This window comes from Cnephaeus nilssonii, assembly GCF_951640355.1.
Source record: "Cnephaeus nilssonii genome assembly, chromosome: 7".
NCBI classification, from domain to species: Eukaryota; Metazoa; Chordata; class Mammalia; order Chiroptera; family Vespertilionidae; genus Cnephaeus; species Cnephaeus nilssonii.
Genome location: NC_137078.1, coordinates 5,824,093 through 5,895,677, shown reverse-complemented (window position 1 = coordinate 5,895,677; position 71,585 = coordinate 5,824,093). Strand labels below are relative to the sequence as shown.

The 71,585-nt window shown below is 46.8% G+C and overlaps 1 protein-coding gene across 4 annotated transcripts; it reads right to left on the bottom strand.

The window, feature by feature from the left end:
* Positions 1–30,268: 30,268 nt before the first annotated feature.
* On the bottom strand, positions 30,269–47,527 carry THNSL2 (threonine synthase like 2). 4 transcript variants are annotated; one of them, XM_079776954.1, is made up of 9 exons: positions 47,416–47,527; positions 44,183–44,417; positions 42,859–43,053; positions 42,313–42,463; positions 39,299–39,531; positions 34,996–35,144; positions 34,768–34,893; positions 32,375–32,526; positions 30,269–31,994 (listed from the first exon to the last, which is right to left on the bottom strand). In XM_079776954.1, exons 2-9 carry the CDS (start codon positions 44,403–44,405, stop codon positions 31,745–31,747), a joined length of 1,479 nt encoding a protein of 492 aa, XP_079633080.1. In that variant the 5' UTR covers positions 44,406–44,417; positions 47,416–47,527; the 3' UTR covers positions 30,269–31,744. The 4 variants fall into 4 exon arrangements, with proteins under 4 accessions (XP_079633080.1, XP_079633081.1, XP_079633082.1 ...); XM_079776955.1 differs by having other exon boundaries at positions 47,132–47,514; XM_079776956.1 differs by lacking the exon at positions 47,416–47,527 and adding an exon at positions 43,714–43,872 and having other exon boundaries at positions 44,183–44,309.
* Positions 47,528–71,585: the final 24,058 nt, after the last annotated feature.

The following is a 71,585-nucleotide window of genomic DNA, read 5'->3' as shown; positions in this document are numbered from 1 at the left end:
AGAGAGAGAGAGGGAGGGAGGGAGGGAGAGGAAGGGAGAGAGAGAAAGAGAGAGAGAGAGAGGGAGGGAGGAAGGGAGGGAGAGAGAGAAATATCAATTTGTTCTTCTTATTATGCATTCATTGCTTGTCTCTTGTGTGTGCCCTGACTGGAGATCAAACCCACAACGTTGGCTTATTGGGACAATGCTCTAACCAACTGGGCTACTGGGCCAGAGCTGGAGATTTTAGTTTTAACTAAATGTGATGTCATTTTCCATTGACTGTGCCTTACATTGACCTTAGACTTGATAAATGTGTGTTGATTTGATAAATGAAAAGAACTGGGGAATTTCATAACTGTGGACGCATGGACACTTTTCAGTGCATTGCATTTAATCTCTCATTCTAGTTGGATGAACTACCCACCTCTTGGTGAGAAAAGTCCACACCACCCTAAGAAAGCAGCAACTCATGAATTGCATCCCCCTTCCCACCCCACACCCCCCCACCCTGCCTTCCTTACAGTCAGAACACTGATGTGGCACCAAAGCTAGCCAACCAGAAGCCCCTACCTCCTTTGGCTTTAATGAGGTGCCAATGACACCATCCCATACCTCAGCCAGGAAATTCCTGTCAGGCAAATCTCACCCAGGTAGATGGGAGATAAGAGCAGATACCAGTGATGACCCCCAGGCATTCGGCAGACCCAAGGACTCTGCTCTGCCACCCAAGGCCATAGCAAGCTGCTCTGGTGTCCTGCCCCTGCACCTCAGAGATGCCTCTTTAAAGAATACATCCAACTCAGGGTCAAGGCCTTTGACTGGCAAGTGAAGACTCCTCGACTGAATACTTCAAATTCCAGATGATACTTCATTGTCAAAGTCTGAGGGGTACTTAAAATTTTCCCCCATACTAGTTGTTCCTGAATGTCCTGAAGAGACAACACTTTGAGGTTGTTTCATACCAGGTGGGAGGGTAAAATCATAAAGTAGAAGCTAAATACCTAGACCCCAGAATCAGACAAATCAGCATTTGGCTCTAAAATTCTCCAGCTGTGTGACTGAGGCATCTGGCATGTGGTGAGTTCCTTGACTTGTGGCAGTAATTATTGTTACTATTGGGGAGACTATTTGAGGAGTCAGGATTAGAGGGAAGGAGGGGACTGGCTGACCCGGTGAGTTCCGCCCAAGGCCCCAGGCAGACCGTGGGAGGGGATTAAATGTGTTCAGTGTAGCACTGAGGACAGTGAAAGAACCAGGTGGAGGTTAGAAGGTGACATGGCTGGCCTCCATGTAAGATTTTCTAGTACTAATCTGAAGCTGTGCCAGGGCCACTCAGCAGGTGGTGAATCTCTGGAATGGGAGGTGTTTAAGCCAAAGTTGGTGAAATGCTTGGTGAGCTAAAGGAGAGAGGATTTAAGAGACATTAGATTTGATCAAAAGTTAAACAATGAAATTTCCTTTTCAAATGAAATGTTCTGTGAACCCCAGTCAATGCTGTGATTACCCAAAAAGCATATAAGCACATGCTCTGAACACCAGTAAAGTACGAAAAGGGAGAGAGAAAAGTTCCACTGAAATGAACACAGCTACTATTTTTCTATTAGCAATGCTAAAAATGAGCTACTTAAATGTCAGTAATTACAAGCAAGGCGTATGTAAGGATGGAGGCATTATAATCTCCTCAATATTCAGGCCTTTAAAGCCTTCATCTGGTCCTGAGCACATTGAAACAAAGAGATCAAAGCAGAGTTGCTTTAGAGACAGCAGGAGCAAGAGCCGGGAGCCTCCTCCCCACAGCACCCCCCTCCCCCCAGGCCTCTGCAGGACTGGGACCCCTGGAGAGTCCAGGAGCCAGCCTGGAAACCCAGTCCTTCTGGTTTGGGGATTAGGGGAAATTCTTCCTGCCTTTACCACTGGCTCAAGTCAAGCCCTCTTTAGAGTTTTATCTATGATATTATTTAATTTTAAATTCTTAGTAATTTTAATTTTTCAATGCTTTTTCCATACCGGTTATTTTAGTTTACTCTCTCAACATTCCCTGAGGTAAGTTGCAGGAGGTGTCTTTTATCCTATTTTATAAGTAAGGAAACAGGTCTAGATCAGACAACCTTTTTTTTTTTTTTTAAGTGGAGAATTTCTAGTATATAAATGTAGACAGGAGACAATAAACCCTCAAGTATCCATTATCCAACCCCAATAACCATCAGCCTACAGCCAGTCAACCTTATCTATAACTCATTCAGATCTCCTCTGGTTTTATTTGAAACAAATACCATCATATCATTTCATCCATAAATATTTAGGTATATATGTATTTTAAAGGTTAGGATTCTTTTTTCCCCCTCCCTTTTAAAAACATAACCACAATACCATTATCATATCAAAAAATGAGTATATTTAATATCATGACATATCTATTTAGCATTCACATTTCCAACTGTTTGATGAATGTCAGGGTGTTTTTTTCCCCCCATTAAAAATATTACAATCCAAGTAAAGACTACACTGCAATTTGTTAAGTTTTAGAATACTCTTTCAATCTATACTCTCATCTTGCAGCTTACTTATTGAGGACATTCAGGCATGTAGTAGAGTTCCTCACAGTTGGGGTTTTGCTGATTGCATCGCTCTGATGTGACGACGTTTTCTTCTCTCCTATCTCTTCTGTGTGTCGTGTAAATTAGTATTTGGATCTAAAGGCTTGATCAGATTTAGGTCACGTATGGAAAGCGGAAAATAGCCCTGGTGTGATTGAGTCCATGCCTGACCTCAAGCTCTGCCACCCAGGGTTACTCTGTTCAGGAGACATCAGCAAACACCAGGTTGCTGAGTACAGAGGTGGGCTGAGGCTATTGGCTGAGTCATCCTAAACCCTCAGGTGTTTGTTCCCTCTTCTGCAGTAGACGTTCTCTGATGGAATTAATAGGTCAATATGAAGAGTCTCACACTTGGTGCTCATTCTCAGAGGTCTAGCCACAGGCCTCTTTTCCACCTTCTTTGTCTTAGATCTTTTTTTAAAATTAATTAATTTTTTTATTGTTTAAAGTATTACATATAGTAGTACATATATCTCCTTTTTTTCCCCCATTGACCTTCCCCCAGCCTCCCCTACCTCCTGTTACATGTCCTCATCCCACCCCCTCAGTGTCTTGTGTCCATTGGTTGTGCTTATATGCATGCATACAAGTCCTTTGGTTGATCTCTTTGCCCCTCCCCAATACTCCCCAGTCTTCCCAATGTAATTTGACAGTTTGTTGGATGCTTTACTGCCTCTGTATCTATCTTTTTGTTCATCAGGTTATAATGTTCTTTATTTTCCACAAATGAGTGAGAGCTTATGGTATTTTTCTTTCATTGCCTGGCTTATTTCACTTAACATAATGCTCTACAGATCCATCCATGCTGCTGCAAATGGTAAGAATTCCTTCTTTTTTATAGCAGCGTAGTATTCCATTGTGTAGATGTACCACAGTTTTCTAATCCACTCATCTGCTGATGGGCATTTAGGCTGTTTCCAAATCTTAGCTATGGTGAATTGTGCTGCTATGAACATAGGGGTGCATATATCCTTTCTGATTGGTGTTTCTAGTTTCTTGGGATATATTCCTAGAAGTGGGGTTACTGGGTCAAATGGGAGTTCCATTTTTGGTTTTTTGAGGAAACTCCATACTGTTCTCCACAGTGACTGCACCAGTCTGCATTCCCACCAGCAGTGCATGAGGGTTCCTTTTTCTCCACATCCTCGTCAGCACTTGTCGTTTGTTGATTTGTTGATGTTGCCATTCTGACAGGTGTGAGATGGTACCGCATTGTTGTTTTGATTTGCATCTCTCGGATAATTAGTGACGTTGAGCAGGTTTTCATATGTCTCTTGGCCTTTCTTCTGTCTTCTTTCGGAAAGTTTCTATTTAGGTCCGTTGCCCATTTTTTTTATTGGATCATTTATCTTCCTTTTATTAAGTTGTATGAGTTCCCTGTAAATATTGGAGATTAAAACTTTATTGTGATAACATTTGCAAATATGTTCTCCCATACAGTGAGCTTTCTTATTGTTTTGTTGATGGTTTCTTTTGCCATGCAAAAGCTTTTTATTTTAATGTAGTCCCATTTGTTTATTTTCCCCCTAGTTTCCATTGCCCTAGGAGCGGTATCTATGAAGAAATTGCTTCGGCATATGTCTGAGATTTCTCTGCTTGTGGATTCCTCTAGTATTTTTATAGTTTCCCATCTTATGTTTAAGTCATGTATCCATTTTGAGTTTATTTTTGTGTATGGTGTAAGTTGGTGGTCTAGTTTCATTTTTTTGCATGTATCTGTCCAATTCTCCCAACACCATTTATTGAAGAGACTGTCTTGACTCCATTGTATGTTCATGCCTCCTTTGTCAAATATTAATTGAGCAGAGCGGTTTGGATCAATATCTGGATTCTCAATTCTATTCCATTGGTCTATATGTCTGTTCTTGTGCCAGTACCTGGCTATTTTGAGAACAGTGGCTTTGTAATACAGCTTGAAATCTGGTATTGAGATCCCACCTACTTTGTTCTTCTTTCTCAGGATTGCTGTGGCTATTTGGGGTCTCTTTTTAATTCCTGATGAATTTTTGGAGAGTTCTTTCTAGGTCTGTGAAATATGCCATTGGTATTTTAATGGGGAGTGCATTGAATCTATAGATTGCTTTGGGTAGTATGGACATTTTAATGATGTTGATTCTACCAATCCATGAACATGGTATGTTCTTCCATCTGTTTATGTCTTCCTCTATCTTTTTTTTTCAGTGTCCTGTAGTTTTCCACGTATAGGTCTTTTACCTCCTTAGTTAAGTTTATTCCTAGGTATCTTAATTTTTTTAGTGCGATGGTAAATGGGATTGCTTTCTTAGTCTCTCTTTCTGTAAGTTCACTATTGGTGTATAGAAATGCCATAGATTTCTTGGCGTTAATTTTGTATCCTGCTACATTGCTGAATTCACTTATTAAGTCTAATCATTTTTTGATGGAGTCTTTAGGGTTTTTTGTGTACAGTATCATGTTATCTGAAAACTAGAAGCCCGGTGCATGAAATTCGTGCACGGCGGGGGGTTGTCCCTCAGCCCAGCCTATACCCTCTCCAATCTGGGACTCCTGGAGGGATGTCCGACTGCCCGTTTAGGCCCGATCCCACCAGGATCTGCTGGCTCCCAACAGCTTGCCTGCCTACCTTCCTGATTGCCCCTAACCGCTTCTGCCTGCCAGCCTGATCACCCCCTAACCACTCCGCTGCCAGCCTGGTTGATGCTTAACTGCTCCCCTGCCAGCCTGTTTGCCCCCAACTTCCCTCCTCTGCCAGCCTGGTCACCCCTAACTGCCCTCTCCTGCAGGGTTGATCACCTCCAACTGCCCTCCCTTGCAAGCCTGGTCCCTCTCAACTGCCCTCCCTTGCAGGCCTGGTCCCTCACAACTGCCCTCCCTTGCAGGCCGGGTGCCTCCCAAATGCCCTCTCCTGCTGGCCATCTTGTGGTGGCCATCTTGTGTCCACATGGGGGCAGGATCTTTGACCACATGGGGGCAGCTATATTGTGTGTTGCAGTGATGATCAATCTGTATATTACTCTTTTATTAGATAGGATAGAGGCCTGGTGCACGGGTGGGGGCCAGCTGGTTTGCCCTGAAGGGTGTCCCGGATCAGGGTGGGGTTCTCTTGGGGCGTGGGGCGGCCTGAGCGAGGGGCCTGTGGTGGTTTGCAGGTGCACACGCCCCCTGGCAACCCAAGCGGAGGCCCGGGTATCTGGAATTTATTTTCCTTCTACAATTGAAACTTTGTAGCCTGGAGCGGAGCCAAGCCTGCTGCTCCCTCCAGGGCGGCAGCCATTTCTGTGGCAGTTAATTCACCTTCTACAATTGAAACTTTGTTGCCTTAAGCGGGTGAGCCTGGCCAGGGTGTGCGGAAAGCTTTGCTTCCCCTGTTGCCGCCAGCAACCCTGGCCTGCTCTCTCAAGCTCCATTCTGCCTCCATTTGTTTGAATTTGTTTACCTTCTATAATTGAAACTTTGTAGCTTGAGTGGAGGCTTAGGCCTGCAACGGCTATGGAAAGCTTGGCTTGCTCTGTTACCTGGGAAACCTTGCTCTCTGTGGCTGTAGCCATCTTGGATGGGGTTAATTTGCATACTTGCTGTGATTGGCTGGTGGGCGTGGCTTGGCTGGTGGGCATAGCTTATGTAGCAGAGTGATGGTTAATTTGCATATTACCATTTTATTAGAGAGGATAAGGACAGTTTTACTTCTTCTTTTCCAATTTGGATGCCTTTTATTTCTTCTTCTTGTCTAATTGCAATGGCTAATACTTCCAGTACTATGTCGAACAGGAGTGGTGAGAGTGGGCATCCCTGTCTTGTTCCTGTTCTTAGGGGAAATGGTTTTAGTTTTTGCCCATTGAGTATAATGTTGGCTGTGGGTTTATCATATATGGCTTTTATTATGTTGAGGTATGATCCTTCTATTCCCACCTTGCTGAGAGTTATTATCAAGAAAGGGTGTTGGATTTTGTCAAATGCTTTTTCTGCATCAATTGATATGACTATGTGATTTTTATATCTCTGTTTATGTGATGTATCACGTTTATTGATTTGTGGATATTGTACCATCCTTGCATCCCTGGGATAAATCCTACTTGGTCATGGTGTATGATTTTTCTGATGTACTGCTGGATGTGATTTGTGAGGATTTTGGCATCTATGTTCATGAGGGATATTGTCCTGTAATTCTCTTTCATTGTGTTGTCTTTATCTGGTTTTGGTATTAGAGTGATGCTGGCTTCATAGAATGAGCTTGGAAGTGTTCCTTCCTCTTGAATTTTTTGGAATAGTCTGAGGAGGATAGGTCTTAGTTCTTCCTTGAATGTTTGGTAAAACTCCCCTGTGAAGCCGTCTGGCCCAGGCTTTTGTTTGCTGGAAGCCTTTTGATGACTGCTTCAATTTATTCCATAGTTATTGGCCTATTGAGATGTTTAGATTCTTCCTGATTGAGTTTTGGAAGGTTGTATTTTTCTAGGAATATGTCCATTTCCTCCAGGTTGTCCAGTTTGTTGGAATAGAGTTGTTCATAGTATTTTTTAACAATCCTTTGAATTTCTGTGGGGTATGTTGTTATTTCTCCTCTTTCATTTCTCATTTTGTTTATTTGGGTCTTCTTTCTTTGCTTTCTGGTGAGCCTGGCTAGAGGTTCATCAATCTTGTTTATCATTTCAAAGAACCAGCTCTTGGTTTCGTTGATCTTTTGTTTTTTTTTTTGTTTGTTGGTTTGTTTTTTGCTCTCTATGTCATTTATCTCCGCTCTGATCTTTATTATTTTCTTACTTCTGCTTACACTGGGCTTTTCTTGTTGCTCTCTTTCTAACTCTTTGAGTTGTAGGGTTAGGTAGTTTATTACCATTGTTTCTTGTTTTTTTCAGTAGGCTTGTAGAGCTATGAACTTCCCTCTCAAGACTGCTTTCGCTGTGTCCCATAGATTTTGGATTGTTGTGTTTTCATTGTCGTTTGTTGCCATGATGGTTTTTATTTCTTCTTTGATCTCTCTGGTAACCCAGTCATTGTTTAACAGCATGCTATTTAGTCTCCATGTGTTTGATTTTTTTTATTATTTTTATTGTAGTTGATTTCCAGTTTTATGCCATTGTGATCTGAGAAGATGCTTGATATGATTTCTATCTTCTTGAATTTGAGGAGACTTTGCCTGTGACACAATATATAATCTGTCTTTGAAAATGACCCATGTACACTTGAGAAGAATGTATATTCTGTGGCTTTGGGGTGAAATGTTCTGAAGATGTCAATTATTTCCATCTGGTCTAGTGAGTCATTTAGGATTGATGTTTCTCTGTTGATTTTTTGTTTAGAAGATTTGGCCAATGGTGATAGTGGGGTATTAAAGTCCCCTACTATGATTGTATTGCTGTCATTCTCTCCCTTGATATCCTCCAGGAGTTTTTTTATGTATTTGGGTGCTCCTATATTGGGTGTGTATATGTTTACCAGAATTATTTCTTCTTGTTGGATTGCTCCCTTTAGTATTATGAAGTGGCCTTCCTTATATCTTTTTATGTCCTTCACTTTGAGATCTAATTTGTCAGATATAAGTATTGCTACCCCAGCTTTTTTTTTCATTTCCATTCACCTGAAACACCTTTTTCCATCCCTTCACCCTCAGTCTTTGTGCGTCGTTTTTTCTGAGGTGGGTTTCCTGTAGATAGCAGATATATGGGTCATGTTTTCTTATCCAATCAGTTACCCTATGTCTTTTGATTGGGGCATTTAATCCATTTACATTTAAAGTTATTATTGAGGAGATCCAAGATGGCGGTGTAGATAAACATCTGGGCTGCTGCCGTCCACAACAATTTCCAAAACTACAACTAAAAGACAGAACGTCTATCACCCAGAACCACGGGAAAGCTGGCTGAGCGGAACCTCTACAACTAGTCCAAAAGAGACTGGCGCAATCAGGGCACAAACGCTGAAAAACTGAGGTACAGGGGAGCGCACGGGTGATACGAGCTGGCGGCGGAGCCCAGCTGGAGGCGGGTGTTGCTTTCTTCAATCCGAAGAGAGACAAGCCCCCAATCTCTCTGAAATCCAGTTTCTGGGGAGAGACTGGGCTGTCTGCCATTGGGTCGGAGTGAGGGTGGCATACTAGCAGAGCTGCGTGGAGGTACAATTGCTGGCTGCGCCGGGGCAAGAGACAGCAAGGACGCGGTCGGAGGCGTGGGGAAGAGGTTAGAGGCGGCTCACTGCCAGTCATTGCTGTTTGCCATGCCCTAGCCTAGTGACGCCCTGTGACTCCGCCCCGCACAATCTACAAACACACCCAAACTCCTAGCAGCGGCTTTTGCGTATGAATGGCCTTCTCTATTGCAATTTAAACTAGTAAACTTGCAACCTGGTACAGACAGCTCCAAGGCCTCCAAGCTCCAAGCAGGGAGGAGAGGACAGCAGTTCTCACTGTAGCTCCTGCAGGGTAGCCTCAGACAGCAGCTGAACTGCACCCCATTGGAGATTCAGAAGCCAATGCACCTAATGGTCAGTGTGAGGCACCAGATTTCAACTCCTCACATCCATAAGTGACACATTCGGGAGGCGGACTCAGTGAGCACCAAAGCCCCACTCAAACAAGCCCTGTACCACAAGCGTGTCTCCAGCGCAGCAGTGCTTCCATTATAGACACAGCAGGTCCTCACAGCCAATTGGCCTGGAGGTCAATTCCTCCCAGTGAACCAACAGCAATCAAGGCTTTTAACTACACCAAGACTTTCCACTCAGCCCACAAAGGGGTGTACCAAGAGTGACCACCTAGGGTGATTGGGGAAGCTGAGCTACCGGCCCCTATAGGTCACTGACCACACAAAGCCACTCCATCAACACAGGGAGGCAGCCAAAATGCGGAGACACCGAAGTATGTCACGAATAGAAGAGATAGAGGAAAGTAAACTAATGGACAACACAGTGTTCAGAACCACATTTATAAGGTTACTCAAGAATCTTCTAAAAACTGCTGAGAAACTTGAAGAGACCTTAAAGGACCTTAATGAGAATACCAAAAAAATGGAAAAGGACCAGTCAGAAATTATGCATACACTGTCTGAAATAAAGAATATACAGACACTCAACTGTAGATCACCGTACCCGAAGAGTCAAACCAAAGATCTGAAATATGAGGAAGAAAAAAACACCCAACCAGAGAGGCGGAAAGAAAGAAGAATCCAAAAGTGTGAGGATAGCATAAGGAGCCTCTGGGACGGCTTTAAGCGTACCAACATCCGAATTTTTGGTGTGCCAGAAGAAGAGAGAGAGCAAGATACTGAAAACCTATTTGAAGAAATAATGACCGAAAACTTCCCCCACCTGATGAAAGAAATAGACTTACAAGTTCAGGAAGCGCACAGAACCACAAACAAGAGGAATCCAAAGAGGACCACACCAAGACACATCATAATTAAAATGCCAAGGGCAAAAGACAAAGAGAGAATCTTGAAAGCAGCAAGAGAAAAACAGTTAGTTACCTACAAGGGAGTACCCATACGACTGTCAGCTGATTTCTCAACAGAAACTATGCAGGCCAGATGGGAGTGGCAAGAAATATTCAAAGTGATGAACAGCAAGAACCTACAACCAAGATTACTCTACCCAGCAAAGCTATCATTCAGAATTGAAGGTCAGACGAAGAGCTTCACAGACAAGAAAAAGCTAAAGGAGTTCATCACCACCAAACCAGGATTACATGAAATGCTGAAGGGTATTCTTTAAGAAGAGGAAGAAGAAAAAAAAGGTAAAGGTAAAAATTATGAACAACAAAAAGACATCAAATACATACCTACCAACAAGTGAATCTAAAAATCAAGTGAATAAAAAATCTGAAGAACAGAATGGACTGGTGAATATAATAGAATCAGGGACATAGAAAGGGAGGGGACGGACAATTATCAGGGGGAAGGGGACCTGAGGGGTGCAGGAAGAGATTGGACAAAAATTTTACACCTATGGATGAAGACAGTAAGGGCATGGGGTGGGGTGGGGAATCAGGTGGAGGGGAGCTATGGCTGGGGGGGGGGGGGGAAGAGGAACACCTATAATAATCTGAACAATAAAGATTTATTGAAAAAAAAGGAAGCAAAAAAATAAAAATAAAATAAAGTTATTATTGATAGGTACTTGTTTGTCGCCATTTTTATTCTTTATGCCTGTGTTCCTTCTTCTCTTCCTATTTCTTCTTTTTACAGCAGACCCTTTAGCATTTCTTGCACTGCTGGTTTGGTGGTAATAAACTCCCTTAGTCCTTTCTTGTCTGTGAAGCTCCTGATTTCACCCTCAATTTTGATTGATAGCCTTGCTGGGTACAGTATTCTTGGATTCAGATCCTTCCTTTGCATGACTTTGTATATTTCATTCCATTCCCTTCTGGCTTGATGTATTTCTATTGAGAAATCAGTTGCTAGTCTGATGAGGGATCCTTTGTAGGTAACTTTCTGTCTCTCTCTGGCCGCTTTTAAGATTCTTACTTTGTCGTTGGTGTTTGCCAATTTAATTATAATGTGCCTTGGCGTCAATCTTTTGGGGTTCGTTGTGTTTGGGACTCTGTGAGCTTCTTGGATTTGTGTTGGTTTTTTCTTCCCTATATCAGGGAATTTTTCTGTCATTATTTCTTCAAACAGGTTTTCTATTCCTTGCTCAGTTTCCTCTCCTTCTGGCACCCCTATTATGCAGATGTTGTTTCATTTTTGTGTTGTCCCAAAGTTCCCTTAGGCTCTCCTCCTGCTTTTTAATTTTTTTTCTAGAAGCTGCTCTACTTGGGTATTTTTTCCTATCTTGACTTCTAGCTCACTGATGCAGTCCTCTGCTTCTTCTAGTCTACTGTTGATGCTTTCTATTGAGTTCTTTATAGCAGCAATGTCATTTTTCTTTTCTTCTTGGTTCTTCTTAATTTCCTCTTGGTTCCTACACATATTGTTGAATTTGTCTTCCATTTTTTTCATCCACCTTATTACCATTTCTCTGAATTCTTTCTCTGACAAATTGCTTGCCTCCATTTTGTTTACTTCCTTTTCTGGTGATGCCTGCTTTTCTTTCATATGCGGGCTGTTTCTTTGTCTCCCCATGATCTCTGGGTGTCTGGTTATGTAGTTCTCTCTCCTGCGTTGATTTAGAGGCACAAAATACAACGCAACAAGGGACAATGCACAAGGCACTGAACACAAATGTATTCACGATATTAACCCCAAATAAAGGTGACCACCAGAAAAGGCAAATTAGAGGATAAGAAAGAAAGAAGAAGAGAAAAAAAAAAGGAGTGCAAAAATGAAATTGGGAAAAGGAAAAAAAAGTAAGAGAGAAAAGAAAGAGAATAAGAAAGAAGAGGGGGAAAAACTATTTATATGGGGAGAAAACTTCAATAGAACAGCCACTAATCCCAACAAATGCCAGCAACAAATACCTAGAGATGAATGCAAACTACAAACAACAACTAATAACAAGTGAGGCAAGGGAAAACAGAAGCAAAAAACAAACAAAAACAAAACAAAAAAAACAAAAAGAAAAAGCGAAACACTCGCACAAACAAGCATAAAAAAACGATATAATCAACAATCAAGCAAACAACAATAAAAGGACAGAGAGAAAAAAATTTTGGATAGTGAAGAAAGACAAGAGAGAGGTGTGTATGGACTTAGAGCGGCGGATTGGAAATTAGATATATAAGTAGGGTGAAATTTTAACAAGGGGTAAAAAGAAGGAATAGGGAAATTCTAAAGCAGGAATAGGGTAAGAGAAACAGGACAACAAAAGGGGAAAAGTGAGGAAGAGATTGTTGGCATAACGGTAAAGTTGAGATAGAGTAAAATGATGCTAAAGGAAAGATAAAAATAGAATGTAGAACACTAATCCCAAAGTAAAATAAAGAGAAAATAAAATGACACTTTTTAAAAAAAGGTAAAATAGTAGTAGTAATAATACTGATTGAAAATAAAAATGTAATAATTAAAAAGGTAAAATCAAGTAAGGAAAAAAAATTTAGTTTCTTAAGTAAAAGATGAAAAAAATAAAAATAAAAATATGCAGTAGTGAAGGTCATTCACTTCCTCTACTGTTCTGTTTGGCTCACCTGTTTCCTAGTCAGGACAGTATTAAAGTTCCCTGCGTTCCACTGCTCCTCAGTGTTGTAGGCCACAGTCTTGATTTTCAAGCAGGCAGTACTTCATTGCTTCTTATACTCCTTTATTTGTGTTTACACAAGAGTCAATTTGTGATTCAACCTCTGGGTGGCAGTGTTTCTGGATTGACCTCCGGGTCTATAGGTCCTCTCTAGCTAGTGTTTAGATTTTGTTTCCCCCATGGCACTTAATATCGGTTTGGGGGAAAGGGCCGCCCCAGAGCTGGTTCTCTGATCGCCACTCCCTGCTCTGATCCCCAGGTTCCACAAAAACAACTTTCCCCTGCAGTCTCCTAGAGTGTCCCCAGTTGGGTAATCCTGTGCACTGGGCTCAGCAATCAGAAGCAAGGATCCAAACAGGAAAAAAAAAAGAGAGAGAGAGAGGGAGAGAGAAAAGAGCCAGAGCAAGCGTGCAAACCCCGGCGCTGCGCGCAAATCTGCGCAGTCTCCTTTCCCCTTGGGTCCAAGCAGCTGGCACCCCCCCAAAATCTCTAGGCTGTCCTTCTGCGCCCAGTTCAGCTATGGGTTGCTTTTTAGAATTCCCTTCTGTTAGCAGCTCTGTGGACCCCCTTCCACATTCATGGATCACGCCAGCCCCAACGGCCGCGGATTTTTCTGGTCTCAGACTTCCCGGGATCCTCCAGCTCCCACCATGCGCGTTTCTCTCTCCTGCCTGGACCACAGACCTCACCTTATCCCAGGCGAAATCTGACCTTTCGTGAGGGGGTGAGAGCTCCTCTGAATCCGCGTGCTCATGCCACTTGGGAACCAGTGTTCTCGGGTTTGCAGCTGTTCTCTTGGTGCCGTAGTTGTAGATTTTCAGGCTTCTGATAACATCCACTTTCCCCTTCAAGATGGTGCGGTCTCCGTGTCAGAGCCGGTCGCTCTGGGAGGGAACCCAGCAGCAGTGGGGGCTACCCGGTCAGGGGAACCCTGTCTGGCCATCCCCCACAGTCTCCTGGAGTATAGATGTCCCTCAGCTCACCAACAAACACTCCCCGGGCGACCATACACTCTCCCTTTGTTCTCTCACTCACACAGTATCTTGCAGTCTGCCTTCCCATTGGCAGCCATCTTCCCTTCTCCTGTCTTTGATCTTTTAATTTTGCTCCTTTCAGGCCCCTGACAAATCAGCTAAGCCATTCGTCACTGCTCACCATTCTATGTTGTGTCTTTCCTCACACAACTTCTCTGTCTACACAAAGAGGATGTCTCCTTCCTGCTGCCTTTTAGAGCCACCCCTGGGCGAGGCTGTGCCATAGCAGCAGTCCACTTTGAGCTGCACTTGCCACTTAGCTGGCCCATCTATGAACCATACTCTTTTCCTGCTATGCTAGTGGGTCAGAGGGAGCATCCCTCCCCTGCATAAGCAGGAGCTGAGGGAGCTGTGTTAGAACAATAGTGGTAAGTGCTATGGATGTCTGGACCACCCATCTGTGTAGCTCATGTGTTCCCCTGGACCTGTCTAAGCCAAGTTCCCAATACATCACTTCCATTTTATTATAGACTAGAGGCCCAGTGTGTGAAATTTGTGCATGGGGGGTGGTCCCTCAGCCCGGCCTGCACCCTCTCGCAGGACCCCTCAGGGGATGTCCGACGGCCAGTTTAGGCCTGATCCAGCAAGATTAGGCCCAATCCTGCAGGAATCCCTGCGGGATTGAGCCTAAACTAGCTGTCGGACATCCCTCTCTCAATCCGGGCCTGCTGGCTCCTAACCGCTCATCTGCCTGACTGCCTTCTCACCCCTAACCACTTGCCTGCCTGCCTGATTGCCCCTAACCACTTGCCTGCCTGCCTAATCACCCCTAACCCCTCTGCCTGCTTGCCTGATCAGCCCTAACCTCTCGCCTGCCTGCCTAATCACCCCTAACCACTCACCTGCCTGCCTGGTCACCCTTAACCACTCTGCCTGATCACCCCTAACTCCTCGCCTGCCTGTCTGATCACCCTTAATTGCCTCTGCCTGGCCCCCGCTGCTGTGGCTTCATCCAGAATGTCATCCAGAAGGATGTCCGAAATGATGTCTGGAAGGTCATTTGGCTGTCTGGTCTAATTAGTATATTCAGCTTTTATTATTATAGATTCTGTGGCTCCCTCCCCAGTCTATGACTGGTGACTCTAACAGTATCCTGCTCATGGCCTTATGGCCACCTGACTTTTCACTGTCAGAGGATAAGTTTCTGTAAGGGCCCAGTAACATATTAGGAGCTGTTTTTGCAATAACAGTATAGAGTTCTCTGCTGCTGATGCCTTTATCTTGTTCTAGAGCACTAAGGATTGTGTTCTTTCTTCATCATTGGGATGTGTAGGAGATTTACCTGCCTTCTTTCTCTACCACAGACAAGTCCAATGCCACGCGAGTTCCCAGGTTGTATGAGCCAAGAAGCAGGGCTGCTTGTATTATAGTCTAGGCCTGCTGCAGTACCTTCTTTTGCTCTGGGCCCCACTCAAAGCTAGCAGCTTTCTGTATCACCAATGAATGGATCACAGTGGGATTGCTAAGTGTAGGATATGTAGCCTCCAAAACTCAACAAAGCCAAGTGCCTTTTGTTTCTCAGTAGTAGGTGTTTTAAGGAGCAATAAACTATCTTTTACTTTGGAGGAGGGATCTGGGCCATGCCTCAGATCACTGGACCCTTCAAAACTTTATCAAGATTACAAATCCCTGAATATGGTGTTTCTTTAGAATGCACGTCCAGAATGCACATGCCTTTTATCAAGGCATCCAGAATATTTGCTACTTTGTTGAGCATTGGGTCAAATTAGCATGATTTCACCAACTTATCATGGAGACAAAGATGCAGCCTATGAACCGTGAGATGTAAGAAATGTTTCACAAAAAAGCTCACAATGCTATTAGCCATATTTTTGCTCTAAAATATTTAAAGTATGAACTTAAGTTGCCATTTATAATATGTGATAATTTGCCTTTTAAAAAATGATGTGCCTTATTGAAGAACAGGGGGAGTTCCCTAATCACACACACCGGACAGCTAAAATAGCCTTCTTCAATGTGTTTAACAACTGACCTTTGTGTTGTGTGATTCCTTCAATGACCATTATCAGCCTATGTTATATGTTCAGAGTTATAAGGTCCAAATATATTCGTGATGTGATTCAATGTTTTTTGTATCCTGAACATACCTACTACCCCTAGTCAATCTAAATGGATTCAGGAGAAGGAAGTTTCCAGTTAAAAGCAGAATCCTGTGCTTCCAGCAGGGTTTGAATCATACAATCACAAATCAGGCAGCTCTCAAACAGAGAGAGGCCCTTTTACTTCTAAGAAGCTGGGGGAAGAGCTGTTCAAATGAAATATTAATAATAATTATTGCCAATAATAATAATAGCTCCAATAAAACACTCCACAAATACTACAAAACGTGGATAATCTCTTCTTTGCGACATTGGACTGGTGACAGAAATAGGTTATGGAATAGACTTGATGTTGAACCTTGATAACAAAGATCCAACCAAGCACCGTTTTTAAGTAATGCAAAGATAATTGCTTCAATTGAAAAATTTTTAGTCACATTTTATAATCTATACTAATAATAGCCTAGGGCCGTCACAACCTAAATGACCAGACAAACGACTGGTCACCAGGAAGTTCATGGAGCACCTCTTGGTCCCTCCCCTGCAGCCTGCAGGCTCCTATCACAGCAAGGCTGGAGGCAGGTGGGTGGGCGAGGCGGCGGGGGGGGGGGGCAGAGCGAGGGGGGGGGCAAGGTCATTAGCCCAGAGAGAGGCCTGGAGAGAGAGGCAGGGCCTGATCCGCAGCCACCCCAGCTGCTGGCGTGGCTCAGAGAGAGAGACAGGCAGGGCCTGATCCGCAGCAGGGCCAATCTGGATTTCCTAGAAGAGCCAATGGCTGCCTAGGAGGCGGAGCTTTTGATGCTGACTGGCATAGAAACTGACCAATCAGAACCAAATCTGGGTGAACTGCGAAGGCAGAACCTAAGGTGGGGGCTGAGGAAGGGTATTAAGGGCAACAGCTGTTTGGTGTAAGGTGTAAGAAAGCGGTTCCATTTTTTAATGACCGGTTTGGCAGCATAGTGCATATGGTTGGCTATCAGTCCAGATATAGGGATTATGTATTTTTGTCTGCCAAGAGCATTTCCTCCTGCTGAAAATGGCTTTCCCTCCCCTCGTGCCACCCATTTAAGCAATCCTATCCTATATAATCTATCTATACTACTAAAAGGGTAATATGCTAATTAGACTGGGTCGACTGGCCATCTTCTGGACGTCCGACTTCCTTCTGGACAAAGCCATGGTGGTGGGGGCCGAGGCAGAGGCAGTTAGGGGCGATCAGGTCGGCAGGGGAAGGCAGTTGGGGGTGACCAGGCTGGCAGGGAAGGGCAGTTGGGGGCAATCAGGCTGGCAGGGGAGGGAAGTTGGGGGAGACCAGGCTGGCAGGGGAGGGCAGTTGGGGGTGAGATCAGGCGGCAGTGGAGGGCAGTTGGGGGCGAGATCAGGCCTGCAGGGGAGGGTCGTTGGGGGCAACCAGGCTGGCAGGGGAGCAGTTAGGGGTGATCAGGCAGGCAGGCAGAGAGGTTAGGGGTGATCAGGCAGGCAGGCAGAGGGATTAGGGGGAATCAGGCAGGCAGAGTGGTTAGGGATGAGCAGGCAGGCAGGCAGGTGAGCGGTTAGGAGCCAGTGGTCCCAGATTGCGAGAAGGATGTCTGACTGCCAGTTTAGGCCCAATCCCTAAACCGGCAGTTGGACATCCCTCAAGGGGTCCCCAATTGGAAAGAGTGCAGTTTGGCCGTGTATGAATTTCATGCACCGGGCCTCTATTAAAAATATAAAATAACCCTAACTGGTTTGGCTCAGTGAATAGAGCATCTGCCCGTGGACTAAAGGGTCTCTGGTTGACTCCGGTTAAGGGCATATACCCTGGTTGCAGGTTTGATTCCCCAGTAGGGGGCATGCAGGAGGCAGCTGATAGATGTTTCTCTCTAATTGAATGTTTCTAACTCTATCCCTGTTCCTTCCTCTTTGTAAAATCAATAAAAATATATTTTAAAAAATATATATTTAAAATCTTGATCTATTTAATTATTAACAAAATAAAGATGGCTTAAGTTCTAGAATTTGCCATTTCTATTTTAAATTAAAAATATAAATCTCCTTTTGGTACTTTCTTGCTACAGTTAATATGTTCTGCTGTCTGTTGTGACCCAAGCACCCTAATGCCTTTTCATTACCCTGGTGTCCACTCGATCATTATCCTTCAAAAAGCCTTTTGTGATGATGGGAGTGGAGAAGCAGGGTCTCAGGAGCTGGTGGGTGTGTGTAGGACACCTGGGTTGGAACCTCCTTTTTATCATTTTCTCCCAGTGAGTCTGGGCAAGTTCCTCAACCTCCCTTAGTGTCCACTTTCTAGGTTTAGTACAGGGGCAGAGCCCCAGTTTCTTGGGGGATAAGGCAGCCATGCGAAATTAATGGGAGCCATTCATGTTTGCTAGGTATCTGCCAAGTCTGTGAGAGGAAAGACCCTGTCCAGGAGTGGAGCGGCAGGATGTGGAGCCCCGGCCTCTGCTCCCCCGGAACATCTTGCTCTGGACTCCATCCTCACTCTGCCTGAGTGCTTCGTTTCCCCTGTCCCCACGCTGCTCGACTGTGCCATGGCTGTGGTGCTGTCTCCATGAGCGTCAGGACAGCCAGCTATTGTCTCTTCCCTGCGTTTGTCTTCATAGCTATGCCTTCAAACTGCCTGGCAAACCTCTCTCTCTCTCTCTCTCTCTCTCTCTCTCTCTCTCTCTCTCTCCCTCCCTCCCCTCCTGCAGCCCCCCGCCCCCCCCACAGGACTGAAGGGCATCTACACACACACACACACACACACACACACACACACACACACTCACTGCTGCAGGCAGCCCTGAGCCCTAGCCCTATGTGGACATTCTCTCAGCTGAGGAGTCACCTCATGCAAGGCCCTGTGGTCCTGGGCTAGACTGCATCCAGGGACTGGTTGGTGTGCGGGGAAGGCCGTGCTAGAACTACTCTTCTCTGTTACCCTTCTTGCCCGACTCCCTCCCCAACCAGGATTTCCCTACTCTGAGCCCCTTTTATGAAGCTGCCCTGCCAGCATCGTTTTTGGAAAAGTTCTTGGGCCAAAATCTCTGTTCCTGATCTTCAGATGTCAAAGCTCCGTCTTGCCTGTTTTGTTTCCCATGGGGAAGGAAAGGGCGAGAGCGAGAGACTCCCAAAGAGAAGAGGGAAAGGGAAGGGTAGGGAGCAGGAGAAGAATCAACCTGTGGCCTGCAAAGCCCATCCTTGTCTCAGAGAGGGAATGCGCTCCCACCTCCAGGCAGGGGATCCAGGTCAGCTCTGTCTGCTTGTGTGCTTTCCTATATTTTTAGGATGTTTTTTCTGCAACAGAGCTAAGGACGCAGAGGAGGAAGACCCAGGGCTGGCAGGCGGATCTCCTCTCCCTCCTTCCGTCCCCGAGCGGGGCACAGTCCGAGGGTGGCTGTGGGCAGAGGAAGTGAGACCAAACCTTGCCGAGGAGCTCAAAGCCAGGATTCCTGGCAGAGCAGATTCCCCTATTCTTCGCTTCCAGCCCCAAATCCCACGCTTACTCACTTCACAGCACCTACTTTTAACCTGCCAAATGCCACTAAACCTGCAAATTAAACCTCTGATTACAGATTTCCTTTTGATGTAAAAAAATGTGGGGATTTTTAAAATGTAATTATTCATACACTAAGATTTTAATTGTGCTGCTTTTCTCCCCCTCACCGTTGTTTTTTTGTTGGTCTTTTTTTTTTTTTTTCCCCCAGGGCAGGGTGATTCCCCCATGCGGGCCTGCCCAGGCAGTGCCGGGCAGCCTGGCGGGCGGGGCGCAGAGAGGACCCAGCAAGAGCTGTCTGCAAATCTGGATGCTGGGAGAGGCTGCTAGGGTCTGGGCAGCAGCTGGCCCTGGGCCTCCACCTGCAGCCTCCCGACCTCAGCAACAAAATGACAACCAAATGCCAGGCCACAGTGTGATATCCCAAGTCATGCTCGATGCCCTTGGCGCTGGGACTCATAAAATTCTCTGGGTGGAAGGTCCGAAACCGCCTTGAAAGGGCGCAAGGGACCCGGCCTGGGCTGCCCACTGTCTTCTAGCCTGCTCCAGCCTTCCCTCCTGAGCTGCAATGAGACTGACCTTTTTTTTTTTTTTTAATTTACCATTTTAAACATCTTTAAGGCCATAATTCAGTGGCCTTAAGTACATTCACAATGTTGTGCAACCTCATCACTATCCATTTTCAGAATTTTCCATAATCTCAAACTAAAATCCTGGACCCATTAAACACTAACTCCCCATTCTCTCTTCCCTTGAACCGCCCCCCCCCCCCGCCCCAACCCCTCCCTGGAGGCAACCACTACTGTCTTTTTGTCTCTGTGATCTATCGTATGTATCTCATGAAAGTAGAATCATATGACATTTGTCCTTTGGTGTCTGCCTCTGTCACTGAGCATAATGTCCTCAAGGCTTGTCCAATGTTCTGATGTCTATCAAGATTTCCTTTCTTCTTAGGCTGGTTAATATTCCATTGTATGGATATACCACATCTTGTTTATCTATTCATCTGTCCACAGACACTTGGGTAACTTCCTCCTTTTGGCTACTATGAATAATGCTGCTACGAACATGGGTGTGCAAATAGCTGTTCAGGTTTCTGCTTTTAATTGTTTGGGGTACGTACTTAGAAGTGAAATTGCTGGATCACATAGTACAGACTAATCTTTTAAACATGCAAACTAAACCATTTTGTTCCAAGCTTCTCTTGGGGCCCCCAGGGTCTGCATGATGGGGTTCCTGCCACACTCAGGTTGTTCATCTCACCACACTGTCCCCTTGCACATCCTACCACAACCACATTGACCTCCTCGGGGTTCTCAAACATCCAAGCACATCCCACCCCTAAACTTCTGCTCTGGCTTCTGACTTCCCCCCGGAATGCTCTTGAGCTTGGCTATTCTTGGGGTGGCAGCTCCTCAGAGAGCATTCCCTGACCAACCCCCTGTGGCTGGTCCTGCCCCTCCCGTCTCCACCACATCTTCACCCTTTGCTTATTTTCCTCCACAGCCTATCACAGTCTGGAATTACCTTGCTTATTTATTTCTCTCCTAGGAGCCCAGAGCGCTAATTCACGGGGCGCCGCCTACCCACCTGCAGCCCAGCCTGGACACCCGAACCTGTCCACGCAGAGCTCCGGCGCCTGGCCCAGCCCCCAAACCCTCTGGCCTTTTCTGGCCGCTTCAAGCCCCGCCCTCAGTCCCTCGAGCGGCCTCGGGCTGGTCCTGCCTTCTCTGGGCGCCTCCCCACTTGCTCCCACCCTGTCTCCGGAGCAACGTGGTCATGGCCCAGAGGAGAGCGTGGAAGCCTCCCGCCTGCTGCGCTGTGCTCCTTCCCCTGGCAGGTGGGCCGCGGGGCACTCAGAGTGGGAGCGGTGGGTGGCGAAGGACTCTCACCCCTGCCCTCCCCTGCATGGGATGGTCCCACCTGCTCCGGGCACCTCCCCGCTTCCACCCTGTCTCCGGAGCAATGCCCCAGCTAATATGCTAATGACCTGGTCGTTACCCATTAGGGCGTATCGACCATTAGCATATTAGCTCTTTATTAGTATAGATTGCCTGTCCCTGCCTTCCCCGAAATGAAAGCTCCAGAGACACAGGTACTTTATCTGTTCTCTCTCTGAGCCTAAAACCAAACCTGACTTATAGCCTGTGATCCTTAAAAGAGTGTTGAATGAGTGGAACCAAGTCCATGCCTTTCCATGTCTGTAGAGTGGGCTGCACATGGACTTTGGGCCTTAGACTAAGCATGGGTATTTTCCAGGAACATAACATTATTTGAAGACTTGAGGGGAAAATGTTATATTTATATTTACTAAGACAAAAAAGGTAGTTTAAGGAATATATTAATTTCCTGGGGCTGCCATAACTACCACTAACTGTGTGGCCCAAACAACAGAAATGTATTGTCTCCCAGGTATGGAGGCTGGGAGTCTGAGATCACAGTGCGCAGGGCTGGTTTCCCCTGAGGCCGCTCTCCTTGACTTGCAGAGGGCACTTTCCTCCCTGTGTCCTCACATGGCCTCCCACTGTACATTGGCTGTGTCCTAATCTCTTCTCATAACCACACCCATCATATTGGATTAGGGTCCACCCTAATTACCCATTTTTATTTTAATTACCTTTTAAAAGACCTTATCTCCAAATACAGTTACATTCTCAAGTATTGGGGTTTTGAACTTTAACATAGGTATAGTTGGAAGGAGAGCAACCTATTTGGTCCATGACAGCTGAGAAGTATTCTCTTAGCCAACTACCCTTTGGCAATGTACTTGAGTCACGGCCTCTAGGAAGCCTTTATTAACTGCCCCATACTGCACCAGTGACTCCCCTTCCCAACCACCAAGAAAATTACGTGGTGTTCCCACCAATTCATGTGTGCATGTGTGCATGTGTGCATGTGTGTGTACACAGGTCTTCTGGCAACTACTGGGGAGCAGGGCTACCTTCTTCAGCAGGACACCTCCTCATGCCTGGCATAGTACCTGACACATGGTAGGGGCTTTATAAAAACTAAATGTTCAGCTGGCCACTGACACCAAAGCCCAACATGCCCTCCCCTGACAGAGTTGTCAGAGCCCCGGGAGTGAGGACCGGGAAGGTCACAGAGAACGTGGGCCAACCCTACTAGGCACAGATCAGGGCCCTGCAGGGAGGGGGCGAGCGATGTCTGAGGGCGCCAGTGAGAGAGCAGCAGGAGCAGGAATGGGGCCTTCTGACATGCAGGCCATGCCTCTGCCCCAAGCACTGGCCTCAAGGCCCAGAGCCATCTGCTCCACTCCTGGGACTGATTGCAACCCAATCCCACATGCCAGCTTGCTTACGGGCATGCTGGCTTGCTGAGAGAATCCCCTACGTCATAGAAAGGTGATCAATTCTCAAAGAATTTGTAGTAGAAGGGAAGATTCCTGGTCCTAACCGGCCAGAGGCAGGCCCATCCTTTCCTGGGTGGAGCTGCCAGGCGGCTGGTGCTGGCAGGGCTCGTGGTCGCCATGGTGAGCATCGTCCCCACAGCCTGTCCTCAGGGAAGCCCAGGAGGTTGGATGCACTCAGATGTTTCCCCTGAAAGTGGAGCCGTACCATAAACGTTGAACTTCAATACGCTTGCACATTCCATTTCTCTTTTCATCAAGCTGAGACTAGATTCAGGTTCCATCCAATTTGCTTATTTACAATACTAGAGGCCCAGTGCACAAAATTTGTGCATGGGGGTGTGTGTCCCTCAGCCCAGCCTGTGCCCTCTCACAATCTGAGACCCCTTGGGTAGGGTCCCTAGGCCTGGCTGACGATCAGGGCCTATCGGGGCTTTCCTTCCTCCGGCTGCCAGCAGCTGGCCCCACCCCCGCCGCTGCCACTGCTTGCCATCTGTGTAGCGCTGCCCCCCTCTTCCCCCACCACCAGTCATCTCCCTCTGTGAGCTACAGGCATGGGGTGCGATCGCTGGCTGGCCCCGCACACCGCCACAGCATCTCTGGCCGGTGGCCCGGGCCTCCCTTTGTGAAGAGATCAATTGCGGGGCCCCCAGATCGATCGCCGCCTAGAGGAAGGCCCCACCCAGGGAGGCCCCGCCCACCCACTGTAGGCCTGCTGACCGGGTAGCCTGGGCCTCCCTCTTTAGGGCGATCGCGGAGGCCCCCCCATCAATCGCCTCACTGGCCAGTGGCATGGGCCTCCCTCTTTGGGGCAATTGCGGGGCCCCCCCATCGATCGCCCCACAGAGGGTGGCCTGGGCCAATTGCATTGCACCTGCCTTGGCTGGCCTGGCACCAGTGTATGTCATAGCGTGGCCGTACAGAAGGTCATCTGGATGGTCCTTCTGTTGTTCGGTCGTTCGGTCGTTCGGTCGATTTGCATATTATGCTTTTATTATTATAGATTTGCATTGCCTTACCATTTTATTTATTAACCACTTGCACTGTCCCATCTTCCACACTGCCACCAAAGTATTCTAGAGCATTAATCTGTCACTTCAGTCCCTTTCCCCATCATTCAACCTCCCGCCCCGCCGACCACGCCACCACCCCTAGGGATAAACCACAGACTCCCTAGAAGAACAGCGAGGAAGTCCTTCCTGACATGGCCTGCTTTCCTCCTCACACACACTCTCTCATGAGGACACCGCTATCTGCAGGTACAGAAAATTCAGCTAACAGGTATCTAGATAAAACTCTCCCATTGTCCTGGAGGGAGCTCAGTGCTGCTCTGGTCAGAGGGTCACAGTATCGCTGAGTCCCAGGGCCTTGCTCACGCTCTACTCTGCCATCTTCCAGGGAACAAGATGGCTGCAGTGGCTCCAGGTGGATCTGCTTCCCACGCCAATGTCAAGAGGCGAAACCAATCCTGAGTAAGCTTTCCCTGGAGCTTCATGGGCCAGGAGCAGGTGACAGCCCCTTTCAGAGACTGGCATGAGGAATGGAGAACCAGGATTGGTCTATACCAGCCTGCACTTCCCTGCAGCCCAGGGCTCATCGCAACCCTCATGTTTCCTTGGAAACATTCCCCACCCCTAACAGGGCTTCATGATTGCTTCTCATCTAGTCACTCAGCATCATTCATTGAGCATTTGGAGGTGCTGAGCACAGGAGATATGGCAGTAAACAAACAGACACTGTGCTGCCTTCCTCCTGTTCTGTTTCTATGATAGTAATGCACATACTTAGTATATTTTGTGGAGTATATGACACTGGGTATCTCTCTGAGCCTCAGTTTCTTCATGTATAAAAGGGGGCAATAATGTCCACTTTATTGTTGCAAAACTTAAAGATAGTGAGCATAAAGCACCCAGGATGTGCCCAGTTGATGCCAAGAAATGGTAATTCCTAAAATATTTGTTTTCCCCATCTGAGGGATGACTTTCTTGTGCTGGGAACTATTTTGACAGTCTGGAGCATTTTCAAATGCATTAAATAAAATACATGGGATAAGAAAGGAAACCAACTATATCAAAAGACTATTATCAAAATAGTTAAAAATATTTATAATATAGAAGTATGTTCCTTATTGATAAATAACAACATAGTGTCAGATCTGATATTATTATCTAATATTATTTCAAAGGCGTGATGGTGGAGACCTGCACCTGCTACAGCCCCAGGGGCAGCGCCTGCCTCCACACTGCTGACCACGTCCCAGGCTGATGGGGGCAAGTTGTTTGTCACCAACATTCATATTTTAAGCAAGTGCTTACTTTCAGATACAGGCTGGGGCAAGTAAAGATGCAGTTCTTCCTAGTAAGGTCTCAGCCCCACCCCCACTCCCATTCTTTCCGTGGACCCTTTGGGAGCTAAGGGACCTCAAATTAAAAACCTGCCCTGGAGTTGGGGCAGAGAGGGCCTATTTTCCCCAGGCCCTAAAAAGAGCATCCAATAAGATCTCTATACCCGAAAGACCTAAGGAGTGAGTGTGTGTTCTCATTTCCGGATACATATTGGAAACCGTGTACACACACAGGGAGGTGCAGGCTGGGCCTTCTTTTCAGACCGCAGCGTCTGGCAGGGCTTCAGACAAGTTCTTCCCGTCAGTGGCAGTGGCTGTGTATATCCAGTCTCTCTCCTGTTCCAAGCTGAGAGACTACTTGGAATCTGCAGGAAGCTCTACTCAGATGGCAGTGGCTGATCCCTAAGAGAATCCAGGATGCCTTTCCTTGGGCCAGGCCAAAGGGCTGCCTGAGGCTGTTGACAGGAGGCAGTGCCTAGCAAAGTGAGAGCCCAGAGTTCTCAAACTGCACCACCAGATTAGCTGTGTGACCTTGGCTAGGCGGATCTTCCTCTCTGAGTTTGTTTGCACATCTATAAAAAGCAAGGGCTGGGGGAGATATTTGTCAGATTGGGCTCCAGGCATGCATTCTTGGTGTTTAAGAATTTTCGACTAATGGTGTGCTTCTTTCTGTATGTGATTTCATCTGGATAATTTTTAAAAGACATTTTCTGGACACCTTACAACTAAGTCTTATATATCTCAGCATCTGAATTTGCATTGATATTTATGATTGTAGGCAACAATACTATCTCAATTGTCACAAGCCAGTAAGGAGAGGCGGGCAGGCAGGTATGGCACACATATGATGAGCTGGTGCCAAATAAAGGCCACATGACATCACAGTGTGCTGTGCTTGGGATGTTCCCCTGTGGTTAGAATACAAAAAGTGATGGGAGAGCAGTTATTGCACAGGCGGAAAATAAGTATACTCAGTGAGCAATGCCTTGGGATGAAGTGCCCCAGTTCTATGCGCAGGAGATTTGTGCGGGCACACGATGTATCACATATATTAACGAGATCACTTTGAATTGTATTGATTTTGTTTGTTGACTCGTTCTCACTTAATTTAAATTTTTATTTCTGTTTATTCTTGTATGGCAGTTTTCAGTATAAGGAGCTTATAGGTAGTTTTATGTTTGCATGTTTAAGTAGCATTACCACAAAACAGGAAAGCTACTTAAAATAACATTGGATATATTCCTAGAAGTAGGATTACTGGGTCAAATGGCAGTTTGATTTTTAATTTTTTGAGACAACTCCATACTGTCTTCCACAGTGGCTGCACCAGTCTGCATCCCCACCAGCAGTGCACAAGGGTTTCCTTTTCACGGTCAAGCCTTCCTGGCTCACGTTCTTGCCAGCACTTATTGGTTGATGGTAGGCAATCTGGCAGAGAGTTTTTCAAACTCTCTTTTTAAAAAGAGAGTTCCCAATATTACATTCGAGAAGCAATGAACTAATAAACATATTTGAAGCTTGTCCCCGCCTCTGACCTTCAGGGACTCAAATTCCAGGAGAACCAAGTCAGCCCCGAGTGCTTTCAAGGTATGGGAGGGGGAAGAGCTTTGGGTGTGCTCTGCTGCCCTCTGCTGGCCATGTGGATCACTGGCTGGGCTCTGGGAGTTTGGAGGGATGCATTTATTTTCCCACAGGTGGTGGGGACAGAAGGAAGGTGGGGTGATTACAGCTCCAAATAACCTTTATTTAGCTAGGCCCCGACTCTTCTCAACCCTTAAGATCTAAATTGAATAAATTTCACAAGCAAGTATTTTTCCTGCTTGTGGCTGAGGCCTGGGTAAGGCATGGTGGAAAGAAGCAAGTGATGAAAGGGAGGACCCAGAGGTGACACTGCTGTGTCCCCCTAGCGGCCAATCGTGGGGCCTGGGTTCTGTACCTGTTACAGGGCCTTGTCCTGAGCTTCCACTCAGAGCTGAGGAACCTGGCCCTATGTGCACGCTGTTCTGTTCCAGGGGGTCCCGCCTTCTCCAGGGCACTGGTTTATGAGAGACCTCTGTGATGACCAGACCATCGGGAAACAGTGCTGAGCCTGGGACCCAGGCACCCAGCGGACTCTTGGAGACCCAGTCCTGCCTTCTTCCCCCACCACTTCCCTCTCGCCCAGTTAGCTTTCCTCCCGGCAGCTCCTCCGCCAGCTCCGTCCCAATCAACCATCCTCAGGGGCCACACTCACCGAAGGCTGCGTTTCCTGGCTAGATGCCGGGATGGGGGGGTATTCTACAGCAGACTTAAAGGATTGTGTAAGGGATGGGAAAGCAGACCCCTAAACCAAACACTAGGCCTCTGTGGGTCAGTGCTGAAGTGGGGCGGGGACGAGGGGCCAAAGGAGGGCTTACTGGGCTCTTGCATTCAAGAACCAGTTGCTTAGAGGCCTGGAGCAGCGCCAGGGTGTTGTCCCAGACATTTTCCCTTCTCATCAACTCCAGCCACATCTTCCCCTACTTTTTTATCTATCCCTTGGTATTCAATGTAGTGCCCAGCACTTGGTAGGAAGTCACCACACTGCTCCTCGGCATTTGCCCAGGCCCTGGCACCCAGGAGGCACCCAGGTTGTGGAATTGATGGCCTGAAAGGGAAGATCTGGGAAGATGCTCTTTTGGGCAAAGGCAGCAGGGAGGACAGCAAAAGGTCCTCTTCTCTTTCCAGGAGGCTAATGGCCCAGCCTTGTCTGTGCTGCTCGCCCTTTGTTTATTCGGGGACACAGAAGATGCGGTCAAGCCTTCCTGGCTCATCCAGCTGCTTTCTGAGTCTTCCCAGTGGGGCCGACCGGGCTCAGCCTCCTTGTCAGCAGCTGGAATCCCACAGAACAGCTCTAACTCCACTCTGTACTCTAACACCCACTCCGAGCAGCCAGCCCCAGTGAGGAACCCAGCTCCAAGGGAGAGCCCCAGCCAGAGAAAAGCTCCCTGCAAAGGGACCAGCTCTGTGCCCCTACACAGAGCAGCTGGTCCACCTCCTAATGTTGGGCCCTCTTCTCCCCACCTCTCCCTCAGACACGGCCAGCTCAGTGTGTGCACATGCCTCACCTGCAGGCTCTGGTTGGAAGACTTGGAGGCCACCCGAACCAAAGCACCTCTCCTAGTCTAGTACACGATTAAGCTCAGAGACCCTGCACCCAGCCTCTATATCTCCTCCATCACCTACTGGCTGGGTGGCCTTGGGCACGCTGCTTAATGTCTCTGACTTCCTTTCCTCATCTCTAAAATGGGGATTCTAGTCGTATTTTTCATAGAGTTTTCATGGGGATTGACAGAGTCTATGTCTGGAGAGCGCTTTAAAGGGCTCAGCACATTAGTGCTCAAGAAAGGAAACCGTTCCGCCATCATCGTTGCAATTAACAAGGCCTGTTACCTCTGGCAGAGCCACCACTGACTAACCCATGACCCCCACCCCCAGCAGCCCTCACAGAGCCTGTTGCCGGGCACGAGGGCTCCGTGGTGGCCACTCCAGCCCTGCACCAGGCTGTGCTGGCACTCTGAGGCCACACACAACTCTGTCTTCTGGGAAGTGGCAATCTCACTGGCAAGATAAGACTAATTCTTGAAGCAATTAGCAAAATATACAAGATAGCTTAAAAGTACTAAACTGATTGGTGCAGACTATAATTGTGCTAATAATCAGAACCATTTGTATGGCATTTTAGCATTTACCCAGCACTTGGAAATGCATTACCTTATGTAATTCTCAGAACAAACCAGCAAGGTTAAGTATTGTACTGTAATTAGTAGGCGGGGAAACTGAGGCTCACGGAGGTGAAATGCTGGTAATAGCACCAGCAGTGAGTGAATGAGAGGACAACTTCAACCTGGTTCTGACTTCAGTTGTATGAGGCTTCTGCCTTCTTCTATTGAGTGGGACGTGTGTGTGCCTGGGTGTATGTTTGCATGGATGGGTACTTCTTCAGACTTCATCTCACTCCTGTCCTTCTTCCACACTTGGCCCCAAGACCGCTGTAGCCAGAATATCCTCTAGTTCACGTTTCATGTCTATTTGTGCTGTGTCCAATGGCTCTGTTCTGGTCCCCTTTCACAGGTGTGGTGGCCTCTCAGAGCTACTAGGTCTCTGAACTACAAAGAGGACAGGAGATTTGGTAACCCCTGTGGCCCTCACACTGACCTGAGGCCCTCAGAAAATGGAGCAAAGGAGCACGTGGCTGGGGTGCAGGTCACAGAGCCCCGGAAGGCAGGGCTGCAGCGGCCCCCTGGGGGGGCTCCCGGAGAAGCACCGCCATGCTCCCAGGTCCACCCACAGAAAGGGCCATGGCCTGGGGAAGGATGCAGAGGGCAGACCGCAGCGGAAGGTGGCCAGCTCCCTGTGACGTGGTGTGATGAACACTACACATTGGGTTTGCAGTCACAGGCCTAGCTCAAGTCCAATCTCTGCTCCCTGGCCAGGCCCCTTACCTCAGCTCCTCAGTCTCCTTTCTAAAATGCAGACGATAGTAATGCCTACTCCACAGGTTGCTGTCAGGATTAAAGTAAGTTTTATCAAGTATTGCTTGGCACATAGTAGGTGCTCTCAGTGCCACATCATTCCATCTGTGGGCCCTAGGCACATCTGCTTTTCCTTTGAAAGAAATGAAAGCACTTTTATGCCCTCTAAATGCATGACACAAAGCTCCAGCCCTCTTGTGCCGATGGGTTTATCATGCATGCTGTTGTGGATGTTCAAGTATCTTGGGGACTAACAGTGCTATGCTATAGGGCCAGTCATTCCTTCAGGGATGCCTCCCATCCTCCCGTGTATCCAGCATCGTTGTATTGAATGTCGTGCTGCGATGCCAAATTTCCCAGCACAAGGGTAGCCTCTGGCCTCTCCCTTCCTTCCCTGGGCACCACGGGATGCAGGGCGGCATGTTCGATGTGGGGATGGCAGGCAGAGTTTAGTCTGAGTGACCGACTCATTTAGACCCAGTGGAGGCCAGGTACCCACTGGGTCCTCACAGCGACCCTCAGACTGGTAGCAACAGCGGCCTCTAATGGCACCTCCACGCGGTGCCTGCCTCACCTGCCTCTCAGGGGCCCACAGTCCAGGGCATGACTGAGGCTTGGGCTGACATTCATGTATTTGTGTTTGCATAAACCCCCTCAATCAACACAGGATTCGAATCCAGTGATAGAACTAAACCCACAACTATGTGTGGTGTGTTCATGTGTGCACAAAGCCAAGGCTGAGCTCCAGATCACTGCTGGCCATAGGTACAGGGTGAGCCACATGTATAACTTCCAATAACCTTGTAAGTGAAACCCGATGAAATTGATTTAATGTTTTATTTAATCCAAAACATCAAAATATTATCAACATGTAATCAATATAAAATTATTAATGAAAAATTTTTGATATTTTTCATTCGAAGTCTTTGAAGTTCCATATGTATTTGACAATGTGGCATATCTCAGTTCTAATGTAGTGTTCCAACTAATTTCATTGGAAATACCATCTGTACTTTATGGACTTCATAAAATTTACAGCTGAAAAGCAGATTCACGTACCAGCATTTCCCAACCACACTGCAAAGTTTTCTAATAACCGATACAAGTAATAGTTTTTAAATGCAAATTAATTAAACATTAAATAAAATTTAAAATTTAATTCCTTAGTTATACTTATTCCCATTTCAAGTACTCAACAGCCACACGTGGCCAGTGGTTACCGAGCTGGACAATGCAGGCTAGAGGGTAAAACAGCAGAGGGATCTAGCACGCCTCTGTGAGAGGGAGCACTCTGCGAGTGGAAGACCATTTGTGAGCAAAGTCCTCGCTGTCAGGCACAGGAGTCATCATTTCCAGCGGGGCTGACGACGGACAGGACACAGGACCGAACCTCCAGCAGCCTGCGGGGTTTCTGTGGCCTCATCCGAGGCCGGGCTCCCGGAGGCCAGTGCAGTGTGAGAGGCATGGGGCGGGGAGAGCAAAGTCATGTGCTCAGAGGAGGATCTGACTTCTCTGGGGCGCTGTGACCACGGCCCCATGGAAATGCAGGCGTCTGGGCTTGACTTAGTGCTCAGTGAAGGATCCCTGCTTCCTGCTGCTCTGACACCTGCCCTGGGTTCATAAAGTAGGTGAACCGGTACTTGTACCGGTTCTCAGTCCGCACCTTGAGGAGCACTTTCCCACACGGCGTCCACCTGGTGATCCCACAGCTCAACCCTCCCCGCCACCTGTGCCACCTGCCAATGACTGCTCTGCTGCCCCTCGTCGCTGGGCCAATGAAAAGCAGGTGAAGGATGTAGCACATACCGCGCACCACTACCACCCCTGGCAGCCACTGTCCTCGGCCACAGGCCGGCACAGTGACCGTCACACTGGACATGCACTTGTGTTCTCGGGATTCCGACACTTCGGCAGGGTGGGCGGGCCAGCCGGTATCTCCAGATAAACAGGTGCAGACGGCGGAGCCCCAGGCTGTGCTAATGGAGTATGCAGCCCTGCCTGCACAGGCTTAGGGTCTGGGGTCCCAGACTCTGGGGCCAAGGTCAACGCTGTGCCCAGGATCTCCATCTGCAGGCCCTGTGCTGTCCGGCGGTGGGGGTGCACTTCCAGCAACCACGCACAGCCCTATGCAGCCCCGCTGACGAGGCACCACCCCACCACGGCGAGAGCACAGAGCAGCTGTGGGAATGAGCAAAGCCAGCTGGCTCCAGACCCCACTGAGCAGCCTCCTGAGAACCTTCCACATCAACTCTTAACAGGGCGGAGGTAGCTCCGAGGGCACCCCGTCCCCGCCCTGGGGTCTGAGCCTAAAGGAGGCCAGCTGCAGCCGGGCTCTTTGGGAGCACTCGGGCCGTGGCCCTCCACCACCGGCCCATGTCCTCAATGGTGTCCCGGAGCATCGCCGTCCAGTCGTCACTCCTCCGCATCGGGGTGCAGCACGTCTCCTTTCCCTCCAGGGCTAGGATGTCCGCGGGAGTTTCCGGGCTCAGTCCAGCAGCCGCGACAGCTTCGGGAAACTTGGCTGCAGAGGCAGGGGCCAGGCAACACCGGGGAGGGCTGCGGGGTGGGGCGGGGGAACAAGTATGTGGAGACAGACGGAGGGACAGGGACAGAAAGGGGAGGGGAAGGAGAAGGAACAGAGATGGTTAGGAGGAGGCGTGTGGGACACAGGAAAAAGAGAGACAGACCTTAAACTTGTCTCTGCAATGACTGCTGAGCAAACTGCCTCTTCCTGTGGAAGGCCCAGCTCCCCCGCCACCTCCATGTGGGCTGTCCTGGGACACCTATCATGTCCCCTCTTCCAAGACCACGGCTCTTGAGGCCCAGTTCCACAGAGCACCCACTATGCTCACTCAAGCCATTTGTTCACATTCCTGTGTTCCCTGCTTGGGGAAGAAGAGGGTCCCTGAAAGTGGCCCAGGTGCCCACGGCCGTACCTGGGGGTCTGCCTGAGCATCTGCTGGTAATGGTAGCTCACGGCCACGGCCGTGTGAGGGCACAGCAAGGACTGGTTCTCTTCCCAGCAGCGGGCCATGGTCTGCATGATGGTCTCGTCGGACACTGACTCAGATGTCACTGCCGCTGAAAGCTAATGGTCCCAGGGCCAGGGGGGTGGTAATCAGGGTTAGGGGAAGCAAGAAGAAAGGTGACAAAAACACACACTAAATAACAAGAGTCTCAGTTCAGATGAAATGGCTTAGATTCAGCTCAGAGGAAAACCCGTTTTCCCACATTTCCCAGTTGTAAGCTGACTCACTCAACTTGAGGAAAGGATGCATTTGACTTCCAGGCCAATAAACTTAGGATGTGGCTCATGAATCAGCAAATATAGAGTCTGGTTCAACAACCTCAAGAACACAGAAGGTTAAGGGCATTCAAACACTCCCAGTGTTGTGTGGTTGGTGCGCCCTGGTCCTGTGGGCACAAGACCCCTTCCTGTATGTTTCCACCTGGCTCAGCAGCAGCTCCTCTGGGAAACCTCCCCACTGCACCAGGCAGAGAACACCCCCTTCTTGGTGTCCCCTGATCATTCTCTGAAAAGTTATTGCAGGCCTACGATGTGCCAAACACCCTGCATACACTCGATGGCAACAGAAACCAGAGGGTGTTACAAACTTCTCCCATTAGGGCTCATGGAAGACAATGGGTGCATTTTATTTGTATTGTTATCTCCAGCACCACACACAGTCTCTAGCTCATAATATATATGGAATGAATGAATGAATGCTATTCTAGCGATGAAGTATCTTCTGCATGCATAGACAGGGAGAGAACAAAGAACTGGTGGATACTGTGTCTGTGTTCCTGCAGCACCTCATTCACACGAGGAGAAGGAAAGTGGAGGTCAAAACAAACCATTAACCTAACAAGCTGATCTGTGCTTGTGTTACGGTCTGAATGTGTCTACCCCAATTTCATATGCTAAAAATGTGATGGCATTAGGGGATGGGCTTTTGGGAGGTATTTAGGTCATGAGGGTAAAGTCCCCATGAATGGAATTAGTGCCTTGATAAAAAGAGGGCAGAGATCTGGCTAAGTCTCTTTTCTCCTGTGTGAGGGTACAAGGCACCACATGCAACCTGGCAGAAGGCTCAGCAGAACCCATCTACGCTGACCTCAGACTTTCAGCCTCTCCCCATAACTGTGAGAAATGAATTTGCTTTGTTTATAAGCCACACAGTCCATGGCACTTTGATATAGCAGCCCAGACTGATTAAGACAGGTTAAATCGAAAGCAGCACAGATTCTGAAGACAGAAATTGCCTCTGCTCTACATGGGTGGCTAAGCCCAGAGAGCTGTGTCTAGTTCTGGGACCAACCCTTTAAGATGGACAGTGACCACTCAAAACTATGTCACATAAGACATAGCTTCCACTCAACACGAAGAACTGTGCAATGCTTGAACTGGTGTGAGGTGGCGAGGCCCTGGTCCCTGGGGACCGAGTCCAGATGACCACTTGGTGGGAATGTGGTAGAGAAAACTAAACGCAGCTTCAACATACAAAATCCTATTTTTTTATATTAAATAAGTGAACATCACCAAGGTGGCATTAAAATGAAAGCAATCGCTCCCAACTAGATTCCTATCACTCTGAGGAGATAAAATTGCACCTCCTTTTAAAATAAAGCTAACATGCCCTAACCGGTTTGGCCCAGTGGATAGAGCATTGGCCTGTGGAATGAAGGGTCCCAGGTTCGATTCTGGTCAAGGGCATGTACCTTGGTTGTGGGCACATCCCCAGTGGGGTGTGTACAGGAGGCAGCTGAATCGATGTTTCTCTCTCATCGATGTTTCTCTCTATCCCCTCCCTCTCCCTTCCTTTCTGTAAAAAATCAATAAAATATATTTTAAAAATAAATAAAATAAAATAAAATAAAACTAACAGGACAGTGGTCTCTGCTCATACTGGATGGACAAAGTGACTTCCAGTTGAGACTATTGGAAATTAACAACAATAAAAATTAAAATAATAACAGTTAATATATCAAGCCCTATATTGCTTAGCAGTATTCAAAATACTTCATAAGTATTATTTGTCTTAAATCTTCAAGGCTGTAGCATAGGCATTCTTATTATCCCCAATATACAGGTAAGAAAATTGAGGCACTGAGTTTGAGAAACTGGGCCCTGTCTGACTCTAAGCCAGCACTCTCTACTGCCTCTCTACTTCAATAAACGCATCCATATAAAGTGACTGCAAAGTGCCAGGCTCAGAGCAGGTGTTCAAGAAACAGGTCTCCATCCCTTGAACAGATTTTCAAACCCCAAGTTTTAGTTGTGTTTTGGGGCTGCACCCTTTCCTTTCTCTGTGGTGTGGGAGTGACTGACCTTGCTTTGCAGTTCCTCAGGCAGCCTCACATTTTGGGTCCTTTCAAACTGCTCCATGAGGCCTCTTGTCATCTGGCTGTCGGAGCCAGATAGTAGCCAGAAAATCCTCTCCATGTTGTAGGGCACCTGCACAGAAAGGAGGAGCCGGGGGCAGGGGGTTACTCTTATCTCAGCCCTGTCCATCCCACCCACCCAACACCTGACTGCATGCTTCCCCACAGGTCCCACCTGGATGTCCATAGCTGATGCTAAGGTTGGCTTGACAGTGTCAGACAGAGAGAAGTCCCCTCGCTGGACAGTCCTATGAATGATATCATTGCAATTCACCGCTGCGACCAGGTGGACGGGCAGGCCCATCTTCTGAGCAATGCACCCAGCTTAAGACAAGAGAGGACACATATAATACCTTAATAAAAAAATTGAAGAAAAAAAAAAAAAGACAAGAGAGGAGAACAACCATGGCTTCTCAGACACGACTTCAAGAGCACACACAAAACAAAAAAATTATAAATTGTACTTTATCAAAATTATGAAACTTCTGGGTTTTTTTGAAGCTTTTATGCTTCAAAAGACACTATTAAGAAAATGAAAAGACAACCCTGAATGGGAAAGCTATTTGCAAATCATACATCTGATAAGAGACTTATGTCCAGAATATATAAACACTTACAACCCAACAATAAAAATACAAATAATCCAATTTAAGAATGGGAAAAGGACTTGAATAGACATTTCTCCAAACATATACAAATGGCAAATGAACACATGTAAAGTCACTCAATAGCATGTCATCAGGAAAAGTGCAAAACAACACTACAATGACATACCACTTCATACCCACTAGGATGGCTAGAATAGAACAAAACAGATAATTCCATGTCTTACTCAGGATGTGAATTAACTGGAACCCTCATATACTGCTAGTGAGAATGTAAAATGGTGCAGCCACTCTGGAAAACAGTCTCAAAAAATTAAGCGTAGAGTTACCATATGACCCAGAAATTCACTCCTATGTATAACACTCAAGATAAATAAACACAAGTTTACACAAAAACTTTTACATAAATGTTCATAGCAGCATTATTCATAATGGCTAAAAAAATTAAACAATCCAAAAGTCTATTAATTGATAAAATTGTGATCTATCCATACAATGGGGTATTATCCTATACTAGAGGCCCAGTGCATGATTGAATCATGCATGTGTAGGGTCCCCTACACGTTTTCGCTTTTCGCGGTGGGGCTGGGTGCCTGGTGCTGGAGCAGACAGGCACCCAGGTCCCCCACTTTTGATGGTCTGCGGCCGCTGAGGGGGGCTGCCGCGGACACCTGGCTACCCTGCCGTTGAGAGGCGCAGCTGGGTGTCCTCGGCAGGCCCCCTCAGCAGCCGTGGATCTGGCTGTTGAGAGGCATAGGGGGCGGGAGTCCCACCCCCTGCGCCTCTCAACAGCAGGGTAGTTCCCCTCAGTGGCAGCGGATCCGTGCCTCTCAATGGCCGGATAGGCCACCCCAAGTCCCGCCCCCCAGCCTCCCGCCGCCCAATCGTGGGCGTAGCGGAGTGATGGTAATTTACATGTTACTCTATTATTAGATAGGATAATAAAAGCCTAATATGCAAATTGTCCCCTTGACTGGGAGTTCGAACGCTCGCTATGACGTGCACTGACCACCAGGGGGTGGCGTGGAACATGGTGGGCATCGGCGACGTGGCATTGGCAGCTGATAGCAGTGGAGGCGCTGCTGGCCCTGATGGACCCTGACGAGAGCCGGACCACAGTGAGATGGTTGGAGCAGGTGAGTGGGCGGCTCCAGGCCAAAGCGGATGTAAGTGAGGGCCTGATCACCCCCCTGATTGCTCCACAGATTGCAACCAGCAGCCAGGAGGCCCTGATCACCCAATCAGGGCCGGCCCCGGGCTGTGACCGAGAACTGGGGGTGGGTGGCGGCGACCAACCTCCCACAATGCCTGGGGGGGGCGGGGAGGGGGGGCTGTGACCTCTCGCCAGCTACCTGGGGGTGGGGTGATGGGGACGGAGGTGCAGTGAGAATGTGGGGTGTCCGCCAAGCTCGCTCTCCCCCAGGACGCTAGGGCTTGCGCGCTGGGGAAGCCCCCATGCTCAGGTGCTGGGCACCTGTGAGGAGCCCACCCCACACCCGCGCAGCCTCTTCCGGGTAAGCTGGGCTGCGCACACCGCATCTCTGCGTGGGAACTCAGGCGCCGTGACTCAGGCTGAGGGGTGTGTGGGGGGGCCTGGGGGCCCAGGTGCTGCCCAGGGCCCAGAGGTCAGCTTGGACCTGCCCTTCCCCACCAGATGCTCACGTTTCGATCGCTGACCAGGTCTAGGGACTGCACTGTGCACAAATTTCGTGCACCGGGCCTCTAGTTTAGACATAAAAAGAAATGAAGTACTGATCAATGTATCAACACAGAGGAACCTTGGAAACATTATACTAAATGAAAGAAGACAGACACAAAAGGCCACATATTGTATGATTCTATTTATATAAAATTTGCAGAATAGGCCAATAGAGACAAAATAGACTAATGGTTGCTAGAGCTGGGGGAACAAGGGCTAGGGAGTGACTATTAATAGAACAGGGTTTCCTTTTAGGGTGATGAAATGTTCTAAAATTGATAGTGGTAATGGTTGTATAAATCTTTAAATATACTAAATACTATGGAATCATATACTTTAAATCAGTGAGTTGTATGGTACCAGTGAGTTGTATGGTACCAGCAATAAGCTGTTACCAAAAAAAAGAGAAGGAAAGAGAAAGAGGAGAATGCCCGCCCCCCCCCCCCCCCGCCCCCAACACACACACACACCCCAGGCACTGACACACTCACTACCATTTGCAGAAAAGAAAATGGAGGTTCTGGGAGCATCCAAAACCTGCTGAGTGGCAGAGTGAAGATTCAAACTAGACCTAAGCCAGACACATGTGCTTGCGCTCAGACATCCTCCGAGAGCAGCGCCTTCGGGTGCAGGGAGCAGCAGCCGCCCTGGGCCCACCCTCACAGCAGTCCTGTCTGCATGGGACAGACAGGGAATTCCTCACCCTGAGAGATGGTGAGCCCCCAAAGCAGCGTAGTTTAGGAAGGTTCTATTCAGGAAGGGCAAACGTAGGTTTACAGTTGTGAATATGCGAAACAGAGTTTACTCTTGTATTATCTATTACTTATTGTATTTTATTTGTATTGCAGCTGTTCACCTACTTTTGCCCACCCCGTATACTTCTGCGAATGGTTTATCTCTGGTGAGTAGTTAAGAAGTTAGGATAGCCACCCACCTCAACATCATTCTTAATTTTGCAAAGTGTTTTCACATTCTTATTTCATTTGCTACTCATGAAAATGTCATGATATACTTCCGTGAAAGAGGGGAGACGGAAGGTCAGGAGGGCCGAGCAGCCTAAGGTAAAGTGGTTCCTAATGGATAAGGGGGAGACAGAAGCACTCTCTGCTGATGTTTATTTTGTGCCAGGCCCTGTGGTGGGCGCTGGGCACCGGCAGGCTGTGTGACTGCAGGTGGCTTCATTCGCTGGGGTGGGCAGAGGGGAAGGAGCATGCTGGGCTTCGCCTCGGGGGTGGGGAAGGAGGCTGAGGCCTCCTTGCCTAACCACTAAGATGTCTGCAGGGTCTCACCTAGGCCACCCATTGGCACCCGCGGACAGAACCCCCAGAGACAGTGATGCCCACAGGAAGCAGCCCAGCCAGCAGGCGAGGACACGAACCCTGGAGCAGCCTGGTCCCGCACTGGCTCTGCCACGGACCCGTGTGGAAGCAGGGTGAGCCAACTAACCTCTGTGCCTGGTGTCAGCACAAAACAGAAGGAACAGTATCATCCTTCTCATGGGCACACATATCAAATGAGTTAATACGCGAAAGGCACTTACAGCAATGCCTGCTGTACAGCTAGCTGGTGCCTGATGTTAATTATTATCGAAAATGATTTAGTACCATGCAGCTGCACAAAGGTCATGTGCACACAAACCAATCTCGCCGTCCTCACAGCTGTCCTGAGACACGAGTGACCCGTCGTCCCTTTCACATCTGAGAAGCCAGGTCTGAGGGGCCACCCATGGCTGTTCAACTAGCAAAGGACTGATGGGCCAGAACCACGTCTGGAACTCCCCCAGCCCTCCCAGGGTTCCCAGAGGGGCAGCCCAGTGCCAGGGGAGCTGCCTGCCCTCCAGCAGGCAGCACCGAGCAGGAGGAAAGCCCGCATTTCTGGAAGAGGGCACCATGAGCCAGTATGGTGGCCAAACCTTGACTTCATCTCCCCACACTCTGCCCAGTTTGGGCATCAGGTCAGGTGACAGGAGGATGTCAGGGTCAACCTATCACTCTTCCTCTGCAGCCAGTGCCGGCGTCCCCCAGGGCGTTGGGGGGAGTGTTTTGGAAGCTTCTTCTGCAGTTTCCATCCCCTTCAGGGCCAGGGCTCAATCTTTCTCAGGGCTGCAGGCAAAGGGCATGGGGGTGGGGCCACATGATTTCTGCAAAGCCCATTTGTGCCCAGGGTCTCCTTACCTGCAAGGTTACCAGCAGCCCCTGTTGGCACAACCACCTCCACAGTGGGGAGCGGGTGCAAATCTAAGGATGGCACACACTGGAAGTAAGCAAAGAAGTGGTGAGCCATTTGCACGAGGACCCGGGACCAGTTGATTGAATTCAGACTCATCAGATTGTGCTTCTTGACAAAAGCCACATCGGCAAACACGGCCTTGATCGGTTCATCAAGCTCATCGCTGTTTCCCTCCACTGTTGGGAGAGAGGAGAGAGTAGGTGTCAGGAGCACAGAGCACCCCAGGCAGTCAGCACTGCCCAGAGGCCCTCCCAGGCTGAGCCTGCCAGCTGGGACTTTGGCTCGGCCTTGGTTTCTCTACTCTAATGGGCCTTGGCCTGGCTTTCTACACTCAAAATTAAGCTCCTCGAGGCTAGAAATCATGTCTCGTGTTCATGTGGTCATATTTCTGAGGTTTCTACCATTATATAAACTGAGATATAAAATACCAACCTCTGGGATATTGGGAAAAGAATTCCCATTGGTATCCGTGCCCACCTCCCCTCGGGGAAGAAGGAATGGCTTGTCAGGTAGTGAGACAGTGACAGGCTGATCCTCTATCAGCAGTTCAAAGGGGAAGAGTCCCTGACCCATGTGCCCGCCCTTCCTCCCTCATCTAGATCGCAGGTGGGTGGTCTGCTCTCTGCTCCTACTTGGTAGGTAAGCCAGCACGGGCAGGACTCCTCCCTGAGATGGGTACGTACAGAGGTTAATTTATGGATGAATTATTGGGTGAATATAGGAATGAACTGGCTACTAGTCCAACTTGCTTTCTCCAACCCAATCAGGCCAATATTGACCTCATACCTGAAACCTGGGTCTATTTCTCCATTGGACCCTAACTTGAAGGACATTGGGAGAAGGGCCATGGCTTGCACTGAGGTTATTAGCCGTCCTACCTTCATCATTGTGCCACAGCAGTGAGGTCTGGGGATGACTTAACCAGGTGCAAGGGGGATCTTGCTGCGATTTCAGGAAAAGATCCACTGCTTTTAAGAGCAAGTCACGGGGAGAGAGAGACTTGCTTACCTCAAGTAGTCATCAAAGGACACAAGAATAGGCCTTACGATTGGGGAAAGCAGAACAGAGAATGCAAAGAACCTGGATCCCTGAAGGTACTGCTGAGTCATTGAATCAACCAATCAGGAGACTACCCCACCTCTGGACTTCCAGTTACATAAGCTGGAAAACCTTGCTCAAGCTGGTCTGAGTTAGATTTCCTGTTGCTTCCCACCAAAACCATCCCAAATAATATATTAACTAGCTCATGCTGATTACTCTGTGCTTAAGAAGAACCACATACATAATGTATATGGAAATTAATTACTTACAAAAGTGTCCAACACATAACAATCTAGGTGATCCACCCCTACTGCCTGCGCTCACCCATCTAAGAGAAAATAAATATTTACTGCTCCCGAACTACACACATTCTCCTGGAAACCAAATCGGCAGATTCTAGAAAGGAAAGGAAGAACTTGAACAGTAGTGTCTAGAAACGAAAACTAATTTAAAGTCTGCTGCCTTATATTATTAAAGCTCAGAACATGGACACAACAGAAATGCCCCTTTGGCTCCAGCAGTAACACTTTCTGCCTCTCTTCTGCAACGGGCACCTTCTCCAACTCACACCAGGAATGAAGCTTCCATGCACATCCTCAGGGAAAAGCCTTCCAGCATCTGTGCAAAGTGAGGGGGAGCAGATGGCAGGACAGAGGTACAAAAAGCTCTTCTCCTCTTTGCTTTGATTCTAGGAAAAGATGGTCCTAGTTCTACAACTAGCAATTTTGGTACTTGGGGTACAACAGGGACCCTCGAGAACCTGAATCTTGTGCACTAAAATCTTGCAATGACTGCAGGAAAATGCAGCTAAATATGGGCAATCACCAAAACTAATGTGTAAGATCTTGCCAATATCGGCATTAGCTGAACCATGAACTTCTCACTTGACTGTGGATGCACTTGTTAAAGAGAGCACACAGGGGCTTTTTCCTGGGTCTTGAACAAATAGACAAAGGATAGTCATGCTGCTCCCGTGGGTAAGGTTTGTTTTCACTGTGCTTTTGCTTTTTAAAAACTTGGTGTTATATAAAAACATCCTTTATGGGATTATGCCAGGAGACCAGGCCAGCTGGAAAAGGAATGTCTTCTTCCACATTTGCTGCTCTGCCAGATAAGTGACCAAACCGAGCCAGGATGCCTAGACAGCTGGCCCAAGGCCGCCACACACAAAACCTAACCAAGACCCCCACGATGGGGCTACCTGGAATCCTGTGGGGTATGAGATGGAAATGAAAGCTCACCCCCTCTTACTCCACAAAGATGAAACCTATTGGGACTACAAGGCCTGATATTAGAGGAGATGGACTTGTGCCTTTTTCCAAATGCTACAGTTTGTGATGTGGCTTCAGGACGTCACCAGTGATGCATGCAGCTGAGTGGCTGCCTACTTTAAATCTCAGGCCTGCTAACCAAGTGCATGGCTTACTAGTAGTTATTTCCATACTATAAGGAGGGCATAAGTAATCCACCGGTAATGACACTTTCTTTTAAAATAATTATTTAACACGGTTTTGTCCTCTAAACTTCAGTGTCCCGGGGAGAAGAAAGCCCCCGGCCACCAGCTCAGGCTATGGCGCTGGTTGCTGCACATACACGTGGCCACGTGGCACTGGCAGGCTGAACTGCACGGAGGTGGTGCTCTCGGGGGTATGATTTTAAACCTGCACTTCCTAGCCTGACTGTGAATGTCGCCTTATGCACCTGTCACCTCCAACAGTTTATGAGACTGTAGCCAAGAACCTGCCCAGAGCTAAGCCAAATCATATTACTAACCTCAAAAGATAACTGATCAAGGAAGGAAGGAAGGAAGGGCGGGAGGGAGGAAGAGGAAGGATGGTCTGCTAGTGAACAACCAGCTTTGGTCCAGCCCATCTTCCCAAACAGGCCACTGCCCTGGCGCCCGCCCCAGCACTCCCCTCCAAACACACGGACGTTCTCCTCCAGCACGGTGGTCATCTGCCGCTCCTGGATCTTCGTGCAGTGACCCTGGGGCAGGAGAACAATAATGCCCACGTTCTTTGCTCCTCGGACACTCTCAATGGCAGCACTCCCTGTGTCTCCAGAAGTTCCTGGATGGGAAGGGAAAGCACCTCCCTTTAGAATAAGGGAGATAAGAGGGGGAAACGCCCCTAAAGCACTGTTGCCAAATGAGGCAACATCTACCATCAATACTCAAAGGAAGCAAACCATGAACCACCAAGAGACCCACGGAGAGAATTCAAAGCATCTGTGGACTTAAACCACAGAATCTTATGTAGTCTGTATCTTTAAAAATATCCTTCTGAGAAGGTTCCATAGCCTCCACCAGACCGTGAAAGGGGACTGTGGCACGAGGGAAGGTTGAGAACCCTGCTTTAGGAGACCCGTGACACACGCCCTGAGAGACAGCAGCGGAGGACACACGGTGGGTGGATACCGGCAGGCCGGGGCCCTCAGGGGCTGCAGGGCTCACGCGGAAGCGTACCTACAACCACAGTGACGTGCTTCCCCCTCTTCTGCAGGAAGTACTGCAGGAACTGCGCCGTGCAGCTCAGGGACAGGTCCTTGAACGCATATGTGGCTCCATGCCACAGCTCCAGCACATTCAGCCCATCCCGCAGCCTGGACAGATGGACCACTTCTCTGTGGCGGAACCTGCGGAAGGCCCGCTGGATCAGACCTGCAGGCACAGCAGGCAGAGAGCATTGTTATGCCTTCCCTCCAGTCTCTCAGTCTCTTCATACTTTGGAATTGGAAGTTTTTATCTCCGCTACAAGATAAAAAGAGCAGAAATTTTTATCCTAAATGATACCACACATGAATATAACTGTGTAATTCTAGAGAAAGTCTGGAAAGACAGGCACCACATTGCTGACAGAGCCCTCCACCACCACCCCCCGTAGGATCCCCCAGAGCAGAGATGGTAGTGCAAGACTTTCTATTTTATAAACATCTTCATCATTTGGATTTCTTGTGAATGTATTCCGATAGAACATTCAATTAAAGTTATGTGACAAACAAATCAATGCCTCATCTCTTCCCACTTTTCTTCCTAAAGACAGCACACTGTTTGCGGCATTATTAAATCACACTGGGAAGCCAGAACTTTGGAAGGCTGTTCATACAAGCCCTCTGAGGCAAGGCAGTCTGAACACATCCGAGTTTCACTGGCAAACTGATCACCTGGGATCTTAAAATGCAGACTCTGGTCCGGCAGGTCTGAGGGAATCTGAGAATTCTAATAAACGCCCAGGCAACGTTATCGGTGCTGGTTGTCGAACCACCTTCTGAGTGGCCCTCTTCTCCTAAACTCTCAACCTGAGGTACGGATACCGCACACCTGGTCCACGGAACAGCAGCACTGGCATTGTCTGGACACTGGAGAGGAAGGCTCACCCAGACCTCCGGAACCAGAATGTGCATTTCAGTGAGCCCCTGAGGGGAATCCACAGCACTTTACAGTTTGAGACCAGCTGGTCCAAGACACACAGAGTCCCTTCTGGAAATAAAACAGCAAGCTGAGGGTCTGTGTGCCTTATATGCAGGAAAGAAAAATCTCAACATTCAAGCTGCTAGTCTTGAAAAGGTGTTTTAAAAATAATCTAAAGGAAAAAAATTTCTCTGCGGATCATTTTGGCTGGTGGCGAGAGCTGGATATTTCCAATTCTGGAATTCCAAAGTCTGAAAGAAACACGAAATTTTGGGAAATGTGACTAAAAATCTCCTAGGGATGAAGTGCTAGATTTTCAACTCCTTGGGGGCCTGGGCTGGCAGAGGGAGGAGAGTGGAAGTGGGATGGGGGTGCTCACCATTTAAGTCCTCTCTTGGGATGAGCTCCGGGCCAATGAAAAGAGCACACAGCTCGGCGACCAGGCCGGGGTAGGAGAGCGCACTCCACTGACGCAGCGTCTCCCTGTCCAGCTGCGGGAGCTCCTCGGGCATGAAGAGGCCCCCGTCGGGTGCATAGCCAGAGAAGAGGGCACCCTCAAAGTCGACGCGGGGGGCCATCCCCCTGGTGCTGACGTACCACATGACTCTGAAGGCCTGCAGAGGGGACAGTCCAGAGGCACCTGGTCTCGTTCCCAACACCCCGTGGGCAAAGCTAACGTGGACACTATCCCCTCAGCTAGCTCCTGGACCACTACTCATTGGAGTAAGTGTTCCAGCCCAGAATACCGGAGCCCTGCCCCAAGTCTCATGCCAGCTTCATCTGGGACTAAGCAAATCATGAACCCTCCGATCAAAATGAGGGAATTCCACGGCTTACTGAGGGGATACCAGAGCATAATGGGAAAGACAGCGTGGTCCTCACTGGTGAAGAAGGCCGTGGGTGGGGGAAGGTAATAGCAAAAAGAGTGACTGCCATCTGGCATCCCCTTTGATAAGGAGAGGACCACCACACTTGGTCACACACCCTTTCGAGAGACGTTTGCGCCCACTTCTGCTCAAAAATAACCACAGTCAATGGTCACTTAGTCATGTTGCCTATAACCTAGTGGTTCTCAACTCTGGTAGTTTGTTAGAATCAACTTAGGAGTTAAAAAATATACGTTGACGTGCGGCCCTACCTGGATCAATTCAACTAGAATCTTCAAATGAGAGGCTCCTTGTGTGAGGCTCAAATGCAGCCAGCGTTAAGAGTAGGGTGACTAACTCACCTAGTCTTCCTGGGACTTTCCTAATTTTAAAACTGAAAGTCCTACATCCCAGGTAACCCCTCAGTACCAGGCAAACGAGGACAGCTGGTCGCCCTCGTTGAAACCAGTGCCCCACCTCTCAGCCTGATCCGAGAAGAGTAGCTGTCAGGCTGCCCCTAATACTCTGGCCACAGCTGAGGGGCCCGGGGTGGAATCAGGGGTCTCGGATGGCTGGGGGGGTGTCCAAGAGCCCCTCAGGCCTCATTTTGGTCACACTGCCACATCAATGGATTCCCAGGTGCCAGGGCCAGAGGGCGACCCCTGCCCTCAGGGGGCAAAGCCACCTAAAGCTTCCCATCTAGAAGAAAAGGTACAAGCTAGCGTTGGCCCGGGAGGAACTCTGGTGTACTAGATTGTGGATACGATACCTCTGAGCTCTGGGTGCATCCTATAAGGGCTGCTGGGCGCCACCCCCTTGACATGGCACCCAGCTCCAGGGAATCCAACTGATGTGGCAGTGTGACCAAAGGGAGGCTGGCGGTACCCTTGGACACCCTCCCACCCACCCCAGACAGAGACCTCTGAGTCCATCCAGGGCCAGCTAGCCATGCCAAGTACTAAGGGCAGCCCAGCAGTACTTCCAACTACTCTTCTCGGATTAGGCTGAGAGGTGGGCACTGGTTTCAAACACCGATGCATCCAACTTACAGACAGAGACAAGTTCAATCACCCACATCATGGATCTTTTGAAAGGGAAAGTGGATACTACTAATAGTTATGCCAGGGCAATGGGTATAAGCACAACGGTCTCAGGCAAACTGGAGCATGTGGTATAGGGAGGCATGCCAAGGATATGAAATCAGGGTAACTCCAAGAGTCAACTGCAGCAGGGAAGCAAAGCAGGCCCCATGTTTTACAAACAGAACCAGGGAAGGGACCCGGGACCAGCCGTGCCTTCAATAAGGGGAGGAGTTTCTGTAGCTGTGGCAATGGTTAGAGTTACTGCGAACTGCCCACGACCCTGGAGTAACGAGGGAGATCCTGCCTGACCACGTCACAGGACCAGGCTGAAGGACGCTGCCAAAGACGCTGCCACAGGCAGAGGGCTGAGTGTGTGTGTGTGTGGGGGGGGGGGGGGGGGGGGGTGCAACCAGAGCTATAAGGACAGGCTACATCACACCTGCCACTGGGCTCTGCATTTTCTTTTCTTTTCTTTTTTTAAATATATTTTTTATTTCAGAGAGGAAGGGAGATGGAGAGAGAGATAAAAACATCATGATGAGAATCATTGATCAGCTGCCCCTTTCATGCCGCACACCGGGGATCAACCCTGCAACCAGGAACATGCAGTGACTGCTCCCAGACCAGGAACTGAACCGTGACCTCCTGGTTCATAGGTCGACACTCAACCACTGAGCTGCACAGGCCCGGCTGGGCTCTGCATTTTCTGAAGGATGTGGACAAACGCCCAGGAACAAAGCAGAGGGCCTGACCGCGGGCTCAGCACACGTCAGTGCTGGGAGCTGGGCTGACCAGCCTGGGGCAGGCTATTCTGCCCTGTGACCCCCAGGGCAGCACTCTCAGGCCGCACAGAGAAACACATCGTTAGGTTCAGCGTCTCATAAACCAGACAGAGAAGCCCAGGAGTCGAAGGAGCTGCCACAGGGAGCGATGAAGTTGAGGAAGAAAATCAAGCAATGCTGTCCCACTGGTGCGTGGGCGCTCCAAGCACAGAGGCAGGGACCGGACTGCGGGGCCCCTGAGGCACAGGGTTTTATAGCGGATCCTTGTGACTGACCGATCCTACTCCAGGGTGGAGATGGGCCGGGTGGATACAGGGAAACAGGCCGCCCTGGCGGGGGCCTTTGGGGAAGGGCTCCTGAGAGGAGGAGAGGGTTTCAGAGAAGGGGTGCGGCCGGGCAGAGACGTGCACCCCAGCAGCAGAAGCCCTGGCCACTGCGGGCGGATCTCGGGCTGTGTCCCTGGGGTGGGGGCCTCCGCAGGTCACTGGCCTCCAGCTCGCCAGGCCCCGGGCCAGGAAGGCTCCGAAGGGCTGCGGACAGGGCTCCCGGCGCCCGGAGCCGCGCGGGACCTGCAGGGGGCGCGGCGTGGGAACCCCACCTCCCGGTTCCCGCAGGCGGCGGCGCCGGAACCAGAGCTCAGTCACAGGCGCTCCCGCTCCGCTGGGGTGGAGAGAAACCTCCAGAAGTTCCCTCCAACGCCCAGGAATACCGACAGACCGACATTGGGGGCAGGCGCTCCCCCCGCAGCAGGGGAGGCGGGGAGGGGACGAGGCCGCGGGGTGCCGGCTGCTGGCGGGGAGCTATGGCACCGGCCGAGCGAGAGGGCGTCCCAGCGCCCGGACCGGGTGGGCGGCCTGGCTCCCGGCGGCCGCGAGTGGTTACCGTCCAGGCGCTGGAGGCTCCGGGCTCCGGGCTCCGGCCCCGGCTCCGACCGGCACTACCCGGCCGCGGCCCCGGCTCCGGCTTCGGCTTCCAGTGAAGGACGAGAAGGGGACGGAGGAGGGAGGCGGGGCGGAGGGCGGAGGGCGGAGGGCGGAGGGGCAGGGGGAGGGGAAGGGGGAGGGGGAGGCGGAGGGGAAGGGGGAGGGGGAGGGGAGGGGGAGGGGGAGGGGCAGGGGGCAGGGGGCAGGAGGGAGGGGGAGGGGCAGGGGGAGGGGCAGGGGGAGGGACAGGGGGAGGGCGGAGGGGCAGGGGGAGGGCGGAGGGGGAGGGCGGAGGGGGAGGGGCAGGGGGAGGGCGGAGACAGGGAATGGTAATGAGTACAACCATTCCTCACGTGGCAAGTCTATAAGGCCCTTTGCCCAGGGCTTTGTTCAGTTTCTTAACCTTCCTCGCAGCTTCGGAAATACCACATAACCTCACTTTTCAGATGAGAAAGCTGAGGGCGAGGCGGGAAGGAGAAAGGCTCTGTCTTCGGCTTCATCCTCTCACCTGTGGGATCAGACGCCTGACAAATTTGTTTCTCAAATGGGGCTAGTAAATCAGGAATCCGGAATCCAAGGGGATACAGACACGGTTTTAGCTCGAAAATTCTTTGTAGGAAAACACTTTTTTATTAAGCATAGACCTATTCTAAGGTAAAACGCCTCCGCAATTAATTTTTTTAAAAAAAGGCAAAACGCCTTAAAAATGTCCCCCAGACATGCCCAAGTGCCCCTGGATCCTGGGGTACTCCTGGGTCCTGCCCACTTCGGGAGCCAAGTCGGAGGAGCTGGACAGGACAGATGTCCTTTGTGGTTTATCCCGCATCTGGGCTGGGCCTGGTCACTGCAGCAGGCCCAGCTGGGCCTTATGGGGAAGGTGGGCATGGACGTTGCCCTTTGCTTATTTTCCTTTCTTTCTCCTTCTGACTTTCCCTTAAACCCGGGGTTTCTGCTCACTCAGGTTGCCTGCTCTCCAAACCTTGGCCCACACACGGTGGCCATTTGACATATCCACACAAGGCACTGAGTGACAGCAGTCTGGGTAAGTCTCCCGATTCCAGAAAGAAAGAGTCTGAGTGGTCACTGCTCCGCTAATGGATTGTGGGCGTGGAAGACACACAGAAGCCAGGCAGGTGGTCCATTCCCAGAGAGGGAGATGGGCCAGCCAGGGGCTCCCAAACGGTTTTCATCCCTGCATCGGTGTTACTTAATCACTCACAGGCCCGGGAAACGGAGGCCATAAGGGGCAGCAGTGTTTTTACAGGGCTCATAACCCACCAGGATGGAGTCTCAGAAACCATCGGGAAACCAGTGCCTTCAACAGAGCTCTCCCACCAGCCCCCTGACAGTTCCAGAGACCTGCAGAACTTCTGCACGATTCTGAGAGCAGGAAGCTCAGCTGCGAGTTGTACTCTGACTCCCTGAGAAAGGACAGTAGCAAAAGGCTCAGTGTACAAGAGGTTTAATTCGCTAGGAAGCCCTGCCCAGGACACTTGGAACACTGCAGCTACAGAAAATAAAACTGCGTGGCCCGTGAGTCCCAAGCAGCAGTGGGAATGTGGAGTTCTCTGACATTCCTACAGGGATCAACATTTAGTTTTTATACGATTAAAAACTGCTGTTATCTATTTATTTTGCCTTTTGCCCCTATGGATTAGAGTGCTTAACTGTCTGTGACTTAGAAGCCAGCAGTCTTTGAATCAGAGCCCAGGGTCCTTGCAGGGCTGTTTCTTCCAAGTGTCCCTGCAAAGCTCTCTGCCGGGAGGGGAGGCTTCTGCTAGAGTGTGCGCACAGAGGACTTCCAGGGGCTCCGGGCACTGGGAGGTAGGATCAGGGACCAGAGCCTCTCGAGATTTGAGAGCACACAGGGCCTGCACTGCTGGAGAAGAAAGGGACCTGCCAGAAGCCCTCCAGCCATTTCACAGGCCCCAGGCAGGACTCAGGCTTCTGCTAGAGTCCAAGCTGGCAGGACAGCGAGGCGGAGGGAGTAGAAGATGACAGTCGAGTCAGGACATTGCTGGTCTCTCTGAGCATTTTGACCTCCTAAATTGATTACCCTTACTGTGCCTGGTGGTTGTTTGAAGAGATGGGGTAATATTTAAGCTTAAGTACTCTCTGATTCATCCTCATATCACTGAGTTCCTCACTCTGCAACTAAGGGCTCCTAATAAATAGTCTCTAATTATTAAGCAAAAACTGACTGGCATATGTCACTGCTTTTTTTTTTTTTTTTTTTTTTAGGTTTTATTCTTCTTTTTTACAGAAACAGCCAAGTTGATCCTAAAGTTTATATAGAAATGCAAGGGACTCAGAATAGCCAAAGCAATCCAGAAAAAGAAGAAAAAAGTTGGAAGACTTACACTTCCTGGGTTTAAGACCTAGTACAGAGCTACTGTAATCAAGACAGTGTGGTACTTGTGTAAGAATAGACAGCCAGACTAATGGAATAGAATGGAGAGTGCCGAGAACCAATTCCAGCATGTAATAATTAGAAGAGTTTTACCAAAAGGTTCGTGAAGCTTGGGGAGCTCAATAGGGTTGAGTCACATGTAGTTTACCTGTTGGAAACGGCTACAAAGCATCTCCCCCAAACCTGAATGGGATTGTTAACTGCCAGACAGCTCAGGGCATTTTATTGCCTCCTGTTGGCCAAACACCTGAACAGCTGTAGGCTATTCCCCAAACTGATAATGTTTCTGTATTGTACCCTTTGATACCTTACCCTTTGAAGTGTATATTTCCACCTTGCCTTGGGACAAATTGTGTTTAATAAAAGCACGGGTCCTTGGTCAAGGGTGGAGTCTTCTAGCTCCTTCAGCTGGAAGCTCCTCTGACCCCCAAAGCCTTTCAAAAATATCTTTCGTCCACAGACTCCTTCTTAATCATCTACGCGCAGCCCTTTCTCCAGAATGCTGAACCCTTTGTAAGGCTGGGGAAAAAGAACCCCGGCAGGAGAGTTCAGAAATAAACATATGGTCAACTGATTTTTAACAAGTGTGTCCAGACCATTCCATGGGAAAAGAATAGGCTTTCAATAAATGATGGTGAGACAACTGGACATACACATGCATGACTGAATTTGGATCCCTACCCCACACCATATGCAAAAATTAGCTCAAGATGGATCAAAGACCTAAATGTAAAAACTAAAACACTTGAAGAAAATATAGGTATAAATCTTCATGACCTTGGTAGGCTACAGTTTCATAGATATGACAACAAAATCACATGCAACGAAAGAAAAAAATAGATTATTTGTATTTCATAAAACTTAAAAACTTTTTACTAGATGAAAGAAGGTGAAAGGATTAACCAAAGAACATATATGCATAACCCATGGACACAGACAACAGTGTGGTGATGGCCAGAGGGAAGTGAGGGCGGGTGCGGGGTCTGAGTGGGGGCCGGCAAAGGGGGGGGGGGGATGGGGATATCTATAATAGTCAACAATAAAATAAAGTTAAAAAATATTAACAACTTTTGTGCACCAAAGTACACTATAAGAAAGCAAAAAGACAACCTAAAAAAATGGGAGAAAATATTTGCAAATTATATATCTGATAAGAGTCAAGTATCCAGAATATATAAAAAAACTCTTACAACTCAATAATAAAAAGACAACCTAATTTAATTTTTTTTGTTAATCCTCACCCAAGGGTATTATTTCTGTTTTTTTTTTTAAGAGAAAGTGGAAGGGAGGGAGGATGAAAGAGAAAAGAGAGAGAGAAAGATCAACGTGAGAGAGATACATCGATTGGTTGCCTCTCCTGTGTGTCCCTACAGGGACCAGGGGTTGAACCTGCAACCCAGGTATGTGCCCTTGACTGGAATTGAACCCACAACCTTTCAGTAAGGGGGGCAGATGCTCTAATCACTGGGAAACACAGGCCAGGGTGACAACCTTATTTAAAAATGGACAAAGGATTAAACAGACATCTCCAAACAAGATATGCAAGTGGCCAATAAACACTTAAAAAAAGGCTCAACATCACTAGTCATTAGGGAAATGCAAATCGAAACTGTAAGATACCTCTTCACACCCACTAGGATGGCTAGAATAAAAAAGACACATAACAAGTGTTGGTGAGGATGTGCAGTAATGGAACCCTCACACATATACTGGGACTCATTGAGGTTGGAATGTAAACTAGTCAGCCACGTTGGAAGACACTTTACCAGTTCCCCAGATGTTAAACAGTTTTACTGATAACACAATTCTTTTCCTAGGTGCAAACCCAAAAGAACTGAAAATATATCTTTAAATAAAACCTTGTACACAAATGTTCATAGCAGCATATTCATAATAGCCAAAAAGTGGAAACAACCCAAATGTCCATCAGCTAATGAATGGATACACAAAATCCAGTAGATCCATACAATGGAATATTATTCAGCCATAAAAGGAACACTGGAGCATGGGTGAACACACTATGACATGGATAAACATACTAGTACTATGACATGGATGAACTTTGAAAACATTATGCTGAGTGAAAGAAAGCAAAAACAAAAGCCCACGTATCATTTTATTCTACTTATACAAAATATAGAGAATAGGCAAATCTGTAGAGACGGAAAGTAGATTAGTGTTTGCGAGGAGCCAGATGAGAGGGAAATGAGGAGAGACTCCTAAGGAGGATGGGGTTTCTCTTGTGGATAATTAAAATGTTCTGGGATTGGTGCTGGTGGTTGCACAGATTTGTAATATACTAAAAATACTGAAGTGTACACTTTAAAGGTGATTTTTATGTTCATTGAATTAAGTTGTAATAAAAAATTGCAAAAAAAAAAAATAGAACTAATGATTGGCCAGGAGCCAGGGCACATTATCCAAACAGCTGCCCAGAGAGGAAAGCTTTGAAGGCCTGAAGGGCAGACTGAATCCTGAGAAGGAGAAGGTGCTACCACTGGAGGCACAAAACAATCAGATAATGGTTTTAATTCAGACACAATCCAATTCATCAGTAAACAACTTTAGAAATAATGTATAACATTTCAGGAAAGAACAATCAAGCATCTTTCATTGCTGGAAGCTTCTTTATATGTATTAATTATACACTCTTTATTTGGAATAGCAGTGAATGGTACATAATTAATACAAATCAATGATGCCTTTTAACATTCTGATATCTGGTTTGCTCAATAAGTTTCGAGAAAGCTGCAGTATACATTTGAGAAGGGTACAAATGGTTCTGTAGATACTGGGACTTCAGTCCCATCCGAGCAGAGCAGGGGTTTACGGGAGAGGCTTGTGGTAAGGACTGGATGCTGATTCCTCAGTCATGTTTTTCCTTCTCCTGCCCATGCTGAGCGTTGCGCTGTATGCATGAAAGCCTCTGTGCCAAGTTGAAAGGTACTTTGGTTTATGCAAATAGGAAAACATGCAACCCAGTTATTTCCACTAAAGCTGCCGTAAGGGAAAGGCCAGACTCACGTTCCGCTATCTTGAGGCCATGGTCCAGACTGACCCTCTGTGTTCTGCATATTTCCCCAGAGTGGAGTGGTAATAACTGGCCGCTGCTTGTGTGGTTCAGGAGTCCTGGGTGTCGTTGGCTGTCAGGACATAAGGTCTTGTGCTGACCTGTGTGAACTCGGACACGGTACATCGCTGGAGCAGACTCTTGCTTGTTCTGAAAGATGACCTGGCTCCATGCTGCCAACGAGTGCTGGACTTGCCCTTCACTTTCCACCCTCTCAGCTGGGATTCATATTTACTACAAATCTTCACATGTATTGACACATGTTTTTCCCTCCTAGTAACCATGTCAGGAATTTTTTTAATCATCATTTTCAATTTTCAGGAGTTGAGACTAAGCAAGATCATGACCTTCCTAAGGGCTCACCATTACTAAACAGCACAGCTAGGATTCAAACCCAGGCCTACCAATTCCCTACCCAATAACTGTAAGTTGTTTGAAACTTGAAAAAGTATTTCCATTGATAGGAAATTGTGAAAAGCTGGGAAAGATGGCAGTGGAACAGCCGGGTTACAAACACCCTGGGACAGGCGCTGTTAGCTGCGTCACTGACACCCACTCCCACCGTATTCCTTGGTATCAGACTCTAAGGTAGTCTGGGGTGGCAAGGCATGCAGCTAGAAATGTCACGTGTACCCTCAAACTTCTTTGCTTTGAGGAGTGCTAAGTGGCCGAGTTCTGGCCAATTGTATAAGCTAAGGGTTCCAAGATCGCTTCTACAAGGAACAGCCTCAGCCTGTGCACCTGAGACTTAGATTTGTTGTCAGAAACTGAAGGGTCTCAGACGTTGCCTTGCTTGCAAGCTAACAAGTTAGCTTGCCATAGTTTATAGACCGTATATATACTGCCAGGAGGCAGGAGGCGCTCTGAGTCAGAGAAACAGGTGATTACTCATGGTAAAAGCAGCCAGAGCAGGTTACACATCCCAGGGGGAGGACACAGTGAGAACCAGATGCTACCTGCCCACTGGGTTTGCATCACAGTAAAGCAATCCCAAAATTAGGAGGCTCATCAGCTATTGGTACATTTGCCACTTGAGATTACTCATTACTCAAGTCTCCTTCAGGGAAGAGAGGGAAAGCATCACCAGATTATAAACTTGGAGAGTAAGAAATGTCTCCAGGATGGAGGAGAGTGTTCTAACTCTTCAAATCCCCCTGGAGGTTCTCTACCTTTAGGGAGATAGTCTCTCAGTTTCCAAAGATTTTCTATTGAAATGTGCCTTTTCTCATAAAGACTGAACCATGCAAAAACGAAATATTCTCGGAGAATTTTCTTCCAACACCGAGGGCTCAGCAGCCATCTCACACCGCAAGGAAAGCCCCAGACTGAGGCTGGAGGAACAAAAGCAGAAAGGGCCCAGCACCTTGAAAAGCTGAACTAGTCTGGCTCCTGTTCGTACCTTGCTTCCCCTGGCTCCCTTGCTAGGAGCCAGACAATATTCTAACGGCAAAGAGAAGGAAAAAAAGTGGGTTGGAGAGAGACAATCATTTAAAAAACAGAGTATGGCAAGAAGTGCCTGTTTCATTTTCAATGCAGCATGCCCTCCTCCTGCTCCTTATTCTCTCCCACACTCCCCTGGCTCAGTAAACAGCACCTCCATCAGCTCATTGCTCACGCTTCCAAGTTGGCATTTTTTTATTTTTCCCTTATCTCCCATACTCAGTTCTTCAGCAAGCTATGAATTGTACCCAAAAAATATATCTCCTTGGTCCACTTCCCACCATGTCACCTTCCCATAAACCTCACCTCTTACCTACCACTCTCCCTACTGCCCACCATCCACCCACCATCCTCCCATTTTCCAGTTCAAGAGCAGAGGTTCTCTCACTGAGACACCTGGCCCTTTTGACAGCTGGAGAAGGATGGGGCACTACAGGACAGTACTTCCCTATAAGGAGGAACCAGCTCCAGGTAGGGGGCGTGCCCTTCATCCCTTTGGGCTGTGTGGGTGGTTGGGGAACACCCTAGCTTTTCTGCCTAGAAGCCGGCTGACCGAATGCATACTGCACAGGCCTGTGCTTCTGCAGGCCCGTCTAACCTGCACCAGGAACAAGAAGCAGGTATGGAAGAGGCTGAAGGTCCCAGGTGCTGCCTCTTCCATTACGAGGCAGATGCCTAATTAAAAACACCAGCCTATTCAAATGCATGTGTTTTTCTAAAGGCTGGGCTGGAAAAAGACAGATATGTTTGCAGTGCCAGAGTGGGGCCAGTTGGCTTGTCAGCTCCATTTCTCCTAAGAAACACCTTCTTGGTGGCTGGAGAAGCCTGGGGTGCCAGTGGCAGCACATGAGGATGGGGACTATCACCAGTGAGGGGGCTCCTCCACCTCTGAAGGCTGTTCAGGTAGTTGGGACCACCTGGAGACATCCTGGCCCCGAGGGCAACATCTGCCAGTGGTCAGCTGATGGGGTGCTTGCTGTGCGTGTGCCTTTCACGTGCCAAGTGGACCCCGTAACAAGAGACAGGTGTCTGGAGAGTCAAGGGGTCTTAGGCACTCGCTCATGGAGCACAAGGCAGATAAAAGCCCTAGCTTACTCAATTCACATATTTCCTTCAAGGGCTCTGCTGGAAAAAGCTAAACTGCCCTGCCTTGTCAGGGTGGGGCCCGTTGGGCTGGCCAGAAATGGTTCCCTGGAACAAGACACCTGGATATGTTGACAGTGGAGAAGCCCAGGACACCACTGGGCAGAAGGCCCAAGTGCGGACAGACTATTGCCAGGATGGGGTGGGATTCCTCAACACCTGGAGGCTGTGCAGGTGGTTAGGGACAGCTCCCGGATCCCCTGCCTTGAACACACAGCCTGCCAGAGGTTGGTCACGAGGTGCCTATGCCCATGCATGTATGGAGCTGATAAGAGTAGCCAGGGTTCTGAAAATGGAAGAGCCAGGAGAGGTCGAGTTACAGGATGGGTCCTTGGGGGACAAGGTTTATGCCATGTTGCAAGCTTTAAACTACCCAATGGGCAATATTTAAACTGAGTGCAGGATTTCAGAAGCCTGGGACCCCGTGAGACACTAAGTACAGTGGGACTAACTGTGGCCGATTTGCTGCTGCAGCTAGAGGGAGGGAGCTTGCCATTGGGTGGCCCTCTCCAAATAGGAGACCATGCAGGCGGTTGAAAACAGGCACCAGCTGGACAGGCCAGGAGGGCCCAGCTGCCAAAGCCCACTGTGCACTCACGAGTGGCCAGGGTGGCCAGGGACCTGGAAGAGCCCGTGGGTTGGGAGAGGCTGGGTCACAGGAATAGGATCTTGTGGACACAAGCATCTGTGCAAATCCAGTCCCTGAACTACACAAATTCAGATGTTTCCCCTGGAAAGGAGAGCTGGAGTATATAGGTCTGCCTTGCAAGGGTGGGGCCAGGCCGACTGACTGAGCAATCTTCTATAATAATAAAAGTGTAATATGCAAATCACTCGAACGACCGAACAGCAGAACAACCGTCCGGACAACCATACTATGACACGCACTGGCGCCAGGCCAGCCAAGGCGGGTGCAATGCGATTGGGGGGGAGAGGGGGCGCCCACCATTGCCCCATGATCGCCCCACAGAGGGAGTCTGAGGCAACCAACCCAAGGTCTGAGGCGGGTGGGTGGGGCCTCCCTCTTCGGGGCAATCAATCGAGGGGCTCCTGGACTGCAAGAGGGTGCAGGCTGAGCTGAGGGACCTCCCCCCAAGTGCACGAATTTCATGCACCGGGCCTCTAGTCACTTAATAAAAGCAACTGGGACCACTGGTTGCTGGAGAAGCCCACCAGGATCCTCAAGGGTCAGGTTTCCATAGAGACTGACTGCAACCAATTTTAGCTGCCACCTCAAGGTTATTTTTAGAAGTTAGGCCACCTCCTCACTAAAGATTCCAGTTGGTTAGGTTGGGCCCCAGCCCACAGTCTGGAGGGCCCCAGCTGCCCCAGGTTGGCTGAAGGGATGCTTACTGCCCAACCAATGTGTGGAACAGATCAGAATAGCCACAGATCTAGAACTGACAAGGGTTGGGAGGGCTTGGGTCACAGGATGAGTTCTTGGAGAACAAAGTGATGTTACCTTGAAAGCCCTATAATACCCAATGAGCAATATTCAGACTGAGTGCAGAGTGCTGGGTTACTCCATTGCCTTGCTAGAGTGGGGCTGGGAGGACGAGTTGGGGTGTCCTCTATAACATACACCTGGGAGCTAGAGAAGCTCTCCACCTGGGAGGCAGCAAGTCCAAATGAGAATGACTGTCTCCAATATGCAGCTGCTGCCCCAGGGTTGTTTTGAGGGGGCGGTCTCTCTCCACAGCTGAGAGCATGCAGGTGCGTGAGGCTGGGTCCCAGCTCCTCAGGTCTGGAGGGCCCTGCTGCCCACAGCCCACGGAAGCAATGCAAGCTGCACATGCGTGGACCTGGCCGTAGGGGTGCCAGGGACCTAAGCGAAGGAATGGTTTGGGAGAGGACTGGTCACAGGAGCAGAATCCCTGTAATACAAGGCAGCTGCCTACTTCTAAGCCTCAAATTAGACAATTTACTGCTGCAGCCGGAGGGTGAGCACATGCTCCCTGAAGGCAGAGCTGGAGGGAACTGGCTTGTTTGTCAGGGCAGGGCCAGCCGGGCTGGCTGACAGGGAATCATCTCAAAAGAGACACCCGAAACCCTGATTGATGGAAAAGCTCAGGACTTCTCCTGCCGAGAGTCCACATGAGGGCTGAGTGTCCCTAATCTGTAGCTACCACTTCAGGGTGATTTCTAGAGGTGGTCCGCATAGTCATTGAGGACTATCCAGGCCCCAGCTCTACAGGTTTAAAGGACACCTGCTGCCCAAAGCATGGCGAGAGGTGCATTCTGTGGCCAGCGTGTGCAGAGCAGTTCAGGGCAGCCAGGGATCTACAGCTGGGCACAGTCAGGGGAGGGTGGGTCATAGGTGGAGGCAGGAGGAAGCATATCCCTCCTCTCAAGCCCTAAAATATTCACTAAGGAAATTCTTACAAAACATAGGACTCCAGGTTTTGGACGGCCTTGCTAGGGCTGAGTGGTGAGTGAAGCTGGAGTAACTACTGGTAAGACACCCGAGAGCCCTTAAGGCAAATAGGATTGACTGTGGTCATTTGCAGGTACCACCACAGGGTAGACTTCTGGAGGAGGCCCCTGTGGGAGGGGCTGCTTCATAAAAGACTATCTGGTGGTTGGGGCTGAAGGAATGCCTACTGCACAAGTCCCGAGGCAACAGTAAAGATATAGAAAAGGTAAAATGCTATCATTTTAACCAAGCTACTAAATTATTAACATTATGAAGGTTGAGGCTTAAGTAAAGGATTCTTTTCTTATCTTAACTACCCTGGTAACTTAAACTTTTGAACTTTGCAGTCCTGTCAATACTTAGGTATATACTAGTTCATTGTGTGTCAAGCCTGGACATACATTAAACCTACAAATAGCCCTCTGACTATCCCCTAAACCACTGGTCGGCAAACTCAGTAGTCAACAGAGCCAAATATCAACAGTACAACGACTGAAATTTCTTTTGAGAGCCAAATTTTTTAAACTTAAACTATACAGGTAGGTACATTGTTATTAACTTAATTAGGGTACTCCTAAGCTGGCCTTTGCTAAAAACTCAAGGGGCCAAAGAGCCGCATGTGGCTCGTGAGCCACAGTTTGCTGACCATGGCCCTAAACTAAGGTCTCAGGACATGACCAGACCTCCTGGTGCCCATCCTCAGACCAGCTGGCAGCCATCATCCAGACCTGACATGTGACTAATAATAGTCCTGTACCAATCCAAGGTCTAAGAATGCAGGACTGAATATTCTCAAGGATATAATTTTTACAATAAAACTGTTAACTTTTACTTCTTCTTGGGAACACTTATGGACTTTTGCCTAGCTGTTTCTAGTTTGCAACTCTAAGACCTTTGAATAAAACTTTATCATTTATTTCTAGCCAAAGCCTCCTGACTCTTTGTACTCAGTCGACATTTTGTGGTATCAGCATTGTGGAATCCAAAGAGTTCTCTGCTTTAATTTCAGCACTGTTGGATTTGAGCAAGGTAGCTGCTTGAAACTTTCGTGCTCTGGGGTTCCAGTGGTGACTTCTCTTGTTTCTAGTCTCCCTCCTTCAGTTGAGGCTCAGAACTTTTTTTTTTTTTTTTAATATATTTTATTGATTTTTTACAGAGAGGAAGAGTGAGGGATAGAGAGTTAGAAACATCGATGAGAGAGAATCATCGATCAGCTGCCTCCTGCACACCCCCTACTGGGAATATGCCCGCAACCAAGGTACATGCCCTTGACCGGAATCGAACCCGGGACCCTTCAGTCCGCAGGCCGACGCTCTATCCACTGAGCCAAACCGGTTTTGGCAAGGCTCAGAACTTTTATTCATGGGTTGTCTGATACCAGTTTTTTGTCTAAATTGGCTACAGAATGACAACCCCCATCTGCAACACCAGCTGGATTTATGTTTAAACATTATAGTCCAGTGATGGCGAACCTATGACACGCGTGTCAGCACTGACACACGTAGCCATTTCTGATGACACGCAGCCACTGAGGCGGCCGCATGCCAAGGATGAAACATTTGCTGCTCCGGAGGATGAAACATTTGCGACTAGAGTCTTAAGACTCTAGTCGCAAATGTTTCATCCTCCCCTATTAGACACTCTGTGCCGGAGGTCTGTAGGCCAAAACAACAGAAGTCCGGCACAGAGCGTCTAGTTCTGGGACTTCCGGTTAAGCCGGGATCTTTGCCCTCACTTCCGCAGGCAGAGCAGGGAGCAGCGGAACGCAGCGGGGGACGCATCTCTGGGGGCCCTGCCATTACCAGTAACCAAATAACAGATAACCACAGCAACCATTATCTACTGTTCTGGGGTGCCATGGATTTCTATTCCATCATTACTGAGATAAGTGAAGGGGAGGCTGGGAGAGGTGAGGGTTTGTGGTGTGCTATGGGTGCTGTTTCCCACCATTAGAAATAGTGGCAGCCATTTTAATTCACATAAGGAACACCATCTTGCTCCATAGTGCAGACTCCATTTCACCACTATTACTGTTGTGCATCCTTATTAACCCCTATTTCTGCTTATTAACCCTGCCCTTTCCTAAAAGACAGTTATATGCACCATTTTGTGGTTAGTTAGGCTAGTTAACCCCTAATTGCCTGCAGGCCTAACAAGCTATCTATAATTCTATCTTCTGTCACTGCCCCCTAATGGAGAACCCAAAAAATAAAAAACTAAGGTTAAGTAAAGGAAGTGGTAGTAGCAGTGGCCGACCCTTTCAAGAGACATGGACCGAGATGTATGGCTTTATAGAAAAAAATGGCAGATCATTTTGCATTCTATGTACTGAAACGGTAATAAGCAGAACGTGGAATATAAATAGACATTTTGAAACTAATCATTCCCAGCTCTTGGAAAAAAGTGAGGATGAAAGGAAGGAATACATTTCCAGGCAGCTACACCTTTATAAGAGCCAATCTAATTCCATCCTTAAATTTATGAAAGGCTCTACAAATTTAACATCTGCAAGTTTGAGCATTGCTCACTATATAGCTCAGCATGGAAAAGCGCTCAGTGAGGGAGAATTTATTAAAGAAATTCTCCTAAGATGTGCACCAGTTCTATTTCACGGTATGCAGAATAAAGATGCAATTATTAAGAGAATATCTGAGTTACCACTCAGTAGAAATATCATAAAAGACCGAATAATGAGACTGAACACAAACGTACAACATCAATTAAAGAGAGACATAAGGAAGTGTAAATATTTTTCGATCTCTCTTGATGAAACTACTGATGTCACATCACATGCTCAGTTGGCCATTATTGGTCGATATTCTGATGGTCTCACAATGAGAGAAGAGTTGATAAAGTTAGTATCAGTGTCAACAAGTAAATCAGGAAGTGAAATATGTAAGGTTGTTATACAAACATTTCGTGACCTAAGCATTGATATCTCTAAAGTTGTGTCAGTGACGACAGATGGGGCACCAAATATGGTGGGGGGAAAAGTCGGATTTGTCAAATTGTTTACAGAAGCTATTGGACATCCGATTGTGCCTTTTCATTGTATTATCCATCAGGAGGCTTTATGTGCCAAGGCAGGATTCACCGACTTAAACAACTTAATGTCAGTTGTTACAAAAATAGTTAATTTAATAGCTGCTCGCCCCCTTCACAAGCGAGAATTTTCGGCACTTTTACTGGAGGTTGATTCCACCTACAGTGGACTGCTGATGTACAATAATGTAAGATGGCTGAGCCAAGGCAAAGTTCTTGAGCACTTTGTGGAGTGCTTTGAAGAAATTAAGGTATTTCTTGACGATAAGGATCTGGGAAACTTTCCTCAGCTTAATGATGATAAGTGGGTCAACACCCTGATGTTTTTTACAGATCTCTCTGTTCATATTAATAAACTGAACTTAAAGTTACAAGGTTTTGGCAAAAGTATTGACGTTATGTTTGGATACATAAAAGCTTTTGAAAGTAAAGTTAAAATTTTCAAGCGAGATGTAGAAACTAAAACTTATAAGTATTTTCCTCGAGTAACAAAGTATTTTGAGAAGGCCAGTGCAGCTGTACAAAATGAAATGGAACTCTTGCATATGAAGTACCAGCTTGTTTTAGACTCGTTACTTGACCAGTTTAGTGATAGATTTAGTCAATTTAGAAGTCTAGAACCATGAAAATAATTAAGTATCCTGATGTAGTAGTCTACAGCTGTTTGGAATTAAATGGTTTCCAATGGATGCAAATTGATGATTTGGAGATGCAACTTGCAGAATTTCAAGACAGTATCTGAGCTCAGGTGTTTGTCAACTTGAGGTCAAAGCTTGAGAATCTGGAAAGGTGCCGCTTGGAGAATCAAGAGGAGTGCCACTACGAACAGGAAATTTGAAGTGCTTAGAACCGACTACCAGACACTTTTAGCACCCTGAAAAATATAGCAATGGCTTTACTCACAATTTTTCCCTCTACATACTTTTGTGAGGCCTTATTCTCAGCGTTAAATAATATCAAAACCAACAAAAGAAACAGATTGACAGATGAAGTTAGTAGCGCTTGCTTGGGCCTGAAGTGTACAAAATACCAACCTTCAATTGAAGATTTAGCCAATGAAATTCAGCAACAAAAAAGTCACTAATAGGCAGGTTAGTTAAAGAATTCCCCCTCCTCCTCACTTATCTTAGTTCACGGCACCCCACACAAGCTAAATAATATCAAGACCAACAAAAGAAACCGACTGATGGATGAACAAAGAAGTCACTAAGCAGGTAAGTTAAATATTTAGTTTTTGGTTTATTAAATACAATTATATATAACAATTACACATTTATGTTATTTAAACTATAAATATCGCGAAATAATGTTTTTTTTCCTCAAAGTGACACACTACCCGAGTTATGCTCAGTTTTTTGGCGAAGTTTGACACACCAAGCTCAAAAGGTTGCCCATCACTGTTATAGTCAATCCTCTGTTAATTATCTATTTAATGGACCTCTGTTACAAAAGACAATTTGGAATGACAGTGGCCACTTGGGAATCTTTTGAAATTCCAAAATTAGTGTATTTACATATACAATTAGAAACTTTTAGAAACAAGAAGCTGAATAAGAAACATTTTCAACAAGTACTTAGAGGCCTTTAAGTAATTAAATGATTCAAAGATAGTCTTTACATTTCTTTTGTCGTTTTGTCTGGCCATGACAGCTTTCAGGGGACTTTATCTTTACATGAGATCTTCGTCTTCTAAAAGTTTCCCCAAAGTTCCTTCCTCGGGAACTCTACTAGTTATATGTACAAACACATTGGTTTCTCCACTTGTTCTTTTTATTGTTTTTATTTTTTTTAATTCTTTTTTATTTTTTAAAATAAATCTTTATTGTTCAGATTATTACAGTTGTTCCTCTTTTTTCCCCCATAGCTCCCCTCCACCTGGTTCCCACCCTACCCTATGCCCTTCCCCCACCCCCACTGTCCTCATCCATAGATGTATGATTTTTGTCCAGTCTCTTCCCGCACGCCCCACACCCCTTTCCCCCAGAGAATTGTCAGTCCACTCCCTTTCTATACACCTGATTCTATTATATTCACCAGTTTATTCTGTTCATCAGATTTTTTATTCACTTGATTTTTAGATTCACTTGTTGATAGATATGTATTTGTTGTTCATAATTTTTATCTTTACCTTTTTCTTCTTTTTCCTCTTCTTAAAGAATACCTTTCAGCATTTCATATAATACTGGTTTGGCAGTGATGAACTCCTTTAGTTTTTTCTTATCTGTGAAGCTCTTTATCTGACCTTCAATTCTGAATGATAGCTTTGCTGGGTAGAATAATCTTGGTTGTAGGTTCTTGCTATTCATCACTTTGAATATTTCTTGCCATTCCCTTCTGGCCTGCATAGTTTCTGTTGAGAAATCAGCTGACAATCATATGGGTACTCCCTTGTAGGTAACTAACTGTTTTTTATCTTGCTACTTTTAATATTCTCTCTTTGTCTTTTGCTCTTGGCATTTTAATTATTGATGTGTCTTGGTGTGGTCCTCTTTGGATTCCTTTTGTTTGTGGTTCCGTGTGCTTCCTGGACTTGTACGTCTATTTCTTTCACCAGGTGGGGGAAGTTTTCTGTCATTATTTATTCAAATAGGTTTTCAATATCTTGCTCTCTCTCTTCTTCTGGCACCCCCCATAATTTGGATGTTGGTACGCTTGAAGTTGTCCCAGAGGCTCCTTACACTATCTTCATATTTTTGGATTCTTTTTTCTTTTTGCTTTTCCAGCTGGGTGTTTTTTGCTTCTTTGTATTTCAAATCTTTGACTTGATCCTTGCAATCCTCTAGTCTGCTGTTGGATCTCTGTATATTATTCTTTATTTCAGTCAGTGTATGCTTAATTTCTAGTTGGTCCTTTTTCATATCCTCAAGGGTCTCATTAAATTTATCGGCGGTTTCTAAAAAATTCTTGAAAAACCTTATAACTGTGGTTTTGAACTCTATATCCTCCATTTCTTTCATTTGTGACTTGTTTCTTTGTCTCCACATTTTGGCTGCTTCCCTGTGTTGATAGAGTGGCTTTGTGTGCTAGGTGTCCTATAGGGCTGAATGGCTCAGCCTCCCCAGTTACCTGAGGTGGACACTCTTGGTGCACCCCTTTGTGGGCTGTGTGCACAATCTTGTTGTAGTTAAGCCTTGATTGTTGTTGGTATCACTGGGAGGAATTGACCTCCAGGCCAATTGGCTGTGAGGATCAGCTGTGTCTACAATGGGAGAACTTTTGTGCTGGAGACACCCTTATGAGGCAAGACTTGCTTCAGTGGGGCTTTGGTGCTCAATGAGTCTGCCCCCTGAGTGTGTCCCTTATGGATCTGAGGAGTTGTAATCTGGATGGTCCCACTCTGACCACTGGGTACACTGGCTCTTGGATCTCCAAGGAGGTGCTAATTTAGCCTCTGCCTGAGGCCACCCAGCAGGAGCTACGGAGAGATCTGCAGATTCCTCCTCTTTGTTTGGGGTTTGGAGGTGCCCAGATGAGGCCCAGCTGTGAAGCAATGCAAGCTGCTGTGGGGCCTTGGGCCTTCTTTTGGATGTTCTGGGTCTCTCTGACTAAGCTGCAGTTTGTTAGGTAAGTTTAGATTTCAAAGGACCAGGCCATTCATATGTAAAAGCCTCTGCGCACAGCTTGGGTGGGGCGGGGTCTCAGGGCGGAGCAAACAGCAATGGCTTCCCGTCAGCCATGCCCTAAGAGGCCCCCGGGTCTCAGTGTCCCTTGGTAATCGCTGCAAGTACCTCTGAGAGAAGGCCGCTCTCGAGTTCTGCCCGATACCAGACAGTCCAGTTTCTCCCCATATGAGTTTAGGTCCCTAGAGTCTCACCTGGAACTGGAGTTCAGAGCAGTCGGGAGCTTGTGTCTCCCTGCGGATTGAAAAAGCCAGCCGCCTACTCAGTTGCCAGCCCTTTCCGCGCACGCAAGTGCCTCCGTACCTCTGCACTTTACTTCCGCAGCTCCTCTGAGTCTCAGTGTGCTTTTCTCTTTCCTTCTAGTTGTAGAATTTCCACTCAGCCAGCCTTCCTGTGGTTCTGGATGATGTCCGTTCTGTCTTTTAGTTGTAGTTTTGAAGTGGTTGTGCGAGGCAGCAAGTTCAGGTGTTTACCTATGCCACCATTTTGGTTTCTCTCTCCACTTGTGCTTTTTAAATAAAATAGACCAACTTAATCAAAATAATTTAAAACTCTAATGGCCAGTTTAAAAACCCTTTGTTCTAAGTCTACCTGGAGAGCCCACCCCCCTTAAAGAAAAGGAATCCAAACATATCAATGCATTCTGTGACTGATATGCAGAAGCTTCTAAAAGACAAAATGACTTTTTTAAAAAAGAGCTCCAAAATGATCCCCAAAGAAACTTTGGGCATCTGAGCAAGTGCTTTAATTTTTCTTCAAGTGTAAATTGCTGCTATGGCTCCCAGGCTCCTTTCCAAGGACAAATATAAATCTTAATTGTCTTCTCCACAAATATTAATAAGAAAAACCCTTAGCCATCTGAAATAATACACTTAACATACCTCAACTGCTATATATTATTGGGGTTTTTGCCTTACTTGTACCTATCTCATGGCTGACATTTTAAAATGAAACTATCAGGTCTCTGGTTACATCTGCGTTGTGTATGTACTAGTATGTCTACCTCTGAAGGATATTACCAAAATTGGTATGTAAAATGCTCTGTCTAATTGGCTTAAGGAATTAAGCACTTGTATGAACGTTCTTTAAAATATAATATAAACTAAGCCAAATACTTTACAGGATCACATAATCTGGAAAAATATTTGATACTGGAGCTGGTTTGCATTTAGTGTGGCTAAATAGGCATGTCTTTGTGGATATCAACATTAAGTATAATACTTTTATTCTATCTGGGTTTATTCGTTAAATGAGTTCATGTTATCTCTATTGCAAAATTTGTCAGAAAGAATAACTTTGTATGGTGAAATTTTTATAACTAACCTATCCATAATTGTTAAAATAAAGTAAATCAGGTGAATGTAAATAGGATGAAAAGGTTGTTTTTAGTTGTAACTTTTTAGTAATAACTGTATGTGTTATAGTATTTGTACTTAAAAATAGTTTCTCAAAGTCTTTTAGTACCTTGAAACTTTACTGTTTTGCCAGCTAAATTAAATGACGAATAGTCATTGAACATCCAGATCATTTCCAAATAAGATAAAATATTGAAACATTAACTGCTAAATAAGTCTTGGTTTACCTACTTTTGACTTCTTATTACAGATCAACTAAAAGGTAAATTTGGATCTGTTAATGAATATATGTAAATGAAATAATAGGAGTAACAATGGTAAAAGAAGGTATAAAGTATGAAAATGCATTTCTGAGGACACTTTTAAAAAGTGATTTGTCTTACTTCTGAATGAGTAAGAAGAGACAAAATAGGGGCAAGGTAAGTTGTGAAAAAATTTATAAAAAAGGAATCTTGAAAAAGAAAATGTGATATGATCAAGCTAAATAAGATAAAGTTAATTTAATTAAATTAAGTGAACTTAAATATTAAAAGAAAGCTTATACAAAATTAGAGCTTGATTCTTTTTCTGTTAAAAAGACAAAGTTGTCCTGTACTATTGTATGCTCTTAATAAGAGATTATAAAGAGAATGCAAATATTTTGTTTTATTAAAATTATTCCCTGTACTCTGTATTATCAGGTCTTTGAGTACTTAGATAAACCAAGTCTTTTTAAAATTAAAAGAGCTAAATTTTGCTTAAAACCATTTAACTTTCTGTATTTGCCTACAAAGTCTTTGTCACTATTATTAAATTGATAACTAAGTATTGTTTCACAGTGATCTATTGATACCAGGAATTGGCGAGCTCAGACTTTCATTGTGGGTTCTTGTCCTATGAAGTTTGAAGAATAAAATTTGCGACTAAAAGATTATAGGCACAAGTCTGGAAGTTTATTGCAAGCATATACAAACTCCCCCTGGGGAGGGTCCCCAAATGGGAAAACCTGCTCTGTCTCTCTAAAATGGGGAGAACATAATTCTCTGAGTCTCTTTGTTCATCCCAGTTTCTAATTGCTTCCTCATATTATATGCTCCCCTACCCCCTGCTTTCCCACATGGAATCAGTTTCAAAGTTTCAAAGCTCACCTAGTGCCCCCCTCTTCTTCTTCTCATTATCTTGTAACATTCCTCCCTCCTCTGTGTATGTAAGATAAACAATCCTGGGGCTTAGAGCTGTCTCTGCTGGGTATGGTATGTCTTCCTCTCCCATGGAACCCTGTTCCCTAAAACTGCCTTTCCTGTCTCTAAATTCCTTTCACTATGATTTCATTAACCACGTGTTTTAAAACTTTTGACATGCTTAACAAACTTCTAAAAATTCAAATGTTTAATAGTTTCTTCTTAACCTAAAAATAACTTTGAGATTTTTTTCAGAAGGTTCTTTGAACTCTTTAAAGGAAATCTCTCTCTCTCTCTTTCTCTTTCTCTCTCTCTCTCTCTCTCTCTCTCTCTCTCTCTCTCCTCTCTCTCTCTCTCTCTCTTTGTAAAAGGAGGGTATTAAGCTAAGTAAACATATTGATGTGTTAAATTTACATGGGAAGCATTGGCAATTAAAAAATAATAATGTATTTGTATGTAAATATTGTTATTAAAATAAATATTCTAGAAAGTATATAAAACCTCTGAGAAACCACAATGTCCTGTATATTTTCATTTGCAAATTTAGTTATCTTAACATTGTATGTTGCAGAGAAAAGCACATTTCTTTCTCAATTTCATTGTAATCAAATCTTTAACCATGTAATTCTAAGCCTTTGCCATTTACAGTCATTGTCTTACTGTTTCATTTTTCAAAAATGTTTCATATTCAGTGAGATTAATGAAGGGAGGACTGACACCCTAAAGTACAGGATTCTGATAAACTTTCACATTGTATCATTTAACTGGGTAAGAATAGGTAGCAGTCTAAGGAAAAACGGAATTTGTAAAATTGCTAACGGTCAAGATCAACAAGAATGAATTACATGGAACTGAATGAACTGATGAGGATGATTATAATTTTTATGACTTTATTTGAAACATAAATAATCTGGTTTGTTAATCTTTTGTTTTCAAGATATAAGGACTTCATTTCTCTTAAGCTACCTATGACTTATAGTATGGTAAATTATACCATTGTGAGCAGAATTGAAACATTTGTCTTTTTCTCTCTCTTTGACTCCTCCAGAATTTGGAAACTATCAGTTAGTATTCTTATTTTCATGGCAATATTATTATTTGCACAGTATTAATAAAATCCTGTTTTCTTTGTTACAGGACTGTTGTGGGGTCGAACCCTGGAGTCAGAATAAGACCACCGGAGGCTGCTGATTGATTAAAAAAGCAGGCGAGGATTTGTTGAACTGGCCAGGACGGCCGCGAGAGCTCCACACGCAGGTGGCCACCCTCACGACCGCGCTGTCCCAGGTGTAGGCAGTCCTTTTAAAGGTCCAAACCACAAAAATTTTCCTTTGTTCTAAATTCTAAAGTCTGGGAACAGCCTGCAGCGGGGTTCCCAGCCCCTGCTGGACATTATTGGAATGTGGCCCTATCTTGCGAAAGCAGGTTTTTACAGAACAGAACCAAGTGGAGTCAGTAATCTCTAAAGGTTATCTGCAGTTTCTACTCCTGGAGCTACTGAGTCAGTGGGAATCAGTCTCCTGCAGTCCTGGTCCACAGGCACAGGAACGTTACCTCTGTGAGTCTCCAGGTCTCAGTCTGGAAGCTGAGGTAACTACCCTATTGTTTAAGCAAGTAAGTGCGCGCAGAAGCCAGAATAGCAGGGTTAAAATTCAAACAGCAGTTTTTACCTAAGTATGGTTGCTACCATACTTCAAGGACCAATTGGAAACTATGACAGACTTTGACTGAAATGTCATATTTGAGAGAAACATGCATAGACTCAGATATGACAAGACAACTTTAAGGAATTAAGATTGACTTGTGAAAACCAATAAAACTCTTGGAAATATAGGCCTGGTACCTTGTTTACAGTGTTTCCAGTAGCCTTACCAAGTGAGTGAGGAAGGTCACTTCCTGGCAGGTGCAGGAACCTCAATAATTTGGGAATTTTGGAATTAGAGGAATTCACCAAAATTTATAAATGTTGCAGGTGAAGTCTGGTGGCAAGTCCTCTCCTTAGCTTTTCTGGCCTTGGGAGGACATTTTAAACAATCTGAAGATTCCTTATAAAAAATGTCAGCAGAGCAGATTAAAGAAGCCTATATGGTTAATTACTATTCTTCCTGATTTTATGTAAATAACATGCCACCTTTATTAAAAGTAAACTTATTTTACAAAGAAAATCAGTCTAATTTGGCTATCTTTGGTAAGATGAGGGTGATTTTACAAAGAAAAATTATGTTTCAGTGATAAATCTTTGTGGATGTTAAACTCTAGTGTTGCTTATTACTTTTAAGGTTTTGTTCTTGAACCGAATCCTGAATTCTTCTAGTTCTTTTAACATCTGGCTACAACTCTCTAAACTAACATTTCCAATTTTTCTTTCATTGTTTGACTTGGAATTTTTGAAACTAAAACTTTCCTTTTCCCAAAGCCATACAAGCTAAAGTGAGACAACTTGTTTTATTTATTTATTTATTTATTTATTTATTTATTTATTTATTTAAAAAATCCTTATTGTTGAAAGCATTACATATGTCCCTTTCTTCTCCCCCATTGACTTCTTCTAGCTCCTCCTCCCCCTCCCCAGTCCTTCACCACCCTATTGTCTGTGTCCATGGGTTATGCATACATGCATACAGTTCATTGGTTGATCTCTTCCTATCAACCCACCCACCTCCATCTTTCCTCTGAGATTCATTAAACAGTCTGTTCCATGCTTCTATGTCTCTTGATCTATGCTGTTCACCAGATTATTTTGTTCATTAGATTCCACATACAAATGAGATCATGTGATACTTTCCTTTTTCTGACTGGCTTATTTCTCTTGACATAATACTCTCCAGGTCCCTCCAGGCTGTTGTAAATGATAAGACTTCTTTCTTTCTTACAGCTGCATAGTACTCCATTGTGTAGATGTACCACAGCTTTTTTTATCCACTCACCTGCTGATGGACATTTGGGCTGTTTCCAGATCTTAGCTATTTTAAATTGTGCTGCTATGACCATAGGGGTGCATATATCCTTTCTGATTGGTGTTTGTGATTTCTTGGGATATATTCCCAGAAGTGGGATCTCTAGGACAAATGGCAGTTCCACTGTTAATTTTTTGAGGAAACTCCATACTGTTCTCCACAGTGGCTGCACCAGTCTGTATTATTACCAGCAGTGTACTAGGGCTCCCTTTTCTCCACATCCTCACCAGCACTTGTCATTTGTTGATTTGTTGATGGTAGCCATTCTGATAGGTGTGAGGTGACACCTTGTGGAGAGCAGCTACAGCATTCAAGCCTCGGACTAATTAGAGGGCATGATCCTCTCGTGGCAAAGCCACGTGCAAGTCCCAGCACAATTATAGCCAAAGGCTTGTGGACGAAAGGGGCCACATGCTGACCTGACAAGCTCAGGGGAGGCCTGCATAGCAGTCTTGTCAAACTCAGAGACCTAAAGTAACCACAAAGGATGGTCTGAAATTAAACTTTAACTAAACGCAGTTATGGTGGGCAGTTATATCCCAGCCAGTGGTCGGCAAACTCATTAGTCAACAGAACCAAATATCAACAGTACAATGATTGAAATTCTTTTTGAGAGCCTAATTTTTTAAACTTAAACTATATAGGTAGGTGCATTGTTATTAACTTAATTAGGGTACTCCTAATTTTGTGGAAGAGCCACACTGAAGGGGCCAAAGAGCCGCATGTGGCTCTCGAGCCACATTTTGCCGACCACTGTCCTAGGCCAGTATCTTCATTGACAAGGTCAACCTTTACCTTAACTGAGCCCATCTGTCTTTTTGCATCTATGATAACATACCCTTCAAATGTCTGGGTAACTTGTAACTTCCCTTTTTCTGGAGCCCCTGGAGCACAACCAAATGTGCTGGGCGCCAGGACAGATACCACAGATTCCTTCATTATCATGTTAATTGTTCCTGCACCCACCTGAGTATGTGTCCATCATTTTACTTTTTATCCAATCCCAGGGATTTCCCCCCCTCCCCTCCCCCCCCTCCCCCGCTTTGCTTTATCCCACCTCCTTAATCTATCACCAATGAATTTCATGTAACCCACCTATGTCCCTCCTTTGATTGCAATGTATAAATACAAATGTAACCCGCCATTCTCTGGAGCATTATCTCAATTCGTTGAGGTTCTGCTTCCCTGCATATGTCAACAGTTTGGCTCAAATAAACTTACAAAAATTCTTTACAGGTTTCAATGGTTTTTTTACGTTAACAGGCTATAGTTGTAAGCTTGACCTTATGGTCCGAACCTGTGGTCCCAGGAGGCTGAGTTCAGGGCTTGATAGAGTTCAGGTGCATGTAATCGTACAAGCCAGGCCGAGGGACCCCACTGGTTCATGAATTCGTGCAACGGGCCTCTAGTTATAAATAATGTTGCAGTGAACATAGAGGTGCATATATTCTTTTGAAATAGTGTTTCCGGTTTCTTTAGATATATTCCAAGAAGTGGAATCACTGGGTCAGACAGAAGT

Coding starts and splice junctions, on each gene's coding strand:
- THNSL2 (XM_079776954.1), bottom strand. CDS start 44,405: ATGTGGTACGTCAGCACCAGGGGGATGGCCCCCCGCGTCGACTTTGAG. Junction 43,054..44,182: donor CCCAAGAGAGGACTTAAATG/GTGAGCACCCCC, acceptor CTGTGCCTGCAG/GTCTGATCCAGCGGGCCTTC. Junction 34,894..34,995: donor CATCAGCTATGGACATCCAG/GTGGGACCTGTG, acceptor CTTTCTGTGCAG/GTGCCCTACAACATGGAGAG.